Source organism: Osmerus mordax, chromosome 13 (genome assembly GCF_038355195.1).
Source record: "Osmerus mordax isolate fOsmMor3 chromosome 13, fOsmMor3.pri, whole genome shotgun sequence".
Taxonomy (NCBI): domain Eukaryota; kingdom Metazoa; phylum Chordata; class Actinopteri; order Osmeriformes; family Osmeridae; genus Osmerus; species Osmerus mordax.
The window spans coordinates 8,780,657-8,852,423 of NC_090062.1; the positions used below are offsets into that span (position 1 = coordinate 8,780,657).

The window sequence follows — 71,767 nt, forward strand, 5'->3', positions numbered from 1 at the left end:
TCGAAGGGTGGGGAGGAACTGGATGTAAGGTTACAGAGCATGTGCCTTGGAGCCAGATACAACAGTTACTTTCCCAGATTGCAACTCGCAAAGTGACCTTTACCTGTTTTATTCCCTTGTCCTTAAGGATAACAAAATCATATTCCTAATTCATGTCTAAACTTAATCTACACACTCAATATACATACTTACTGAACATGGAAAACACATTTCCATATTTTGCCAAACTTTCTTAATCGACTATTTGGTTGGCTTCTCTTCATGATCAGGTTGAAATGTGAACTACATTAGGGAGTTTTAAACACTTACCATGGTATTTATTTCGTGAATTGTACTAAAAAGGTCCAAAGCTTGTCCCCTCAGCAATGTTAGGAAAATCTCTCCTTCTGACCATTCAGAGTTCACAAGAAGGTAATGAGTCAATTCATTCTGTCCGGACCAAGCGTTCCAGATGGCATTGCGCATTATAATTAAAATTATCACAATATTTTGGATGACCATGTTAATTTTCTCTCGACTGTGAGTAGATTATATTGAGTAAAAAACGAGAGCAATTAAACTGGCATCTGTAATTATGGTCAAATAGTGGATTGTGAGGACAAAATACAACAACACATTTTTACTAATAAGTCGTAGATAGAATGCTACAAGTATTGAAAAGGTCACTTTGCCAGGTGCTGTGTGTTTATCTTCTTTTTATCCTCAGCCATTTGAACTTTCAACAGTAGTTGGTCATGTTTCCAGACATCAACCTGTGTAGGACATTGTGCTGTATTTTAGAGATTGACCTTGTGAATTATGGTTGGCGTGACTGTTAAATGAATGCACTCATCAGTACAATACATTCTGTCAGCATAGTATTCAGCACTCAACAAGAGTATGTTTCCATTTAGTTGTATTTAAAGCTTAGCTCAGTACACTCAGCAGCATGTGGTGTTAAGTTGAATGCATCCACATGTACATAATGTTGTCTGTAGTTCTTGTGGGACAATGCAATGCTGAATATTTGGCTATGGCCTTTCCGGCTTGCATCCCTTCCGCGAAACAAATGCACACTCTCCTGGCAATAATACAATTTCTGTTCACGTTCCACCTTATGCTGCCTCCATTATGATAATTGCAGGGCTAAATAATCTGCAGGGATCTCTATGTTCAGATGTGCTCTGCCAAGGCTGTCTGGTCTCTATGGAAGGATTAGACACCGCGCCATGGGTGGCAGAGTCACTGCTAGTGGGGCTGAATTCAAGAGCAGTGTTAGTATTCTGGTCACTAGCTTGTGTTATACTGATCTACTCCAAAGAAATAACTGGCCCTAAAGAAGACCACCTAGATCTACTTAGTGCCAAAGGTGGGAGGATATTTAGTCCACATGATGAGTTAGCAAAATGACTTAAAGGTGGATGAACCTTCTGAAGAACATACTATTGACAGTGTTCTTATTTTAAAACAACATTTGTTGGCAAGTTGAATGAAGTACATTATGTTCTCCCTCACTTTTCTTTTGTGGAGCATTATAGTCACTTATGCAAATAAGTTGCAAATGGTTACATTCTAATACAATAATCAAATTATGCCATCAAACTGTTTTTATACAACAACCACACCACAAGAAACCCACATCCCTGGGCCTGAGTAGCATATTCCTAGAATTTGTAGAGTGTTTAAAAGAAGCTACTGCACAATGCTATACAGAACTGTGCTTCATTAATTCCAGTATCTCGGCTGGCAGCTAAGTCCTTGTCAAATGCACCTTTTCTAAATAGGATTATTCACTAGGCTGTCTTCTGTTCTATCACAGCTGTGTGGCTATGCATTAGCACCATTTCTGTGTGCAGAGGAAGGAAGAGGAAAAGGGAGAAGAATCTCTCTGTGTTGATATGAATGAGCATTAAATGGCTGTGGGATATGTTGGATAATGATAACAGATGTTATGTATTGTGGGATTTTAGAATCTTGTTTGGCTTGAGACTGCTACCGCTGTGCCTCATAGGCTTACCAGGACACTGGATCTTGTAAGACCATATTCATTCAGATGGATTGAATGCCAGTAGAATCCGTTATTTACGGATGACAATAAAAGTTTTAATTTAATAAGAGTTATCTTGTTGTTTTTAATCTGGTTTGTCTGTCTCTAATAACATTTACAATGTATATTATGTATTAGTATCAATCATCTGAGGCAAAGGCCACTTTGCTTTTCAGCACAGATATTTAATTCCCAAATTTAATATTTTGCAATGAAGGATATTCATTAAAGATATTCACATTCAGGTGTGTATGAGACTCATTAGGGGATAGAGTGATTGTGTGTGTTTGATTATTTCATATTTCTATAGATTACCATAGTTGAGTAGTTGATGCAACTGGTCTTTACAAACTATTACATACACAAGATGTTTTACCATCCATCAAAAACACCTCTCATCATACAGCACCCCGTATGGCACTGAAACACAAATGCTTTTTGTGAAAGCAGAACCTAAGTATAACTTGATATTCATTGATCTTTAACCTCAAAACCTTAGACCCTCTTCAACCTATACATCTGCTTTTTTTCATAATTGTTACCCATATTATAATATACTGTGTATATATATATATAAATGTTATGTCATTTTATGACAGGCAGATGCTAAGTTGACTTAGTTTTTGAGTAGATTCTCATACTTTAGCTAAGTGTTTGGTCAAGTGGCTGCCACACCTACAGTATAGCTTTTTCATTCATGAAAACAATTCCTTGTTCAAGTCACCCGTAGCGACACTAACAACTGTAGCAGTGAAATTTCAATATAATTCTGACAAGAACCAGAGGCTCTCAACATTGACTGGACTTCATCCAGAATGGTTCTTGGCTCATGTACTGTGTCTTGCATAAGTGTCCTGTTCTCCAACTCTCACCTAATTAAGTAAGTCAAAGAGAAAATAAGGTTAATAGGAGGCTGATAGAGAAAGTAAAAATGCACAGATTAAGAGACACACATGGTGAGAGAAAGAAAAGGAGCAAGACAGAGAGGTGGTGTGCATTAGCAGTCACTGCACTTTGAGTGAGGAACCCCATTCATTATTCATCAGCTAATTCACCATGTATAGTAATTAAAAACAGGACTCAGTCCAAAATGGAAAGAGCTATAATAGGCAATAACTGATTTTTCACGCAGGATTTTGAAAAAAGTTATGTACAAGAGTACAAGCTTTCACATTTCTAATTAATACGGCACACATTACATATTTCCATATTGATCTGACTCTAAACACTGGCATACAAAATGTCAATAAAACACTAACTTAATAGACAGGAAAATTATGACAATGATTTGATTGGAGAATTACGAGAATCATCGCTTGATTTGCTGTCTCTTCATAAAACAAAAAAACAATCAATGTGCTGTGTCTGGTTTAATATTCGCAAAAAAGGATAAGAAAAGAGGAGGGTGGAAAATAGGAGAGAGCGACAGAGAGAGAGAGCCTCAATCTACGTTCAGGCGCAAATGTTGGTGCTCATCCTTGGAATACAGATGGCATTACACAACCAATCCTCTAATGAGCTGAGACACACTAACTTGCTGGTGGCTGGAACGGTCAGCGTCCGGCTCCAACAACAATTGCCAAACACACAAAAAAACTCTCAGCCAAAGGTCCATGTGGTTCTCCATGGTTCTTATACCATTTGATTTTCAGGAGCCCACTTTAAATGTTGGAATAACTGCTATGCTCTTTGATCTATTGTTAATCCTGTTGTTTGTTAGAATTTCTACAGAAATGTAGGCCCAATATAACCAGCGTGGCATCCCACATTGGCTGAAGAGTTCAGTCATGTATACGGTAATTTGTTTTGAGCTCCTGGAGGTACAAAGGTGTTACTGGATCTTTTATAATCATATTCCATTATAAAACAAGTTAGACTGCTGTACATATATACTTTGATTGAAGATCCGTATGTTTATTGTTTGCACCTACCGGCCACAGTAAATTCCATGTTTCTCTTAACCTACATGGCGAATAAAATCAAATTCTGATTCTGATTCTGAACATGATGTCAGAATGATTATGTGTCCAAAATGGTAATTGCTAGAAATAATCATAAACAACAACAAAGACATTTGGTTTTGGTTTTATTAGTTGTATGTCTGTATGTCCCACTGAGAGGCACTGAATTTTGTTGTACAGTTATGCAATGACAATAAAAGGTATTGAGGAAAAAAATTATAATAATTGAGTTTGTGTGGTTCTAAACTCATAGCCAAAACAAGGGGTTTCTGATGCACTTTGTTATCAAGCCTTGAAAATGTCTTTTGCACTTAATCTCCAAAATTAGGGCTCAGGCTTCAGAATGGGGCCATGTGAAGTACTACACCCCTTACGGTCACATATACACAAATAATGCTCCACCCACTCATATTCTGGTGACACAGCAGGCCTCTCACATAAAACATCGAAAAAGCATGTGCAGTTTTTCTCTTTTGACCTGCACACAAATGGCATCATCGTCTCTCATGTACTCAGTACAAGTACTCAAGTACAGTACCTCATGGGCCCATTCGCAGTGATGTGCCCTGATCATGCACTGACAGAGCACAGAGGCTCTATCATGTGGAAACTGTCTCCTTGATCTTGGGTCATAAACACAGCCTCATCCAGAGGACCACCGGGCATTTTAAAACATGGCTCTGTTTGATTGGACACACTTCGGTTCCTTAGCCTAGAGTCAAAGCCAACAGATTGCCGAGGCATCACAAAGCCACTCTCCACTCTGCCTCACTTTCCTTATTTGATAAACAGTCTATACTGAGAAACACTATGGCTTTCTCCACTGGGGACATAGGAACAGGATCAATAATACAAGGAACAAAATTTGCATTTCTGTCTTATGGCATTGGGGGAGGAAAACCAGAAACAAAGAGATGTTTATGAATCCTGGTGCGTTTGGGATAGGGTCTCTCTGGTGTTTCAAACTTCTAATATTCTCATGAATATTACAGCATGCACCATTTGGCTCATGAATATGATATGGAAGAGACTTGGACTCCCCATAATCAACAATTGACAGCTTTCCAGTTATGAGAGAAGCTTTTCTCTTGTGTATTTGTATGATCACAGATGCTGTTACATTTACATTTACATTTAGTCATTTAGCAGATGCTCTTATCCAGAGCGACTTACAGTAAGTACAGGGACATTCCCCCCGAAGCAAGTAGGGTGAAGTGCCTTGCCCAAGGACACAACGTCATTTCGCACGGCTGGGAATCGAACTGGCAACCTTCAGATTACTAGCCCGACTCCTTCACCACTCAGCCATCTGACTCCCTGTTAACATGTTTTTTTTATACACATCCTCTTATGTGCCATTTCACTTATGAAACTTGATGGAGCCTTGTAAAGCCCTTTAAAGTCCTGCATAGATGCATCAGTTGTAAATGTATTGTTATGTACAGTGAAGCAAAAGTTTTCTATTTGTCTCACAGTTTATGGATGTAAATACCCTCCAATTAAAGTTGATAGTTGAGCTTCAACCTTACAGTCATTGTTTCATTTCAAATTCAATATGCCAGTACAGAACCAAAATATTGTGTCATTGCCATAAGAATGACATACTTCACACTGAAGTTTTATACTTCTGTGTAGAGCGTCTGCTAAATGAATAAAATGTACAGTAAAAGTCTTTCAAGAGTTAAAAGAAGGATTTTAGCAGTGTCTTTGCCTCTCTCTATTCAGTGCCTAAAACTGTCTGACACCTCAAACAAGTCCATGCACCTTCACATGAATCTAGTAAACAAGAATATTGTGTAAGTGAGACTAGGCCCACAAAACAACAAATAAAGAGTGATAATATTATTATTACTGCAATATATAGCTTGGGGTACATTAATTCCTCCACAAAGCGATTCTTGTTGTTGAATTACCATCACAAGAGCAATGGATGTCTAAAGCCTTATTTTGTTATGAGAACCATATTTTTTACTTAGATTTCCTTTTCAGTCAATGCTACACTTTACTCATTACTAATTCTATCAAAAACACAGAGGGTATCTAGCAAAGACTGACCAAGAAGCAGAATGGTAAAGGATTTCAGATCATTCTCACATAACAGCTCAATCCAAATTACAGAGAAGATAACTGGCTCAGTTCAGTAATAGAAGATTATGCTAAAGAGATTAACCCTAATCGAGCCACCTAACAAGTAAGACGGAAAGAGAGAGTGAGATAAGAGACAGAACTATTTCCCGCATCGCGACCATCTATCATAACCTGGAATTTAAAAATTTATTTCTAGAGACAAATCTGTTTCAAAACGAAAATGTACCTATTCTGTAGGGTTTGTGTCTAAGCTGTTTGATATGTTTATATTTGCAGTTTTAAAGCAAGATAGCCTACATCTTATTCTGGAATACCTTCTTTTCTGGAGCACAGCTGAATTCTGTCGTGTGTAGGAGTGTGATTTGGGAAGCTGCTAGGTGCCAAACAGGACTCATTGGTGGGTGGTATATAATGTACATCTGGTGCATGATACAATGCATAATTTTTCTCTACTTGCCTAGACTCAGTCATTAACTCAGCTTTGGTGACTCCATCACGAGGGGAGAGTGGAGAGAGATCAATGTTAAGGGATGTTTGACTTACTGTAGGCAGAACCTCTAAAAGGCAAAATCCCGCTACTGTCAGTTTGTAAATACGAAGTACAATGGGAAGCAGTCACATTCAAGCAGTAAACCCCAGATCCAGACACAAACACATGTTGTGTTGAAGTGGAGCAGGAAGTTACAGCACACCAGCAATCAAAAATGGGAGTCAGGTGCTGAAAGTGAAAGGCTAAATGTGGGTCAACCTAGACAACAACAAAGGATCTTCATCAAATTTTTCTCTTACTTTAGGACGAGGCTTAATCCATTTGTGTCCTTCTATGAATTGGGAGAAGACCCTGCTGTTAAATAAAACCCATGAACTAAGGGAGAGACACAGTTGCCTGAGCTAGAAAAAAAGTCCATAGGTATTAGTTTTTTCTAAATTAAACATGTTTTTTCCTGAATTAAACATAAACACACAATAAGCCAGCCACTGATGCACACACAAAAACACAAAAACATCATCAGTCCATTTGCACCATAAACCACAATATTTAAAGGAATACATTTTAAATCATAGTTCTTTTCTTAACATTAAAAACCTTACATTAAAAGTAAATACATTTTCTATCTAAACACAATCGATTTAACTGATTAGCTAACTGCCGTTAAAAGATGTTTAACCATGTAAGCAAGTTAAATTGGACAAACGTCCTACGCATTATAAATATCCTCTTGCTAGTTAAAGTGATGTTTACTGTTTTAGAGGTGGTCCTTTCTGTTCTTAAGTCAATGACCCCAAGATTGTACCCAGGAAAGGGCAAGTTAAAGGGAAAGCAATAATGGCAAATCCAAAACAAGTTTATAATGAAAAATATTGATGAAGTTTATCAAACCCGCATTGAGAGAGCACGTAAACTATAGTATTTGAATGCTCATCACCATGTCAACCTGGGAAGAGAGATTTTTACAGTTAATTACCTTAGAAGATGGACACGGACAGTATTGAGGGCTTATACAAACAAACAAAAAATCACTGAACACAGTAAACTCCAGAAACAAGGAATGTGTAGGATAATCTCTCCTTACATTTGCCCCTTTAGAAGGTTCCATAAAATCCATTGAAAGTTGTATGTGAATACAGTAGGTTGCTAAGACTTCAGAAGGTTTTTCAAAATCAGATCAAATCATTCTACATAGTACTACATTGTTCTACATTTGGCTAATATTGTTAATATTTAGATAGAAATGCAATTCTTTAAAATGTACAGTGAGATTCAAGAAAGGACACTGTACAGGTAGCCCACATATCTTTCAATTTCATTGAATGAAAGGAGCTGTCCATCCAAGGAGGTGCTGAAAACCGACTTACTGAATAATAACGTCTATCAGACGCTTTTATCCAAAGTTCCATATAGTTGCGCATTTGAACCCACGACCTCTTGATCTGCAGTTAAATGCTCAGTCACTGCATGAGCTTCATATATCCGCCAAGGGGCTTGGCACCTCTTTTTGTTTGACTGATCATTAAGCAACACGTTTTGGTTGAGCTGTATGGCTGCTGCATGGGGTGATGTTACTTGTTCACATGAACTACAATATTGGACGACCCATAGTTGCTAGAGCCGAATAACTCAGAGGAACAGCAGAATTTCAGATGAACATTTTCCATTAAACTTATTTTAACCCACCCAAGCAAGGCGGGTTGCGGTGGTGCAACAGCAACGGCCACCCACTAATCTGAATCACCACCAAATGATATAACCTGTATACCATTTCGCTGATTTTGCCTTTGGTCAAGTTGCATTCATAATATTTGATCAGAGAAATGTTACGTTTAAAATGTAAATGGCTACTCGGGCAAGTAAATTAAGCATCATGGAAATGTGTAGAATTTATGTATAGCATTACCATACCGTTAGACAGGATGGGATAGTTTTGAAATCTCACCTACAGTAGCCACAACTCTCAGATACCCTAAGTAGGCTACATTCGAACCTGCCAAGTTAATGAAATAGCAAGACGCTGGCCTCTTTACTGCAAACGTATCATTACTAAGCAGCACCAGGAAGCAGCTGAGCTGAATATAAATGAATGACCACATGACGTATTCAGACATTAAAACCTAATCGCTTCAGGGGGCTACTGCTTAGAAGAAACAAAAATACCCAAATGCAGTGTGTCGCAGAACCGCAAAAACTATTCCCCTTTTCATGTACACCAGCCTATCTCTCTCTCTCTCTCTCTTTCTCGTTATCTCATCTTTCGCTAATTTTCTCTCGCTCTCTGTCTGTCTATCTCGCTCTCTCTCTCTCGCTCTATCTCTCTCTCTCTCTCTCTCTTACACACACACACACACACACACACACACATAGACACACATACACACACACACACGCAAAGAAAACGACTGCGCCGAAACAATTTTCATGAAAATGTAGCCTAAATGGTCTAACAAACACGCAGCGCTAACAGGGTGTAAGCAATGAAACAAACTAGTATTGTGAATCATTCCACTTTGTACCATGAATCAAGATGATTATTGAATGTATGACAGTGCCCGATTTGCCCCAAATTCCAAAGCCTAATATTAAGTACAAACAAATAAATAAATACTTACGCATTTTCTCGAAAGATTATGATTGAGATAAAAGGAGAAAAAACATCTAGGGGCCCGGTGCCTGTTGTTGAGACATGCTGTAAAGCAGAGACACAAATCTCACCCTTGCAAAGGTTTAGAGCGTGGAGAACGTTCATGTGCGTTGGATAGCTCTTGAAATAAAATAAAAAGACTTTTGAACGCGGTTAAAAAAGGAAAATTGAATTAAAAGAGTTGCGTGGAAGGCTATCGATGTGTCCTTAATTTCCGTGGTTCGGGTATTAAAAAACATGGGGTGTCGGTAGCCTATGACTTGGTATTCCAAAGGGGGGAAATCCTGCAGAGTTTCTCGGAGATCTCGCCAAAGGGCTTTTTCTTTCACATAGCCATTTCTTCTCAAACAGAACGTAGTGTTCTACTCAGGTCTTCACTTGATAGTTTTCCAGTGTAACATTGTACCCAGGATGCGTGAAGGAGATTTAAATATGTTAATATTATTGTCCTTTGGCTTCTTCAATAACCAACCAAAGAAACAGGCGACAAACGCCATGTAAGCACAGCCTATATTAGTTTATGATCGCTACTGCAGATGAGGTACTTGCTGTTAAAGTAAGGATCGCACAGGGAAAACGTTAGCCATTAAAATATGATAGATGTCGGTTTTCGTGTCCAAATAACGCCCACCCCTTTACAACCACGGAAATGTATTAAGGATGGAATCCATGCCACCAGAATCCTCTTCACCATTTCCAGAATTCCTAGATTTGGCTTTAGATTCATCCAGTTGTCTCTTCATGCATTTCAACATATCTCCATCTACTTGGTTAACATGAAAACATCTAACATTTAGGAAACCAATCGCACGAGGAAAGAACCTATCCACAAAAAAGCCACCAAAATGTGAATTTCTTTGCGTCGTAGTCCGGTGTCTTTATAACATAAGCGCACCTATAATAATGATCATGAATTCTGCATTGTCAGGAAAATGTGTGAGATCGTCGTGCAGTGGCAACAGGCAACACATTCATAATCTGTTCCTTCCTAACACGTCAATGAAGCACAGTCGCGCAGACACTTGGTGCAGTCCATGACTTGAATAGAGAGCACATGGAATTCATTAAATTGCATGGCCGTGGCGCACTGATCTAGAAAGCTTATACTTGCGCTTCTGTGGTACACAGACTGCATTACACTCTAACTTTCAAGCCCCCTTCCTGTCCATCGTACCGGACATCAATGCATGCATTAACAATAAATTAAATTAATAAATAACAATAAAACATAAACACATAAAGCTATGCCGAAAGGATGTATGGACGAGTAGCGTGTGTGCGTGTGTGTCTTCTTGATGAGGTAGACCATGGTTGCCACCTGCAGGTAGTCAAGTTTGTGTGCAGAATCATGTCTATGGCACAATTTGCACTCCTCGGCAAGGAATCTAGGTTGCTTTTTCATCGGTCATTCTAACTTGTGCAATTTGCCAGTTTGTGTTGCTTGGCTTTTTCATTGGCTAAGGTTGTGTTATGATAAATTAAGTTAATAGAAGGTTAGCCTTAGATTTAGCAGAGCAAAATTAAGTACCAAATAATTCATGTCCGTTTTGTTTCTACACCAAACCAAGTGTGTAACCACTCTACACCACTACCAAAATGTTTATCTGTTAAATAGTCAGTCTTTGAATGTATTGGGCAGGTGGTGTTTTATAATTATTACATCGTGTCTCCTGACAATGTTGTGTATCTTGCAATTGTTTATTAACCACAAGTTCAATCATTACATGTAGAAGCCTGGAATACCCATACATGTAAAGGTAAAAATACTGTTTTCCATTGCTGTACATTATGATGAGGAAAGTAATATTAATGGTGTAATGGTTACATAACTATGAAAGATTAGAACACTTTCATCTTCAGACACTGGGGATACATATTGATGTATTTTCTATAATCAGCATTTTATGCAGGCTTTGATGAAATATGAATTTTAATTTAGAGAGATGTCAGACTTTGCCAGCAGAAAATATATCTAAAAATATCGGTGCACAAAGGGAGGGTGGGGTGGGGGTCGGGGTCGGGGGGTGTATGCCATTCCGTTCCAATTGAGAGCTTCAGATAATAAATAGTTAGCATAATACATCCATGTACAGTTTGACACACACACACTCTAATGGTTATGTCAAAAAAAGCTTCTAATACAGTAATGTCTAAAATACTATTACTGACTATTGTAGTCTTCTGACACCTGTTAAGTGCGAATTTCATCAGGAATGTTGAAAAAAAGTATTCTCGCTTTCTATTCTCTTCCCAAACCCATCCAACCACCTTGTGTGGAATTTAAAAAATAATCTACACGGATTGTCAACATACAATGTGAGAAAATATTTGCCAACATTGATAGCAGCATGTGTTAAAAGTCAGTATAGAACATTTTCTTCTTGATAGTGGTCAGTTTTGAACCATTCTGTACCTCTAGGCTACTTAGAGATGTTGGACATGTTAGTGAGTTCTGAGTTTTACTGCAGAATTTATGCATGATGATACATGATGTCATAACAATTGTCAAAGACAATTATTTAGACGTCCCATCATAATGTTAAACACCCTGGGAATTAAATGCTTGTCAAATTAATTACACATTGGGAGGACGACTTAAGTGTTAACAACTCACAAAGGGAAAATTGCATGTTTTTGCTATTTTCTGTCGGTTATGCCCACAGCATTTGCGTTGTCAAAATGAATTTATCCTTGGCCTTGAATGAATTTTCTAATTTTTTTATTCCCAGCTTTCTTGCTCTTCATCTAACCTTTTTTCAGCCAATTGGGAACTTTGGATCAGCTATCTTGGCATGTTGCAGGCATGTTCAAGCCAAAAAAAAAGAAGAGTTGAGGATTAGAGAGGAAAGAATTTGAAGGATTTTCCAAAGCTACTAAGGCTGTTCTTCAATTATTTAAATCGCTGACGTCCCACAGCACTTGTTCTCTCTGGCTTGCTTAATATTTAAAATGGCCGCCCCCAAAGACGGATATGCAGAAGATGAGGCCAATGCACAGAGTAAAGGGTGAGTTGGCTTTATTCCTCACACCCAAACCCCAGCAGAGTATCAGTCTGACACTTTCAGTGTGACTCGGATCTGTTACTTTAAGGCAAGAGTATTTCAGTCACGTCTGGCCTAAATGTATTTACAGGATGAGAGAGATGGGATCTTATTTAACATTTTCAAGGTGATACAGAAGGAAGACCTTCTGGGCATCAAGGTTTCATGAAAGGGATGTTCTAAAAAACAATTGTTAGAAAAAAACCCTGTTCTATAGGTACATAAGACCATTGAAAGGATTCCGAAGAGTTTAAAACGTTCACATCTGTGCAAATGCAGTGCTGTAATCAATTTGACAGATTTTAGGACAGTCCAGAAATGTCTGTATGAGAGTTAAAAAGAGGGAGAAAAAAAAATGAAAATGAAAAGTGCCTCAGTCTCTAGAATGATGTTTTATATAATCACACACGTCCATGAAATATGTAAAGTCAGACCAATTATGAACCCACTTCTTCACTCCAACAAGTAGAATAGTCTTCATTTAACACTACCAAAGACTATTAAGGAAACAAATTTGGAATGCTATGGTACTCTGCTGCACAAAATGCACTTACTGTAAAAACGACGTTCTTGAAGAACTAATGGGTGACTATAATTTGGTGGTATTGCTTTTGGGTAACAGGACATTGTACAGATAAAGCATATTACTGGAAGAGGCAGCCAAACAATATAAAATACAAATGATGTACAGTTGCCTCTTACCATGCCATTATGGATACATTGGCTTGGAGTCAAATACCTTACCTTTCACCAATATTTAACTCCGACTGCCTTGTTTCTCCTAAATACATTATTTTGATTAATTACTCTCGGTCCTCATTGAATTTGAATAACTTCCAACAACTGTACTGAGTGGTGGTCATGTGACCTCCTGTACAGGCCCAGATTTCTGCAAAGAATGGTAATGAGCCTTGGTAGATGAAACATAGTGGATTTTACTATTATTTGTGCTTTTTGTAATTTTGTAGAATATCTCGTCTTGAATTTTCTTTTGATGTCACGTACATAGAATTGAGGGAGATGTTGGCTATGAGAAATAATGCCTAAAGCTAAAACAATGAGAGTAGAGAGATGAGACAATACGTTTTACCTTAGTGTTTCCTGTGAAGTTCCCATAACAATCGTAACTATAAAAGGTCTCAGTCTGTTTTGACACGTCTGTTCATTTGTCACCCTGCATCTAAAACATGTTGTGTGAAACATGACCTTAATGGGCTACTATATACATTGTAAATCTGATTCTACCAACTGGATTGCCTTCAGTGGTTGGTTTCTGCTTTCAAATGAGCATTTTCCTCTGCCAACAATTTGAGGTTTGGGGACTGACTAAAGATCATTCAAAGACCTCTCCACACAGATCAATACCATCCTCATGACCGACACCATCTCCTTAAGAGAGGAGTTAAGATTGATTGTCTTTAAGCACTTTGCTGGATGGAAAGAGGATGAGGAGACATCATAAAACGCCCACAAGCCTCTGTCTGATGCTCCACTGTCCACAGGCTAGTCAATCAATATGAGGATCAGCACAAATAAAGACTTGGCTAGAGTAAAAAACAGAAGAGCTCACAAAAAACCCCAACTAAGCTACAATCTGTATCTAGATATGTCCAGGCATCAATGTACACTGTGACTCATGATTCTACATGGTACACTTTTAGCTCTTATGTGCAGACAAAAGAAAATATGCGTACAAAGTCAAAATGTAATATTTCTAGATATGTTGAATTATTTGTGTAGGTTTCACAATGATACATTTTACAGCCATAGGCCAATATTTTTAGATCTCAAGGGCACCATAGACCTATAATTAAGTAGACCAAGCATCAAAGCTCTTTAAAGATGGCATCCAGTTTTTTTTCTTTGGAAAGTGTTCAGTGGTGTATCTAGGCTGGAAAAACCAAGATACAGTCAGCACCATGTTGAACACGTCTTGCGCAGTAGAGTGGCTCGCCGTGCTTCGGGCTTCGTGATAGGTCTATGCCATCTTGAACGTAAGCATCAAATCAGGGGTTAGTTTCCCCATTTCGGATGGGTTTAAAACTATTTTGAGCCAGGTTAAAGAACTGGATAGATTATGAATGCACACCTGTCATGGATTTTCCAAGCTTGGTAACACCTGTCTTCTGGCTGTATGTCAGAATTATTACCTTGGCCACCAAAATATATTGAAGCCAACGGGCTTGATATAAATCTTGGGTTCTATAGGTCTTTTGTGGTTTGATGTTGATCAATGAGATGTTTGATGTCTTGAAATTCATTACATGAAAGTGGCTACATGTAATGGAATTGGTGACATTGCCCACCATAATCTTTAAGGCATAAATAAACAAAAATGTCACAGACCATGAACTACAGTTGAATTTGTGGTTTAAGTCAACTGAATTCATGCTGAAGTATGATTTTGAAATACGTTTTCATCCAGTATGTCGGCCTATTGCTGTAAAATTACGCATTTCTTAGATTTATCACTGTCCTCCTGCCTTGTCTTATCTGTCCAGAGACAGAGATCAGTGTTTCTGATCATTTGAACTGTTCACCAGTCAGGCCCTGCTAGCTAGTTCTGTCCCTGTGGCGTGCTTGTAACTTGTACTTGGCAGGCACGCTGAAAGATACTGTGGGCTAGACAGAAGACGTGGCTAGACGCTGGGGGGTAGCATGAAGGGGGTGGTTTGTCATGGCAGTTTATTGCAGCGGAAAGTAGGGCGACAATGTGATCCAGAATAAAAGATTCAGTAACGAAGATATGTGGATATGGGAAGATTTCATTATTTTGACATAATATTGCCATAGAAAATGAAAATTATATACATTTCAAATTGTATTATGATGGAGACAATTTTATTCGGCTATGTATTTACCAAGTACAAGAAAAAACATACATGTAATAGTAAAGGTTCCTGAATCAAATAGTACTGAAAAATAATCCATTGCTTAACAAATTCACTTTCAGTACAACCTAAACTCACAGGTGTGCCAGGACTTTCCTTGATGGATAAGAATGACTACCATAAGCATCAAATGAATAAAATAAGAGCCAAATATAACACTGGTCTGATCCAGTGCTTCTAGTCCATCCCTTACAGTCAGAATGTAAGTGCAACCCCAGGATGCAGTGTATTTAGTCATAAAAAGGACAAATGCTTGAAGATGAACCAGAAGCCTATGGGGTCTCAGAGTGGCATATGGTTATCAATCATGTTTTGTCAGGCCAATTAATTAATGTGACTCTTAATAGTAGTGTAAGTCAAAGTAACTTTATTGTCAATCAGACCATGCAACAAGTACTTACACAGACAATCGAAATTGCATTTACCCATACTCCAAATGTGCATAATACAACATTTTAACATTTGACATAATAGTGGAAACAGACATCAACAGGTTAAAAAACAACATATACGATAAGAACAACATATAGGAATAAAGTGCAAAGTGCTGAATAGCCGCATGGATACAATATGTTATTTTGCATATGAAGTGCATAGTGCAGACATTGAACTTTGTAGAGTTAAAAAAAAGAAATAATTTAGCAGTCAGTTGGTCCTTAGTGGGTGTATGTGGCGCAGGAGCACCTGTTCATTAGATTTTTTATAGTAAATAGGTTACAGGGAGTCTAGGCACCTTAATACTACTGTGCAAGTTGTGCTAATCAATTCCTAACTAGTAAAACACACATTTTTAAGCAGTCATTTGAGCCATCTGTTCAGGGAACTCAAATCTCTGTGCACACTCCTGCACTTTCTTTTACATAAAAAAAACATCTGTCAATTTAGTGTCATACATTTCACTATCCAATTATTATTATTTTTTAACCTGCCCTCTTCTACAAATGTTTTGATTTCAAATGCCGATAAATAACTTACCTTTTCATAAATATAGTTGGTATTTTGAAATGCTCACCTTTGTTTTAGGTTACAAGCTATTCTGTATGCCAAAACCATGATCCCCAATGGGTGACCATTGAGCGGGAGTTGCCCAGAAGCCTAAATGAAACAAGTGTTTGTAGAAAGTGATACACAAGCCCTACAGACTCCACTGTTCTGGTCACATTGTCAGGTCAGATAAAATGCAATTTTCACAACCATGAACAAAATCATATGCAGCTTATATTCTTAAAGTTAACTAACTATAGATAACGTATCTTGCTAGCCACTAAATACTTAGTTCAAATTGTGCTAGGGGAAACCAGCCACCAGCTCAATGACTGGGTGAATAATTGCATGTCTACAGCTGATAGAGCAGTAATTTCCTTTTTGACCTATGGAGGGCAAACCACTTTGGGCCCAAAATGTACTCCCAAAGTGCTTTTAGTACCTGTCGGTTAAAATGACCTTTACTCATCTGCAGTTAAGGGCATTAATGCATTTCCAAAATCCGTGGCAAAAAAGCGTATTACATTGAACTACAGTAGATGTGGAAACATCCAATATCTACATAACTGTTTTTATGTTGAAGTGTGAAGTCGGGACTGTGGACGTAACATTTATTAACCCTTGTGCTGCCTTCGGGTCACATGACTCAAAGGTTCATAACTAACCTTCGTTGTGTTTACCCAATTTTACCCAATACAAAAACAAATAAAAATAATTTTCTTTTAACCTTTGCAATGTGGGGGGTCTGAGACAGCCCAACGGTTAAAAGAAAATACTTCACTTTGTTTTTGTGTTGTCGCAATACGACGGTGGGTCACAATGACTGATGGGTCAGAATGACCTGAAGATAACACAAGGGTTAAGAGTTAATCTGTGAATGTCCTACTGTAGAATATTTGAGGGAGGGTGGTACATATTAGGTTTCTGCATTAAACCATCAAGTCCTAGAGGATCTGTTGCTTGGCTGATACTGTGAGTTGTGTGATGTTTTACTGTTTATTGTAGGAGTACAATTATTCTAAGAAAATAGCATTATTTTATCAACAAAAAAAAATTATGCCGTTTTGCAGTGTAGTGATGCAGTGAGGCAATTCAAGTGCCGTTACATTGTTAAAGTATTAGTGTCAGTTCAAATGTTTTACTTGCCTAACTGTCAGTACTAAATTTAAAATGAACATTACTGACAGATCAACAAAGAATGTGCTGTGTGTGTTAAGAGTTGTGAAGATACTGTTTTAAGTGTCAATACTACCATTGAGCGTGTCACAAGGCTTTTATTTAACTTAAAAATCAAACACATTTACTTCATGATCAATAAAAAAAATATGGCTTAGCATTGAGTGTTCCTTTTCCCATGAGATGTGGATGCCACAACACTGGGGCATAACTCATTGTTTAAAAAGCTCTTAGGCTGTCACACATCTCTCTGTTGATTTATAAAGCTTAGCAAATTAACATTTTCTTTATTGCTCATCATCTGATCCACTGCATAATTACCAATGATCTGTGTTCGACAAGGGATCGCTAACAGTTTGGGTAATAAGCTTTGTATTATTTTAAAACACGAGCATCACGTGTACTTATAGTTCTTGAATAGAAAACACACAATGCATATCATTTAAAAGTGAAAATCCACCCAACCATGCAATACAGTTCCTTCTGGCAAACAACAATGGCACCACTACACTTTAACTTTTAAAAGTGTCTTAGTTCTGGGCTGGAAGAAAAGCACACGTAGCCTTTCTTCTGAACCAAAGATCTTGTCAATAACAGTTGGACCAAAGAAACCTGCTGACACAACTAGCATGAAAAAGTGTTGTAGTTGTCACACACCAATAGGAACAGTAAAAGGCAAATAAAGGACAAGCAGTTAGGCTACGTAATCATATGATACCAAACTTCCCAACCTAACAACCATAAATCTGCATTGCTTTACAAAGATCTATTAAAGCCCCAAATGTTTATCATGCACCAGTTATGTCTATCGTCAAACAATGTCAATCTCTTCAGAGGGGACCGCAGAAGGATCAAGTCCACACTGTTTCATTTGGACAGCGATGTCAAAAAGATAGTCGTAGCACTCACACCTGGAACAGACAAATCAGTCAGTTCAATCCCAGTATATTCAGAAATAACTGCCTTTTCAAATTCTTCAAAACAAAAAAACTAAACATTTATGTACAGTACAATACATAAGATGGTTAATGTGAGGACAATAATTCTCACATTGTCTTGGCTTTCTCCCAGGTTTCTCCCCACACGTAGACGCCATGACGACGGACCAGGACTGCACAAGCTTCAGGATATTCTTCCATTGCTAGTGCCATACGCTCCTTCAGGTCTTGCTCCTCTGGGGTATTCTCAATGATTGGCACTACCAGTGTGTCATTGTATCTGCCAATACACAGGCAATCAACAGTGAATTCATAGATTTATTTAACTCTTGTTGTTGATCAATGCAAAGTATCCCATGCTGACTAATATGTTCCAATACTATGGAAAACATGGACGGAATTTTTTAATTAAGATATTCATACAGAAATTTACATGAAAACAGAACACTACTTTTATTTTCATTGCCCAAATGAGGCAGTGTCATTTTTGTTTTACTTTTTAAAATGTATGTCTTAGACCTTTGCACAGATCTATACATTTTTTATATACAACCCTTCCTTTCCATCACAATAGGATATTTGTATCATTGTACCTCATACAACAGTTAGTACCGACCAACTAATTTGATTGGACACAAGGCATTCCATGAGTGATGATATATGGCAGTAAAAGCACTGGGCCTTTTACCTAAACGTGTATTTCTCCCGATTACATTACCGTTTTCCATCTATAAAAAAAAAAATAGTAAACACAATCTGCTTTTGTGAAACAAAAAAGTTTGTGTTGTTTTGCAGCAGCCCAGCAGAGTTGCAGAACTATTTGATGTGAGCCCAATAAATGATTAAATAATAAAAAATAATCTGTTGTCTAAACAGTTGTGTAAACTAGAATAACACTTAATGGTGCTAGTAGAACTGTTGTGTAAGAACAGTATCACACAAGGTTGTGGGTTATTTCTGAATAAAAGCACCACTTGATTATTGTCAGCACACGGCCTGCTGCCTCGGATCTACTACCGAATCACAGCCAGGCTTATTTCAAGTACGCACTCCCTCTCATGTGATATTGCTTAATTTAAAAGCAGCCTGAAGATGCCCACCTGTAGTTGGTGCCGGAGTTGCCCTTACGAATTCCCTTGATCATTTCCTGGTGAGTTATCCGGAATTCCTTGCCAGGATACAGCAATGTTGCCATGACAGCAGCCTTTGAGTGGGTGTGTATGACAGCCTGGGCCGCTGAGCATTAGAATACAGTACAGGAGCACATACAGTTTAAACATTTTACAGTGAAAAGCTGGGACACATTTTTGCATCATTCACATGATCTTTGCTTCAATGAAGCATACAGCTTTCATAACACAGTGAAGTAACTTATTTATCACACCAATTCGACTGGCCCAGACTGCTGTGTCCTTCACATTATTTTATTGTTTGGCATACATAGTATGCCTACATTGCTCTGGACTATTACATTTTCTCTACATACGTATTTGATCCTTGCAGGTGGGGGTCTCACCTCTCATTGTGTAGGCATTCATAAACAGAGGGGTGCATTGGCTCTTTCTCAGCTTTTTCCAGGCAGGAGGGGAACTGATGTCTCTTTCCGCCACATCACAAACAAACATGTCTTCTGGCTGCAGAGTCACATTTACACAGACACATAAACCATGTCCTGTCAAAATCGCACACACAAAAATAGTTAAACACTGAATTCTATCTATGTACACTAGCATAAAGCACCCACCTGTATTCTCTCCTTCTGGACCCCTGAAGGAGCAATGTAAATCTGGTCTCTGAAAGCAGTGACAGAGATGTAGTCGTAAATAAAAGGATACTCACAAAAAAAAATAAGTATTTCAATGTCGCTGTTATTCAATTGTAGTAACATGAAAATACTTAGTCCTACCCATGGCGCAAACTTATCCCTCCGCCTGTCCCGGTCACCCAGCCCAGCTGATAGAAGAGCCGACACAATTCTGGGATGAGCATCCGTGGATGTTCCTTATCCTGAAACATGAACCAAATATTTTCTAACATATAAACCCATGCTTCTAGACTAATGGATGTTGATAACAAGTTACTACTACATCTTGGTATGAGTTTGATAGCTGAGGCCATTACCTGGCATGGATCAGCATGACTCTCTCCATTGCTTGTGTCACATAGCGAAGACATTTCCGTTGTAGGTATTGCCTGGATATTGCTTGTTCTCCCTGGCAACATAGCCATTACAATTACACACATGACATGTGTATATACCAAGTAAATAACATTTACATTTGCATTTGATACATTGTGAGGACATTGTCCAGTCTTACCTTGGACTAATATCGCAAGAACATTGCACTCGACATCTAGGAGCTACAACGTTATTAAAGTGAATGAATCGTCATACTTGTGCGACAGAATCATTCTGTGATGCTGTTCAAACGTTTATGGCAGTGTCACCTACTGGACTGGACCGTGATAGCAGCATTTAGGCCAACTTCAGAACTTGCAGGGATGGTTTAGCCAAAAATCTTAAATACAAAAGTGTCCTCTTACCTGTAGTGCTATTAATCTATCGAGAGAGTTTTTAATGTATCGGCCTGTAGACCTACTGCCTTCTCTCGAATATGTTGGACCTACGGCCCTTAGCTTGTGGAGCTCAAAGCGTCCTAATAGTTTGCCTAATTTGATAAACTCAACAGCAATGTCTCTTTCCAGAAATATTTATCTGATTTTTCGAGCAAATCTACAGACCTTGTTATGAGCAAAAGTTCAGTCTAAAAAAGTTTCTAGTCTACTCTTTTGGTGTGTTCATTTTTTCAATAATTATCTGTGATTTGGCTATCAAAACATTCCTTTAGGTCACAGGCCTAATTCCACATTCACCTGCATCTAATACTGAAGGACAGAGTCTGATATCTGAGGGTATAGACAACAATACCCAGAAAGTAGACGCTAGCTGAGTAGGCCAGCAGGGGGCACAAGAAGAATTCCTGTCCAAAAACAAGCCAAGGGAAAATATCTCTTCAGATGAGTACACACAGAAAGAATGAGGTATCTGCGTTTCTACAGTTATTCCTTTGGAGGAGCTTTCCTGGAAATTGAATTGGAATATGCTGCAGATGAAAGACAAAACATGTTAAAACACTATATCGTGATGTGAAAGTTAAGTCTTTGAAAAACTGATTTTTGGACTGTTTGTCACGTTGAAACTTATGGGTTAAGGATGGGCATTTGTTTACCATGCCTTTCGTTGTACTGTACTTGTACTTGTTCAATAAAGTTGAATATAATCTAAATCTAAAGACTACATAATTTTTAATTAAAAATACTTCGAGAACACCGAACTTAAACTTAAATTAGGGTGTCCCCCATAATGAGAAAACTTAATGTAATTGGTAATTATTAGGCTATTATTGTTTTTTGTTCACTTGATGAACGGTGAACTATTTTCGTTTGCGTCTATCCCTTGTTTATTGTGTAGAAATCACTGTGAGAATCATAATCATACAGTTTTCATCAGTATCTAAATGGTGTTTGGAGAAAAAAAATCCCCAAACAAGTGTTTTGATTTACTTTTGTTGTCTACATTTATGGATACAAACATTTATTTGACGGTCAAGGTCGACCTTGAAAGCGAGGTCGAGATGTACTAAAATAAGAGAATTTTAGGTATTCTTGTGATTTTGCTTCGAAGGTGATTGATGAAAGATATTATTTATATAGTAAGTTTGTTTGCAATATTCATTTATTTGTATATTTAGCAAAAGCTGTTATAGTTCATCCAGTCTTAAAACTATGCAAATTATGTTTTGATACTCAGTATCCTATTTCACAACACCCCCTGGTGAAGTAAAGACACATTCATCTCACCAATAAACATTTATTGCTTTGATAGTTACATGTATACAAGAAGTAGTAAAATACATGTCCATTTGTCTTAATAAAATAAATATCATTTTTTGTTTAGCTTTCATTCCCATCCACATTCACACAGTCAAACATATAACTAAAGCGAAATTACAATTGAAGAGGTCAGACAACAGTGAGGACAACCATTTTATACAATCTTGGACCAATATGTGCATTGAATCAAAAACAGATACGAAATAGACAAGTAGGATTATCTAAATTTACATTTTAAAATAAGTATTCATATAAAAATGAAAAGAGGAAAAAGACATACTAAGAAAGATGTAACAAAAAATTTGTTCTAAATTAACTCCTGATATCTACGGTAGATTTTGAAGATGCATGTCAAGATTTAAGTTAAGACTCAAGTATGTTTCATAACTGAAATGGTTGCTTTGCATTCTGAGATTCAGCTAAAAAACGTAGACATAGCTGCTGGTATTTTTGCCAGGCACCTTGTCTTGCTTTAGCTCTGAGAATATTACACAAGTTAATTTGACTTTATCCTCTAACAAAAGTTAACAATGATCAAATAACGCCACCCAGTTCACAGTAGACATGTGAAAAACGGTTCTCTTTTCAGTATGTCTGTCAACAACACTGCTGATTAAATTCGGTATAAACATTATCTAGCTTTCTGAAAAAAGACAAAACAATGGGATATGAATATATGAAATGTAAATGTATATGAAACTAGTTGATCACTATCCAAAATAAAAGGTCTAGCAACATCACTCTAAATTGGTTATATGGTGTTCCTACTGTACAGTATCTTATTCAAAAACCTGAACAGAGGTTATGATAGCAAAAAGTGACAAAAATTGCCAGAATTCTATACATTTCATATGTACTTGTTCTAGAATATGTATACAAAGTGCAAGGAGGCACTTTAATTGTGGAATTATAAGATGGTGCAAAATTACTAAATGTTTTGGTTTCTATCTCAATGATTTTTACAGACTACTTGTGTTGAATTCAGCAGTCTGTAATGACCCTCCCCAGCATTCACTGCAAGGTCAAATTTTTTGTTGCGCAATCTTATTGGTCCAGACCCAAGTGAATGTACGATGCACTGCTGTACACATATTCCAGTGGCAGATTGATCCTGTCCTTAATGGCAAGCTACTCCTGGTGTCTTTACATTTAGCATGTCGACACTGCATATACAGTAGGTTCTGGGAATAATTCACAACCTTTTCAACAAGGATGGCCCAGCCTTCCTCATAGATTGTGCCACTAGTATTTTGCTGGAGTTGATACTGGACTTTCTCTTGCTCAGAACTACATTTCTAACAATATGGAAAATGTTGTTGTAAATCAACATTGTCATAATCATCACATTAACTGCAGTTTGCAGTTGACATCTTCAAGGCAAGGTTGTTCATTTAGCAAATAAATAAACAATTTGAAAGAAAACACACAGCATGGATAGAGTGCACTGAACTGCAGAGTAACAAGCTTGAACCCTGTGTATGAACCCTGTATTCTCTGTCTCTCTCAGTTTGTACGTCGGTCTATTTACTCTCTATTTGATCCCTCTGTCTCTCTCTCGCTCTTGCTCTCTCTCACACACAAATATCCACAAACAAATTAATATACACACTTGGACAGAGATGAACAGACATATACATATACAGACAACAAAAAATAGATTAATACACATGGTTGGTGTATTTGTGCTGTTGTATAGGACTGAATCCAACAATTGTACCTGCCTCTACACGTTTCTCCTAATACCCCTTCCTGCTTTGACCGCTGTCTATAAATATGCTGCCGCATTTAGAGAAGAACTCCACCCCTCTTTAGAAGGTTAAGTCTAGAGGTAAGCTCTAGTGCTAGTGGCTTGAGCATGTGTACCGACACCAGAGTTTAATCCTTAAAGTCAAAACAGTCAAAGGTATTGAAGCATTTGTTTCCTTATTAACCTGCATTTCTCTCATTCTGTCACTAGGGGTTCCATTTAGTTTATTTGTCAGCTTCCCTTTACTAACCCTGCTGATTTTTCACAATTTCAGAACCTGTTTGCTGCTAATGCTCATGTGTACTGAAGGGCAGTGCACTCCTGAAACTATTAAGGTTGTAACATATTTCCCATGTTCTTGTCTGTCTTGGGAATTCCCAGAGTATGCATTACCAAGGCTTTCAAAGTTATTTCAGACTTAGTGCTATTAAAAGGCAGCAAGTTTTGAAGGTGTCAAAGCCACTCTGGAAAGCATGGATGAATTAAGTTGATAACCAATTAATAATAAACAATTATGGAACATTTGATAAGATGATTGAAGATGCCGTGGATCCACATAACTTGGACTAAAAAATAAATGAGCAATGTTTACCTGACAGAGTAGAAATTATTAGTATACTTAAGTCCTTGTACAGTAGAAACTTAGAAACCTATCTCATGAGCACATATTGTATTTTCTGATCTGCAACCAAATCAAAACAGATCCTTTAATAGAAAAAACAACAGCAGAAAATACATCACTAATCTGTGTATATCAGAGAGCATGCAGCATTGAATAAGGCTCACAATACAGCCATCTGAAGGGATCTTTCTCACAGCATAGTGCCTGGTAAGCACTATTTCTATAATATATATCATGGATATTACTCATAAATCAGTTGGGACAAAAGTATCAACCATAACGCGTTATGGTACAGTAGGTTCTCTGGCCAGACAACTGAAAACAGAATGTCGGACCCATACTGAGCTGTGTACTAGTTCAGTTCACTCTGACTTTTGATTTATCGTGTTTGTTTTGTCGGCAGAGAGAAAAGCTTGTGGAACTCAGGGTAAGGCGGAGCAGGGTCTTGATCTACTTTACTCGCGTTTCCATGGTTCCTCCTCAACAAGAGAGAAATCTGCAGCGTTGCCATTTCTGCCCATGGTTACCTGAAAGCAATTACCAGGGACATCTAACTTTGGGACCAAGGCACAGTCATATATAAACTGTCAGGGGTTGGGAGCAGAGAAACCAATGTGTCAATACTTTTTGGCCATCTATTTACTGTGAATCTGAAGATTTTAAAACTAAAAGATGTGAATACTCTCTGTATACTGTCAGTAGACACTGTAAGTATCTTGGATTTTGATTTCAATGCAATTAATTAGAGACAGGAAAATATCAAAACAATGATAGTTTTTTTGTTTTCTATGTTGGCCATGTATGTTATGGATTCTCTGCCCAACAAAATACTAAATAACTGATCAAATTAAAAAGATTTTGGAAAAAATGTAAAGCACACCAGAAAGCAACTGATTACCACTATATATCCGACAACAACAGTTGTCACATACAGGCAAAGCACATGGATTTAAATAATAAGGAATAAATGCTCTGAAAATGAGAGCATTGTTGTTTTAATATTGTGGTGTAATGTGTTAAAGATGGCTGCCATAAATGACTATTGAAGGATTTAATAGGCATTTTTGGTTATTTTGGATAAAATATAATGAAATAGCAGTCTTCGTGAACACCCCTAAACCTATAAAAAACTTGCCCAACATTTTTATTTAATTATTTTGATTGGGCTGCCACAAATACATGTCCAATTAAGAAAATCGTCACACCCCTTTTCTTTTGACCATCGAAGACATATCACAGCATAACACATAGCAATGCTTTATAAAAGACAAAATAGGTTCCTTAAATACACCTTAGGCAAACTCCATAAGGATACAATATCTAAAAAGGTAAAGAAAAGTACTCTCATAAGGAAGTTTTTAGATGTTATGTGGTGATGGTAATATGGTCTTCACACCAAAATATTGATAAGATTTGGAAATAAATAACTTATTTAAGGAAAACGACTTGATAAAAACTGCTTTTTCATTACAGGTGAATGAGGAATAAATGTAAACATATTTATTCAGCTTGTTCACCTTTAACATTGTTTGCTCCAAAATATCCTTTTAAATATTTATTTTTAAATTTAACAACAACACGACACAACACAGACTGGAAACAGGGGGGATTTTTCTACATGCACGTCTCTATATCCGTAAAGGTAAAATGTACCTTGCAGTCGTCTAGCAGGACGGAGTTGTGGTTTGTAGCATAAACACACTGGTTGGTGTTGTTTTCATAGAAGGATTGTGTTTTTGACATCTCAAATTCATCTACTCGGGCCTGCTGGGCATCAAACATGTCAAGCTCATCCTTGGAGAGGTAGTACACGATTCCTGCTCCATACGAGTCCCCAACAACATTGACAGAGGTACGGAACCGATCCCTGAATGTTTCGGGAGGGAAAGACAAAGAAACAAGAGCCATTAGGTAAATCTTTCAGTTGAAAATACTTCTGAAATTAGGGAATGATGCAGTTTTATGTGTGTCTCTCTGTTTGCATGTGTACACTGGGCATTGTACTCACAGCAGCCAGTCGACAGCTACCAATAGACTAATATCTTGGGTTGGTAGCCCAACAGCAGTTAGGATCAGAAGCATTGTTACCAGTCCAGCACTGGGGATACTGGCAGCTCCCACACTGGCCAAAGTGGCAGTCAGACTACAGTTGGGATCACAGAACATAGTTTATTCCACTTAGTACTAGGACCTTCGAAAAGTATCCAGATACGAGGGTTAAAAGATTAAAAGCAAGACATAATGCTAGAAGAAGCATGTTCACATTGTTACCTTGAGAAAGGTTATTTTGTCAAAGATTCTACAACAGTGTTTGTTTTTGGGCATGTGAATTCAGACCTTTTTAATTATAATATACTTAAAACATTTCAAAATGAAGTGTCATGTTGGAGACATACCTGACAGTAATAATTTGTCCCCAATCCAGATGGATGCCATTCATTTGGGCAATGAAGATGGCTGCCACAGCCTCGTATAGCGCAGTGCCATCCATGTTGATGGTGGCACCCACAGGGAGCACAAATCGTGTCACTCTCTTGTCAATGCCCAAGTTCTCCTCCAGGCATCGGAAAGTGACAGGGAGGGTTCCAGCGCTAAGAGAAAACACATGCAAATGAAGAGATGAGAAAACATAATTACAAATTAATTAAGAATCTAACACAAATCTAACACAAAATTAAATAATACTAAATTAAATAAACACAACAATATTATTGATATGATAAAATCTTAAATATATTGCAATAAAAGAGTATTGTAGGTCAAATTAACAAAATAAACAAATGAATACCATCACAGATAAATCTTGACAGAACAAACTTAACATTTTAGTTACGTTTTTGTAAAGTTTTTGAAAAATGTCTTGTACTGTATGTTTCAGAAACTGAATTACGCTTAGAATGGCATTATATTTATACATATAAATGTACTTAAAATATAATTTACTCTGTTTATTAAAATGAAGAAAAAAAATACCAAAAGCAGTTGTCAAACAACTTTGGTGGAGTGGACCATGAATTCATCTGAAAGGGATTTTCTTCAACTTTGAGTTTGAGTCAGAACAGAACTAATTTAGTATTTTTGTTTTAATATTGTTTTAAGTAAGTATCACAGGTTTCAGTAAAGCGGTTCTGTCGAAAGTAGACCAAATGTGACTTGCACATTCTTTGGTCCTCAAAGCATCACATGGTCTCTCATTATGTAGGATAAAGCCTAATGATAATGTTCCTCCAGGTGGCTCACCAGGTAAAGCGTGCACCATGTAGGCTAAGGCCTTAATGCAGGTGTTTGATTCCAGCCTGAGGTATGTCCTGCATGTTCTTCCCTCTCTCTCTTCCTTACATTTCCTGTCACTATCACAATAAAGCAGAAATGTCTAAAATATATATCTTTAAAATGATAAAAATGATTTGTACTGTGTAAATTATGTTATAATCTATGGTTGCCACTTCTGAATACTTCAGTATTGATTCAGTAATTGATTCAGATGACAGTGTTATCAAGGTTATAATACAAACTTTAAGCTACTCACTAATTTGTCAATGATTTTTTAGCACTTTTGGATACAGGGAATGATATACATAACAATTATTTTTGTCAGACCCATTTACTTTTTTACTTCTTCATTCTCTGACTATCCATTGCAATACTATTCATCCTATCATAATAGTTCTGGACTGACCAACAAGCTTTGGTTTTTCAATAACATTTTGAGGAGACTCTTGTACCTGGATGCAGTTCCAAGCGCAGTGACCCAAGCCTGGAAGATGCCCATGAAGAAGGTGAAGGGATTTTGCCGAACAATGACAAAATATATTAAAGGTAGAAAGATGCCACCGTGAATGAGGAGACCCACTATTACTGTGACCATATACATCCCCAGTTGTCTAGCAACCACTTCCAGGTCATTAATCGAGATGATCTTCCCACAGATGAGACATGCGATACCAATTGGTGAATACCTGGAGTTTGGGCATTGGATTGAGTTGGGTTAGGATTAGGTTTTGGGACAGAGAGGGTAGTGTTTTTGTAATGTTATGTAGATTAATAGTTTCAGTTAGGTAAGTAGTAGGGTCAAAATAAATGGATGATAATGTTAGGGTCAAGGGCAAGAGGTCAGGAGAGTGAGAAAAAAGAGAGAATACAAACATAGGTTAGTAGGAAAATAGGTTATTGATTTAATTGAGGTGAGGATTTCATTTTTAGGTTATTTTAAGTTGGCTATACAGTTTGTTAGGACCTACCACATGATCATGCCAACAAGCCTCATAACAATCTCGTTGAGGACATTGAAGAATTCCAACATGAGTTTGGCCTTCTCTCCCATTCTTCCCATGCTAATTCCAAAAGCGATGAAAAATCCAATAAGACCTACAATTCCAGATAAGAATCAATTATGAAATTGTCCCTGAACCAAAACTCATGATTTCTGGTGGCATCTTACGCAAGCACCAGTAAGGTTTTATTTGTATGTCTACATATAAAAATAATGGTCCAGAACAAGTTGAAGTGACTTGAGATTGGCCCTCTCCGAGAGTTAATTTACAAAAAAAAATATCCTTGTACTGTAAGATTTTCTCGCAAATTACTAAATTAGGAAATGTAATTGTACCAACCTAGAACATTCATCCCACTCTTGAACTGAAGGGACTTTTTGATGGTGAACTGTGGTGGTGCTTTAGTCCTGTTGGTGGGCACCAGGGTTTTTGTGCTGACCGTCTGGATCTAAGGTGAGAAACAGATATTACATCGATATTATGTGCCATAGTTTCAGTGTACGTGAATTTGTAAAACAATTATGGATGCTTCTTACCTGCTGGAAGCAGGCTTGCACAAGGTTTTCTGGGAATAGATTGCGGATTAGATCAAAGAAGGCATCCAAGCTGGAAACGTCATCGTTCTTCTTTCCCTGACCAAGGTTAGCCTTTAATTTAGGGTTCCCTGGGTGAATGACCAGCACCAAGATTACTCCCAGGACAGCAGCAATCACTGTTGTGGACATGTAGTACACCATGGCCCTTGTGCCCAAACGACCACTGGATTTGGCGTCAAGACCAGCCAGTCCTGTAGAAGAGTCCAGTTTTATTTACCAAATAATCAATAAATACACTGATTTGTTACAATTAATGTTGTATAAAGAATCTGAATAGCAAGTATATGCAATAGTAAGATTTTAAGGGTAATAAAATGTCATGGGAACAAAACAGCCTATACATCTGTTGCCATATGATCCTATGACCACCCTCGGTTCTTTCAACTGCACTCACCTGTAACCAGGCTAGAAACAACTAGCGGTAAGATGAGCATCTTCAACATTCTCATCAGGATGTCTCCTGGGAATGCAATAACCATGATGACATCAGGGGGGAGCGGCGAAATGTACCGCAGCAGCATTCCTGATATGGAGCCCAGGCACACACCTAAAAAATATAGATGAACACAAACGGACCATTATTCCCCTACAAAGTACACAAAGTAACACAGATACATAATAATGAAAACGATCTGTCTCCATTATTATGGTAATAAACTAGGGTTTAGATTTTATTTTTTATCAAACTGACAGCAAATCTATTGGACTGTACAGACAATTCATTAGTTCCCAATTGACTGTATTGGGAAAGACGAAAGCAGGAGTCAGTAATAAAACAATGTGTGAGCCACTTCTGATCCTCCAAGACTTCAATGGCCTAAAGGCTTCTAAAAACCATCACTTTGCTTGTGATCAATAACTGAACATAAGTGTGACCATTGGGTAATTAACTGCCAGGATTTCAACTGCAAATTTTGTACAATTGCACAAAATTGTTTTGATTGTTCTGTAAACAGCCAAAATCCATCCATTAAAGCAAAAACTGCAATCAGCAGCAATCAGTGGATGCTACAGTAGCAATGGCAAGGAATTGTTATAACCTTTTAACTATTAGAAATGTAAACATGTCCCTAATATTTAAATTATCTATTTATACAATCATTTTCATATTAAATTAAATTGAGAAAACTTACCAAGGATGGTGAGGGTAAGAACCATGTTCTTCATAATTTTATCACATATTCCCCAACACATAGGTTCAGGAGGATCCACCATGGGTTCCAAATGGCTTTCATGCATTCTGACCTCCACTTGCTTCTGCATTGTGTTGGCACTGAAAGAAAGAGAGAGTTATGATGAATTTTGAATTTGTTTATAGCCTCACTGTCATCACACAATATCAAACATATGTCTTGCAGGATAACTGTTTATTAACTGCTAAAACATTTAAGTATTCCTATTCATTTTAGTAAGTGGAAAACATGCACAATTATTTTTTTTAAAGCTGACCAGCCAAAAATAGGATCACTTGCTACTTGTTACCATTTTCACTTTGCTACTATTTAACAATATTATCATGTCTGCTGGTACTTAAAATACATGGGAAATTAGAGAGTTAAATTATGACGTCACCACATCCCCATTGTCCTTTCTTCGCATTCCATCACATGGACTAAAAAACATTTGTTTGTTTGTGCACGTGTATACAGGTAATATTTAATCACTCAAAATTGCAAGTGTGTTTATGTGTGCGCCAAATGTCTGTGGACAGTTAGAGACTTAAGCTTATCCAGGAGGATCACCTCCTGAGCTGGTCTGAGGACACAGCAATTCACCAGTGATGGAGCTTCTCAGTAATCTTGTTCCTATGAGATCGCAGACCTCACTTTCAGGTCATCCCCTCATCTCACACTTCTGCCCATCCTTTCATCGGTCAGCCTGATCACGTCAGCACAGCAAGTCTCTTGGCTTTGTTGTGGTCTGGCTTAAAAGCTCTCTGACTTAACCTTCCACCCCACAGCTCTTTAAATCCTTTAACAAGTGTAACCTGGTGATGTTAGGTAACTCAACATCTTCCTGCCATTTGGACACAAATGTGTGCTTCATGTGTGTTGGAATTGTATCAAAGATCATGTGACATGCCTGGGCCTACAACAGTAAGAAGACTGTCATATTCTCATGGCTCTGATTCTAAGCACACACCTTTAAATAGATTGCTATTGTAATAGAGACTTGAGAGGTTTGAGAAGGAATGACCCATGTTTAATCATCTTTGAATTATATTTGCACAACTGTCATCTCTTTTTTATGCAAACTCTCTTCAACTTAAGACGTGAGGGTGCAGGCTCTTCAAGTGGCGTGGCAGAGGTTGGGAACAGTTGAGCCTCACCAAGTCAATCAGAGACCAGTCTGATACCTTGTGCTCCTGTTCAAATGAGACGTAAGCTTATTAAAGAAGATAAAATTAGCTTGTCAAGCACACTGCTGATTGAGTTGCATAACCACACAGGGGCTTGCCAGGAAATGTTAAGGTGTCACCAATCACTCGCCAAGCCATGATTACAGAGCCATGAACAGGGGATTACAATTTGCTTCAAGGCCTTTTAGTCAAAAGTGTTCTTTCTTGCTCGCCCAAACTCTGTGTAAGTTTACAATAAAGACTTGACTTAAGTGGAAGCCACTGCAAAAATTAAACACTGCTGCATTAAATGTGGTATGCTAACACTGCATGCTAAATGCCATATTTATTGGGCGTGTGGACAAAATAAAGAAACGTGTGAGAAATAACAGATGCAACAAGTATATAATTCCGTTAGAGTTAAAAATGGTTGTGACGGTTAAATAATTTAGGAAAGCCTAATGATAGTAGCGATTTCAAATATTTTTCCTTAGGCTGGTGATTATCAACACAGCTCCCTAAAAGCTAGACCTGGATGATGCAGGCAGGTCAAAGATAAAAAGACTGCAAGAGAACCAAGTGTCAAACCTTGGCAAAAAGGGATGACCTCCAAGTGTCCATCAGAAGGTCAAATAACAATTATCAGAGGTCTCATACAAGTTACCTGTGCTAGTGCATTTGTCTTTTTATTTCAGGATGCAAATAAATACCAGTCACTACCGGGTTCATATACTTCAGTTGAAGTATACATCATACTACTTAATGAAGCCTTGATCTGCATCTGATCTGCAACAGCATCAAGTCATCCTACCATTTTAAATCCCTAGCAGCCACTAACAGTTGTCATAAGATAATAGAATAAACACAGATGAAAGTTCATAAACAGTAACACGTTTTACGAACATCCAGAGGACAAAACAACAACACAACGTATCAGCCACAAGTCCCCAAACATCTTCATGTTACCTGTAGTTGAGTCTGACGCTGAATTAGGAATTGCTTGGTATAAAGTTAGAGAATGATCAGAGGAGTCACGATTTATCCATCTGGCGATCAAGTCCAAATCCACAAAAAAGTTATTTATCCCCTGTTAAAGGGGCTGAGGAGGAGGTACAGACGCTGGGCTGAACAACGATTGGGCAGAACCTTCTCAGTGTCCAGTTGTACACAAAGAACGAGTGGAGATCATGAAAGTAGTTGAATGGTATCCGTAGTCACAAAAGCAAGCATTCAACAGCATATGTAAAGTTGAACTGAGAAACCGTCTGGGTGGACTGTGGGCTCCCAGAGAAGAAGGGCGGAGTTATTCAGCTAAGCTTAGTTGTACGCAGAAAGTGAAAATCCTTGTTGCCACCCCCCTCTCCCCCTCCAGTCTAATCCCTCCAAAAAGCAGGCAATGAACTGTTTACCCTTTAATGTATGATCAGTTAAAGACTCACTGCTGTAGATCCTAAAACTGTGAGAACAAAAGACTGCAAGCCCATGGTCTAATAACAAACGGAATAACCTGCTTTTGATCCATGTGTCTGGCTTGCCCATGAGTCCCCACAACAAACTCAAAGTTTTTCACACTCCTACCTAAGAAATATGTGCTTGCTCAAACATTTGATTCAACATTAAATCTGAGGAAAGTTCTAGTAAAGTTCCCATTCAAATCATTCAGCCATGAGGGAATGCTTCCAATTTGAGAAAATGTTTCACTTCAGAATTTTGAACATCACTGGTATACATCACCCTATAATAACCACATTCTCTGCTGCAGTAACAAACTTACTCTGAGGACTGCACTAGGGAAACTGACTGCACTTGACACGTGGTAGGAGACACATATCTCTTTGTGTTAGGGTTCTGAGGACATGAGGTCCTCATATCATGTGTATTAGTGTTGCCATCCTTTGTGTTGGATGAACTTGAAGTACTAAAATATAAATTCAAATCACATGGACTTTAGTCAAAACTGGAAGATCACTGCTGTATACCCAAATAGTGTGCATTGATGAGATGTAACGTTCCCAAAAGGAAAATTCCAACATAAGGTGGATATGTAATTTGGTCAACTTTTTCCCTACCTTTTCAAATGTCCCAATTACCTGTGAATGACATATAATACTTTTCTTCAAGAAGACAATTCATTGTAAAACATAAAATGAACTAAAAGATTCCTAGAGGAAATAGCTATTGTACTGTGGAGCTAGCAAGTTGATCTCTGCTCTCTGATCCAGGTGTACAAAGTTAACCATCTTTGAGCTGTGCATATCCTGAATCAGGGAAAGTGAGATGATGCTCAGGGCAGATGGTGGGTCATCTGCTGGAGCGTGTGCCCCTGGCTTGGCTCCGCCCATTCTCCAACCTCGAGTACTCATTGTGCTGTGCCACCTGACCACACACGCCACGCTTAGACAACAGGTGTCTATAATTAACTAATCTGTCCTGAGCTTTCCTAATCCATCACACACCATTGCATGCATATGCAGACATTTTCTTAATACAACTGAGAGAAACTTGATCATGACAACATTTTGTAATAATATGATTTGCTTGAGTGTTCAAATAGGTTTTGTTATTTGGATTACCCAATATTCTTAGTTTTCACTAAAAAATATTGCAACAACTTTTATATAGCAAACTGTTACACAAATGTGAGTGCGTCTTTAGTCAAGACCATTGACATATAGTAACTCAAATTCTGGGTAATAGAATATAAATCTCATGCATGCACTATCCCCTTTCACATAACACAATGTTGGGTTATGTGACATGGGACATGGGACATGGTTGCATGACAAGGGGGTTCAAATTGGTCTGACCCCCCTTCCATTGAAACAGTTTTCCGTCCGACATGAAAATTGCCGGGCCAATGAAATCCGTGTATCTGATATGGGAGGGGTTTAATTCAATGACTAAACAGAGGAGTGCCATTGAGGCATTTTTGTTAACAATCAACTAACATTTTGCTCTTATTGGTTGTATGTATGAGGGGGAACTATGCACCATTTCAACAATGAAGAATGGTGGAGGCAACATCAGTCCCAAAGTCAAAGTGCTTCAACAACATGTTAGCAGAAACACATAAATTCCTGTTTTACAGTTTTCATTATGGGTGTATTGCATGTAGACCGATGGCAAAAACAAGCCCATCTTACACATTGTTTATAACAGGAAAATGTAGAAAAGTTCATGGTTGTTCATTCTTTCTGAAGGCATGATGCACTGTGATGTACTTTACACCAAATGGATGTACATGATTTTTCTTATAGTTACAAACTGACACAAACAAACCAAATAACATGAAGAAAATTGCTAAATACATTTTGTGAGCTCATGAAACGTATGAAGAACATTTGATAATGTGGTGAGTAACATTGCAGTTTGCGAATCAAATTATTATCTGTAACATTATTTTTGTTTATGAGAAATTATCGAATGTGTTAACATTCTGCATTATAATGCTCACTGGCTATTACAGTGTTTATGAAGGGTTATCAGTTTGCATGTGTGAGTCAGAGGATTCAAGATCAAACTTGTTGAATTATCAAATAGGGTAAGAGGAGGAAGCAATGGTGACAACCCAACATTATCATTCCCATGTGTTCGGACTGAACAAGACATCACTTAAAGGCCACAACATACAGTACTCGGAAATTATGAAAGCATGTTATTTTATGTTATATCACCACAGCAACTGTCCATTTAAAGGCATCTGAAAATGGAATGCTTAGAAAGGCTTTTTATTACATAAAGCCTATTAATTGTTAATTGACCATTTAGGGGATACTTTTCTCATTGCATTGCATAGGTGTTTACTGTGCATGCTTTGTAAAGGAGAATATCTCGGTGTACATATACTGTACACAATTTATAAGTAAACAACTTAAATTCACTGCATTCAGTCACGTGGACTGCTGATAAATGAAGTAAAGAAATGTCATCCATCCTCATTGCTTTAATTCAAAATGTTCCCTTAGGCAAAAGCATTTTAAGGTGCATTATAATTCTGATTGTGAATGATGAATGAACGTGTGCATGTGTTTGTCTTTTCAGCACTTGCAACAAAGTCTCTGAATGTAAAAGCCTCTCACTTAATTTGCAGATCTCATCCATTCTCTCACCATGCATGTATACAAAGATTCATTTGTTGAGTAAAACAATAATTACTTGAGCAAAATGAACGACCTTTGTGCCAATGACACAGGTCACATGCTTTAACCATAATTAGCATGACATTATCACAGCATTCCCAACCATTACCTTTATCCTATAAGACATTGGCTAAATCTGGACACAGGCTGAATTTCCATCACTTGTACTGTCCTATACAAATCTTATATACCTACAATAAACATTCAATTGTAAGCATGTTTATAATAAACATGCCTATACATATTTGCCATACACAATCCATCATACTATAGTTTTTACTTTATATATCAATTGGGTAGTGCTTACCTGTGGAAAGTGTATTGTCTTGTCTTGTCCTGTAGGATTTATCAGCTACTGCCTAAAGAGAGTAGCTCCTCTGTTAAATTAATGGAAATCTAAATCCTACTAGAATGAATTATCAGTAATTCTGTAGGCAAGTTTATTCAGTTGCTGCTTCAGGTCCTGGTCTTCCTTCTCTACTGTGATAGATCCCTGCACCTCCCCCTCTGCAGCTCACACAGACACACAGACACACACTGTACAAACACACCTCCGGTGGGGGGGACTGGAGGTGAGAGGTTCGTCTCTTTTGGGGAAAGGGTTATTCTAAGAGAAAGTATTTCCCTGTTACTATTTTTAGTTTCATTTGAAAACACAGGACACTGTGGTGTAAATTCAAAAGTCAGGACCGTTAGAACAATCACTACATAAGGTCAAGTTTCTCAGCCTTATAATATATTTTTCGAAAACCTATTTTTTTTAAGGTCCCAGTGTTATTTAAAATGGCAAAAATCACATATTAAGTCATAGAGTGTAGACTCTATGACCCTCTAGCATCCTTCCTTAGCAGAAAGGGTTGTTGTTTAGGTTAGGTTGGCCAGCATGCTTTATGTAATTGTGTTGGCTCAAAGGTGAGTCCTAAATAGGAGTGAGGGAGAATGCAGAGTCTGAGTCTGAGTAGTAGGGGATAAGGATGGTAAATCCTCCATGACTGACAGCACATGTTGGACAGGCGGCAATGGACCTCACGCATACATACCCACACACTTGCATGAACACGCATGTGCACACAAACACATACACATTAACGCTTCAATTGAAACATGCTTTGCACATACCTAACACATGTATAGGTGAACAGTGAACAGATCATTATGGTTATTATGCATTTCTTAGTATTCCCTAGCTCTACAGAATGTTCCAAAATGCATTGAATAGGTTGAGTATATAATAAGCTGTTGAATGTAACTATGCAAAACATATTTTTTTACTTCTTTCCCCTCCATTTTCACATTTCCATTTGCACTACCACTAAAATAATTTCTAGGTTTACATTAATAGTAGGCTTTTTCATTGTAATAAATTGCTTTCAGACATCTACAGAGCAGATAACATGAGAATCACTGCAACTCCAATTTCTGTTAGTCTCACAACAAATACCCTAAAAGGTACTTCCCAAAATGTTTTGATCTACCAACAACCAAAGGCATGGTTGTATACTATGCAAACAATCTATTTCAATAATATATACAGTTAGTTGTTGATTGTAGGACTACTTCATCCTTCACATATGCAGTCCCTAAAATTGACCTCCTTGACACACCTGACCTCTTACCTCTAAAACTCATTAAATAATCCAGATAATGGTGGTATCCTCTGACTGGTCAGAAGTTCAAACAGGAACAAATGCATTGCCAGACGTCACTATAGCACAAGACAGAGATGCAGGTATTTTGTCAGTAACTGTGGCAGGGATCTTGTCCTTCAACTCAACTCGATGAATGTGAATGTCAACATCTACAGTCATTAAAGATTTGGGAACCTTGAGTCTGTAGTGTTGGCCTGTTGGGGTAAAAGACATGCACATGAACTGCTGGAATCAAGTACTTATGGGTCAACCTTTTGAATTGAGCAAAATGGTGGAAACTTGTTGAATTAAGAATAACATGGCCAAACGTCTGTCTTGTGGTGGCAATTGGCAGCTTGGCACCCTCTGAGTGCCCTTAAGTCAATCTACCATGCGACCTGGCAGAACCTAAGACCAGCTTATCGACTGACATGTGCATTGAGATTTATTTGATGCGTGGTGGCAAAAATATTTCCACAGTTTGTTGAAGCAGTGTGCTGTAGAGACGGGATGACGAATATTCAAAGATGTAAGAGAATGTGTTTTGGGCTAAATCATTCCTGAATCATTTTCAAGTGAATTCCACATCAACACTGAATTTGATTCTGGATAACAAGTTAGTTACACCACATACGGTTCTAAGTCCCTTGTAAATTGGTAATTAATCTTGTAAATGACTTCATTAGGCTGTCATGGCTAATTCCGTATCATGTCTTGATACGGTTTTGCGATTTGTATCATGTCTTTTTTGTACATTTCACACATACAGATCAAGTCCCGTCAACGTTGGCATCAGACTTACAGATATAACAGGGTAATTGTATATTCCCAAGAACTCCTGAAATGCTCATCATCACTTTAATGTTAGCCAGATCAAACATATGCCTGGCTTTACCACTCAATGAGCTGCCGCCACTACCACACTTAGCTGAGTGACCATGGCTCTCATGCATAAAAGGTGGAAGGAAGGTAGCTCCTCGGATGATGAAGAGTCATCTCAACACTAGCCAAAGGTTAAAAAGTTAAATGGTGGCATGCCAGGGCCAGAAGGCTTCTGTAAAGTTCAGAAGGTAAGAGAAAATGAGAAAAAAACAATTTCCAATGGTTTCAGAGCAATTAGCTTTTCACTATTGCACTTGAATGCAACCAAAACATTAATTTCATTCACTTGCAAATTATGCAAGAATGTTATAAGAGTTTTATTTACATGAAACCATATGATTTATGTGATTTGTGTTATTTTGAGTTACACCTTAGTTCATTCCAGGTCGTGTCATTGACCATGAGTACTATTGTCACGGGTGAGTGCTTGGGGAATGATCCAAGAGCAAGGAGACAAGCAGGCAGGATCAAGGAAAACAAAGACTTTACTTCAAGACAGGAACACGGCAGGAATACCCACTCAGACACAATTAAAAACTAACGGCAAGGACTGACAAAAGGAGCAAACATATTCACAGGGCAAGGTAATGACACATGGACAACAGCCGGGTGATTGGAACAAGACACAGGAAGTGCAGGGAGCCAGGAGAGATGGAGAGAAAAGACCAGGACAGGAACACACACCCATGGAGACAGACAGAACACTAGGGAAAACCAGGACCTCAACTAAACATTAACAGGGCATGGTCGTGGTAAAATGGCTCTCTCTGGTGGACTGTGGACTGAATGGCAGTCAGTGAGCTGTAAATTAAAGTACTGTGCAGGAGTTTTGAAATATCATCCCTAAAAGTGTTGGATAATAGCTGGAGCCCTGTCTGTTTTACAAACACATTCAGCTCTTAATATTGTATAGATGTGTATCACTCTTTGCTTAGGTTTGGTTATTGAATAGAGTTCAAATCTGTTAGATCGTCTTGAGTTTTAAGGAAAATGTATAGTATGAAAAACGAAACATCTATGAAAGACACACTGTACACGGTTGGCCCTCTCGCTGTGTCTTTGAACGCTACGTACTTGAAGTTTTATAAAGATGGTAAGTATTATGAAAGTAATATAAGACAACTTAACAAACTTAACAACTCACACATAACACTCTGGGTCTGACAGTGGATGTATAGTATGCATGGTATGGTTTAACAGTGTTAAAGATAATCAAGGAAGGGTCATGCTCTTGTCATTTGGAGAGACATCACAGTTATTTCAAAGAAAGGTAATGTAGCTACTTGAATTCCACTAACTCTGGATTAGAACACAACCTGTAAACTATTAACGTCAGAATGTGAATATTACCCTATTCACATACGTTTTAATGACTTTTTTACTTAAAATCGTAACTATTTAATTACATTTTTATGAAGGAGTCCTCTATGAACCAACGTGTTCCACCAAAACCGACCATGCTGTGCTGATTGTTGGCTATGGCAAGCTCCCTGACTATGGTCTAGAGTACTGGATAGTGAAAAAAAGGTCTGTCTGTATCTGTCTGCATATTACATTGCAGATTCACACCCATACACACACTCATTTAGACAATACTTAAAAGTATATTATCATTAGCTTTGCTTTTCTTAACAGATCTCTGAATTGTGACCTTTCTCATCTTGCCTTCTGCAGCTGGGGTCCAGGCTGGGGCAAGAGAGGCAACATTTGGATTGCGCAGCGGTTCTCAACCTTGGTCCTCAAGTACCCCCTGTCCTGCATGTTTTAGATGTTTCCCTGCTCTGATACACCTGATTTAAATGAATGGGTCGTTATCTAGTTATACAGAAGCCTGCTAACGACCATTCATTTGAATCAGGTGTGTTGGAACAGGGAAACATCTAAAACATGCAGGACAGGGGGTACTTGAGGACCAGGGTTGAGAACCAACAATCAGTGTGGCATTGCTTCTTGGCCAATATACCCAATTGTATAAAATGTGCAGCACCAGTTGAATGGTTTCAAGAGTTTTTTTGTTTGTCAAATGAAGTGTTTGTTCAAAATCAGAAAACCACTCAACTTTGCAAAGGTGCATTTCCTTTTCTTTCAAAAGTATTTTTTTTTGTCTAGCTTGGCATAATTAAACAATGGCACACTCCACATTACAATGTAACCACATTTCTGCCATGTACACAGTAGGAAGTGTCCATCTACAGTATTTTTAAATGAGAGAAATGTATTCCCTGCATTATGCATGTCATGTGATCTTATAGCGTGAAGACAGTATATGGGTCAGAAAAAAAATATTCTGCTGGGGTGTGTGTAGCTCTGAAATGCAGCCAAAGACGACCCAGGGATAAGTGCTAAGTCATGTGTGTGGTTATATTTCAATCAATCTACCACATTCATAGACACATGATTCACAACATGGCTACATATATGAAGCAGCATTTAATTAGGAAAAGAATAATATAATACACTTTTACAAATTTAGTAACAAACACAAACAATGGTTAAGATTGCATTTCTTTTAACAAAAATAACAATATAAAATTAATAGCCATCATTACAGGGGTAAAAGTAGACAATTATTTAGTGAGACACTGGATGAAAACTGGAAGATGTTGAATCGGTAGTTGAGCATGTGAACTTATGTTGATGACATGCATTAAAAACAATTTCTGCCCTTGCATGGATCTGCCTCAATAAACTTTTTAACAAGTCTTGCACACTGCTGGAGGCTTGAGATGTTAGCTAAGAAATTTCTTGCAATAAAGAAGTACATCAACAAGTTACTAGTGGTCTTTCAAAGCCTGATCGAGAAAAACAAATAAATAAATGCTAACTTGTTTTTAAAGCCTGATTACTTCATGAGGAAGTAAACAATGCCTATAAAGTTTTATGCACATTTGTATCCCTTCCTTGAACAATTATACAAACAATAACCTACAGGATGCAATACGGAGAAATTACGTTAGACATAGGAATGGAATACAGAATTGCATCCTGGTTTAGACTTTTGGGTTTGTGAATGGAATAGACTCAGCTAAGTGACGAGTTCAGGTCATGAGAACAGTTTCTTCCACAAATTAAAAATAAATAATAATAATAGGTCTCTAAATGTATTGCTGATTGTACAGCCTAAATAGAGTTCTTTACTTCAACCATGCCAATGCACTGAGCAAAAACATTTCCAAATGGATGCATGTTTTATTTTTAATAAAAATCTAATTCTACACCTAGGTTTCCCTCTTTATGTTCGATAATGCAAACACATTAGTCCAAAAGCTGCCCCTCCAACAGAATAAAAAGAAATAAGGCTTTTGTGTCATGAATAAATAAAATAAAAAACACACTTGCAAACTTTCTAAAGTGACAGTCAATGTTAGTCTAGTAAGACCAGAACTATGTTGATTAGCATTATTTGAGAAACAGCTTGAAAAAAGCGAATGAACTGGTTATTACAGATATTTTTTTTCAGACATCCTTCTTCAGGTAGGCACACGTGCGAGACACGTAAGCTTGGTGTGTGTATTTACTGTATTTATCTGTACTGACAGTTTCGTTTGTTTGACGTACATGTACCCAGGGTGGAAGACAAGGTGAGAAACCAGTTTGAACAATGGGAAGATGAGGACAATTTGAATGTTACTGATCTAACATAATGGCAATAAACATATTTTAGTGTGGGTTTTAGTCTAGTATCATTCATGAACGCTACTGTTCTATTGGTAACTCTGGCTTTCAGGTCAGGGAAAAGATCCACAACAACTTATTCACTCGGAGTGCCAGTTTTACAAGAGCAGTCTTTTTTGTTTAAATCCATTGATACTTTGATATAATAAGACACTAAAACAGATTTAAATTCACACATGCTTCAGCTGATTACAAGTAAAGACATTCTGACATTAACCATATCTTACACTTTGTTTTGAAATTTGCTAAGTCCTGATAGGAGTCCTTTATTACATATACAATGGTATGGGAAATCCTCTGAAAAAGTGTTGTGTAAGCACACTGAGGATAGGGCATGCAAAAGTCTGACTGGAATGTGTCATAGGTTTTAGTGTTATTTTGGAATTACTTAGGCTACATATCTTTGAAAACCCTACTGCAATAGAGGTGAGGGGGTTAGGATAAAACATGTAAAGCTGTATGGATTTACTATGGTTTTAAAAACATAACCGTCTAGTTATATATAGAGATTGGTGGAGTTCATGTGTTTGGCACAGCACAAAATATGCAAGTATTGGCAGGAAGTCAATTTTTTGCTTGTTTATTTTGTTTAACCATGCTGGTAAAAAAGAATCTTTCTAAAATAATTAAGCTTATATTATTTGATAGGGGAAGAATGTGCTCTTTAAAAACTGCTACTATGAATACAGCCAATTCTCATTTATTGCCAATATGCTTACTAGGTCTCTGGCATTCCTTAGAAGATTTTCCTAAAATGTTGAAACTGGTTAATAAAGGACAGGTGATGGGACAGTTTTTAAAAACATTTTAACTGCTGTGTGGTTAGATGTAGTACCATTTTACCGAACTGAAACAATGGCTGTTTGTAACCTGAACCCCTTTCTGTTAGGATACACCTATTCTTTGCGTGTCAGAGACAAAACGTAGCCTTTGGGCAATCTAGACCCAGATTATGACATCAGAGCTCTGATGTTACAAACGATGATGTCTGTTATTGTGCATACAAAGCTTGAAGCAAACAATCACCCTGTTTGAGGGTTGACACACACAAAACAAAAAGTTGACTTTGGAGAGTCAATTTAAAAACTCTTGATTAGAAAATAAAAACACAGATAATTTAACTCAGACTAGATCTGGATTTTAAAGAATCTGTGAGAAATAATCATTCTACAGTCCTATTACCGCTGGTAATTCACTATAAAAATTACCCTTAAAGTATTGTTGCGGTAGGTCAAAGACTATAAAATAACATCAATGATATACATAGAATGCAACAGCTTGACCTAGAGTTTCATTATGAAAGAATTATTCATTCATTCGTGTGTTTTGCCACCATTGTTGTCTTCAGTTGTAGGTTAAGCTGTTGATTAAAAACAAAGCAAGTATGATAGATGGTGTGAGGCTCTTCCATACAGTTGGGCATCCAGCATTGTGTCCTTGACATGAGTCTCCAACAGTCTGGAAAACACACAAATGCAATAATGAATATACACACAGTGGCACTGATGCACTGTCAAAGAATATGGAATGTTCAGGACAATTCTGATGTAGAGATGAACAGTAACTAACAGTGCAATGGTAAGAGCTTCCCCATCTCACACACTTTTCAGAAGGCAGCCCTGAGACTTCGTTTCCACACAGAGGCCCCTACTATCTATCTGTGTTGAATTGATGAGAAATGGCAGCCTTTAGCCAACTATATAACCCTCATAAAACCTACAATATGGTCATATTACAGATTACTTCGACATTAACATTACTACACTATTATGTCTGCCTTACAGACATGTTGATAAGCATGATAACAGTAGTGGTAAGGGCGTCTACGGCTGTGCTTGGTCAAAAGACCTATGTCTAGGTAATGTAATGTTGATATTTGAGGTAACAAGCCAGACACACTGGCCAGTTTATGCTCATGCAGGGTGGGACCTTTTGCCTCAAGAATATCCTAGTATGTGTAGGAAACATTCCTCAGGGACATTTGTCCATGCTAATGCAACTACATTTTGACAAGTTATAGTCACTATAAATTTGGACGACACTGGACGGAAAGATGTTGAATGTTCTAACAAACATTTTGGTCTAAAGCACATTTTGAAAATGACAAAAAAGAAAGTGTCTCGAAGAAGGGCAGTATGAAACCAGATGGCATGCAGATTTTTGTATTTTGTTTGCTCACCAGTGCTGCATCTGAGTATGGCGCAAACAAACCATAATTAAAAATCTGGAGTTAGTAAACACCTGGTGAGAGAATTGCAGTCGTCTTACCAGTTATTGTTGTGAAAGATTTGTGGTGTTGTGACTTGTGCCGACGCAGCATTGGACTTTGGTCGGGCTGCAACTCTTGGATTCTTGTTCCAGTTCTGTCGGATGACTCCTCTTCCGCGGCAGGGATGCTCTTAGAGTCGTCAATGCAGACTTGCCTTGACATCCCGAGAGTGAGGGCATGTGCAAGTCTGAAAAGACAAGTCTTGGGTTAAGGATCTTGACAGTTGGGATGCAAAAGGGCCTTTTTCAAACTTCATTCCAGAGCACAAAGTCTTGTTGAACTGAATTTTCATCTAGTTTTGTTCTCAGACCTTACTGACAGAGATGCAAGTTAATTGCTGCAGATAGAATAATAAATGACATTTTTACTAAATTATTTAAAATAGTTAGGCAGATCTTCCACTTTGCAGCCAATATATTACTAAATTACAATAATGAATAGATAACCAAGATTGTGATTTACCACTCATGCTACTGTGAGTCTGTGAGCTTTCAGTCATGGTTGACTCTGCCTCTTCCTGGATTGTTGAAATCGATCCAAGTAAGCCTGAGAGAGAGAGAGAGACACACACACTCAAACTTGTATTCTGTCTGCTAAGGTGATATGACTTCCACAGCCACCTGACTCCGGAGTGGCTGACTCCCACCTGCTCAGCCACCTGACTCCCCACCCTCAGGTGGCTGAGCGGTTAGGGAATCGGGCTAGTAATCAGAAGGTTGCCAGTTCGATTTCCGGCTGTGCAAAATGACGTGTGTCCTTGGGCAAGGCACTTCACCCTACTTGCCTCGGGGGAATGTCCCTGTACTTACTGTAAGTCGCTCTGGATAAGAGCGTCTGCTAAATGACTAAATTTCAATGTAAATGATATAATGGCTGATCCTTTGACCCCTACAGCCAACAGTCAGTGTGAGGTACAAGGATGAGTGTACACAGCACTCACTCAGGCCCTTGTAGCTGGAGATCTGTCGGTAGACCTGCTTCATCCTCTCGATGTTGAGCCGGATGCACTGGGCGTGGTTCAGCATAGGCTTGGGGTAGTCCACTCCGACAATGCAGTTGGCCGCCTTTTGTACCGCTTCTGGGGCACTCCATGGTTCATGGATGTACCGGTTGGGATAGTCTCTTAGTTTGGGGATGTACCGCCTGGATAAACAAAAGCAAACACACCCGTTAACACACTTAGGAAAGGAACAGAAGTTTGCATTAGACATCACACAGGAGCATTACATAAATTAATTAATGCTAACTAAAATGTGTATATGCTGCAATCCAGATGACAAAGGTTAAAGTCTTGCTGCTCCTAATCTGCAGTCCTAGGTTTGGGCCAAGCCCCAAACGTTTACAACGTCTGGCTCCGCGCCTGCTGTTAACTAGTGCAAAGGGGACAGAATCTGCAAAAAATATTTGAATACAACTGCTGGAGGGTCAAGTGTAGCAAAAGCATAGGGAGGGTTTGAACATGGGTGAGGATGTTTCAATGGTCTCGACACTGGTAAGAGCATGTCCATTGTCTGCCCCCTAATCCTACACTAAAGGTGGGTGGGATGAATTAAGTCAGGCACCTGATGTAGTCTCCACTGGGGTCCGTCCTTCTACCAAAGCCAACGGGGCAGTAGCAGTGGAAGAACTGTTGGAAGAAGGAACTGCAGGAGAGCCACATCCAGCTGCCAGCGTTTATACTCCAGTCTGCATCCAGGAGCAACTCTTCAAAAACCTAACCAAAAGATTTCTCAACGGTCAATAAAAGGTGTGATTTGTCACAAGTTAAAGAAGAGTTGAAGGAAAAGGGAGTATGGAATATCTTGTAACCTACCTTCATGCCACTCTCCCAGCTCAGCCACAGGTCTCCGCGGGTCAGGAAGCAGGCCACGGCATGCCGGGCCAGGTGGTGGATCCAGCCCTCCTGCCTCAGCTGGGTCATGATGGCATCGATCCAGGGGAAGCCCGTCTGCCCCTCCGCCCACTTGGCCAGTGCCTCAGGGTTCCGGTCCCATGGAATCTGCACACAGATGGGGTTTCCCTCCATGCGATCGAAGGTGGGGTTGTTGGTGGAGGCCGTGTAGAAAAACTCGCGCCACATAAGTTGGGCATATAGTGAGAGTGGAGGCGTGCAGTTCTTCCGTGCCTAGAAGGGAGATTTTATGACAATTTTGATGAGGTGATCCCAGTTTTTAAATGAAATAAACGTTTACAAAACATTTACTGACTAGGCTACCTTTTTGTGAACTGCAAAAATCCCAAATGCTGCAAGTTGAAGAAATTCTGGAATAACTAGGCATGGTTGTAATAGACAACTGAGCACCATAAGTCTCACCTTCATGTAAAGCTCTCGGAGCTTGTAGTAGAGCACTCGACAGGAAAGGCAGCCAAAGCGGAGGTAGGGACTGAGCCCTGTGGGGCTGGCCATCAGAGAACTAGCTCCCATTGTGGGACGCTGAAAATGTGCAATAAAGCCCTGCAAACAAGCACAGGAGCAGTGAGAACGAATACATAGATACTAGATGTAATCATTCTTAGATATTAACAAGGACGGAGAGACTGTCAGAGAATGATGCATGGACATACACAGGTGACTCACCTTTTTGTTCATTTGATTGTTTAGTCTCTCTAGAGCCTCTGTTTCGCCACCTCGCCATGTCGCAGGACCCAAAGAGTGTGTCTTGAAACCTGCTCAATTACGTTAAATGTCAGTGATTCATGCATATCTTCATTTACACACGCTACTAGACATCAGGGATAATCCGCACAAATGTATGAACCCACACACACACAAACCGCAACCCACATACCTAGTTCTTCAAGGGAGGGGACTCCGTAGCATTCATCGTGATTGGCTGAGATGTCTGTGGGGCAGCTGTCCATTTGTTGCTGGGTGACAGAGGGGAGAGGCTTCTTAGGGAGCTCTAGACGTTGGACGATGGCTTGGAAGCGTTTAAAGGTGAGGGGAGGCATGCTGTTGTTCATCTCAATAATCCTATTGAAAAGAAAAGGGAGGAAACGTGTTGAATAACAGGAAGTGTTTCAGGAGGGATATATAGTGCAGTTCTCTGGAATGTGAATTTTGTTGACAATAGATTCTCCATAGGCTTAAAACAATGGTCATACGAACTGTCAGGAGATACCAGTCTGTAGAAAACATCTGGAGGCCTAGTATTTCAAATCACCCATTAATCTCACATCCCTGCTCAGAAGTCAGTGAATATATTAATGGAGACTGTCAACTGAGTAATCACTCATTTACAGTAATAACTTGAGTTGTCTACTGAAACCTAGAATATCACACGCATAGTAATTTCATAAGCATTCCAGGCATTTTACACCTCCAGTCCTTCTAATAGGCTACATGTCATCAGAGCCCTCGTCATCAGCCAAAAGTATTTAGAAACCACATAAAATAAATGTTGATCCTGCATCATTGAGTCCATGCTAATTCTGATTTGACAGCATCTGCACACAGTTGTCTAAAACATTTACAAAAAGGGAGACAGTGAAAGAAACAACAGATAAAATGGGCATGGCACAGTCTCTCCAAACTTTTGTAACTACTTTCCAGCAAGATACGACAGTCTGATCAAGTATGTAAAAAATTAATTGTCCAAAATGACGTGAGAAATTGAAAAGAAAAAGAAGAAAACGGAGAGAAACGTGGTGGTAGGCTATACATAGAAGGATGTACTGTGTTTCCTTTCAGCTGGGGCTTAACACGAGCCCGCCTCTTCTAGCAGGGAGGCACATGCTCTCCACCGTGGTATACTCTGCTGCGTAGCTCTGCTAAGCACATGTTTTGCAGTGTGACAGTGCTGGCTGCATAACCAGTAGGGGGCAGCAGTATTTATTTCTGGTGAGCAATCGCACGTGAGAAACAGTAAGCGAATGCATAAGTACACAGTGTGTGTGTGTGTGTGTGTGCGTGTTCAAGCACAGTGGGAGCACAAGTTTAGAATATGTGAACAGAGAAGAAACTAGAAAAAAGGGTAAGTATTCGACATAGGACATGTGCCTTCAGTAATTACTCTGTCTTATCTAAACCTACTCTGTCCTCTCCTGATCTCAGTCACTCATTCCAGTGTGAAAACGCACAATGATTTACTTGCATTTACATAACTGACTAACTGCTGCACGTGGATTTTCTGACACTTTCAAATGCCCCCTCTCAAAAATATCTGCCAGTATGAAAAGGTGACATAACTACTGGTTCAGTTCAATTGAACCACCGACATTTAAAAAGAATTGAGATTTTCTTGATCAGATCTACTCTCGGTCAGATCTACTAGGTCTGACCGACTGTCATATGGAGAGAGGCTGCTGCTGTCCTACTCATCTGGCAGTATGTGTGCGAGCCACAGTGCTCCTTCCATTATAGCAGTCTGTGTAAAGCACCAGTGCTGAGAATATTTATCACACACAGACACAGGAGACGTTTAGTACAGCTATAGCATGGATGGGCAAGGACAGGGCACAATCCTACTGCACCATCTGGGCCACGCACAACGCCCCCAACAATACACACTCCCCCTATCAGAGATTTGCTCATCTCTGCTCGTTTTGCCAGTACCTGAGCTGCAATTATGCAATGCCCCAAGAATACCTATGGTTCATACTACGCACACTTGGATTTAATTGAACTTTTTCATCCAACATTTGGTCTCAACTGACTGAGACAAACCAGACAACAGACACAAATCCCTCAGACGAGTGCCCCATCATGTCCATGACACCTCCTGGATGTCATAGAATCGATGTGTCCATCTGTCTAGGAGAGAAATGCCAGTGTGCATCTACAGGCTTTCTTTCTGGTAAATAATTTCTCACCGAAGAGCAGCAGTACAAGAGAGATGTGATTACGACAAAGGGCATCCAGAGGCATTACAGCTCTTTTGAAAGAATCAAGCAAAACACAATGTTGGGAGGCAACACAAACCATGTTGGAGTGAAGAGCAGTACTTTTGTTCATGTAAAAAAAATTATAATAATCGAGTCCCCATTCAGACTATTAAGTTTCACAATGGAAAATACAAAGCAATGTTTACTAAACCAAATGATGGATAAACCAGCCCAATACAAGTATCCCGGGAGTATCCCGTCAATGGTCATCAATGTATCTAAAACTGACATTACCTTTCTAATCAGGGCTCGACATGATCCTTTTCTGGTACTTGTCCTTATTTAAATGATGCATATGTTGCCAAAGGATTCATGCATATAATGCCCAGGTGATCATGACATGCTGCATGTACACTAATGACTGTGCACAGTAGTTCCATTAATACCAAAGGTAAATGTTAAATTATTATATCTTAGGTACACTATACCTAGCCTTAGTTTAATATAATGCCTTTGTTGTTCATGCTGCTGATTTTAGTTGACGAACTTGTGCCCTAAGATAGATAAAAACAAGACTTAAATGTTCACACCATAATGCGCTTAGTTTGAAAAAACCAAAACATTTTAGGGACATTTTTAACACAATTGCCAGTCAGAAGGTTTCTTTTGAACAACATAACACACTCAACAAAAACTGGTGTTTAGACCTCTTCAAACCAACCACAAAACTTGGAGAACCCTAACCACAAGACATTGGTGTGAATTCATCTACCTGTGTTCTCAGAACCAGTGGGACAACAGAATTCAAGGTGGATTAAACCAGGTTTGACTCACTTAAACAAAAAACATACTGGCTTTTCTAGCATGGATAACAACCTGACAAGGCCTGCTCAAGGTTGCTCCAAGTTGATCCAGTCTTTTCTGACCTAAGCCTAAAGAAGATGTGAATTAGGTCTAGTGTCCAAAAAAGACTATTTAGAATTCAGTTGCCACTGCTAGACACCGACTGTGCAGACTTGACCCTCCATCTCCCCATCTCATGTACTGAAGGGAGGGAGAGCTGGGCATATTTGTCATTCAGGAAAACATCCATATGACACATGATTGTGCTGCAAGAAGGCCAGTGACCATTGAGGTTGAACTCTGACCTGGCCAGGTTGTAGAGTGTGTGGGAGTTCCTAACGCGCGTTTCCACACCAAAGTCCTGAGCCATCTTGAGGATTGTGCCATCTCTCTCCTTACCATAGGGCTCTGAGTCATACTCGAAGGTCAGCCGAGTGACATTCCATTCCTGCATTAGGAAAGGGAATGTGGCGAAGTGAGGGGAGTGTGAGAGAGAGGTGTCGAACAACATTGAATGTAATTCAAAATGTACATTGAATAGTTGAACATTACCATACATTTGTCCCACACAAATCAATAAAGAAAATGTGTCAGAGGTTTAGGAACGAGAGTTAAGAAAGAGCCAGCTCTTTTTGTAGCTCTTCAATGTGTCTTTCAATTCCCCTTCCTATCACACTACTACTACTGAAACTCATGTATTAAATCATGTCTTCAGGAGGAGAAACAGTTTAGTCTAAAAGCAATTCCACACTCCCTACTGTTCCACTTTTCTGAAAACAGCTCATTACAACTAAAATAATATTTTGAATATATCCAACAATTACAAATGCCATTACTTGGTTTATGTTTAATAAAACATCATATTGGGATCTCGAAGACAAGCTGAAACCTCTGCCTCAGACGACAACTAAACGAATAAGATCATCTCATCCCATAGTGAGGAAATACCAACCTTGAATAGACGTGGAAAGACATCTGTTGGTTGTCCTCGTACCACGAACAACCTTGAATTCAGTTTTCGAAGGCTTGCATCCAAGTCCTCCAACGACTCCAATAAAAATCTGAACGGACAGAGAAAGTCAGAAATTCATCATAAGTTGTTCAATGGAAGTACTATTTAGGGACAGTTGGTTCATATTAGCAAGCTAGCTGGCTAACTAGTCGTGCTGCCATCTGGAGTCAGATTTGGCTGGCAACCTCCTTGCAAGTATATTAAATTCTACCCGTTTGTTGTTACCTAGCTAGACTAACTAAAATATATAGCCTACTAGCAATGATGACAGCTAGCTAACTTTGCAAACATTAAGCGTAGAAAGAACGATAAACACCCAAAGCTAGCTGAATAAGGCAAGTTAAGTAAAATTATCCGATTGATAGTTAGCTAACCAATTAGTAATTAGTGTGTTGTAGGAGACGTGCGAGAAAAGTAACTAGCTAGTTACAGTAGCTCACTAACTAGCCTAGTTGCTGTTGTGATGGCTATGTCAAATAGCGCCTAGCATTGGTTGGAGGTTTTAAACAAAAAGTGAACATTAAGCTAACAGTAACTGACCGTGCAAAAGTATTTGTGCGCATTAGTTTGCTAAACACTTACCTCCACCTATTGAGTCCAACATTTGCGGAACCAGCAAACCAAGGGTCCAGAATATAAACACAACGAACCGTGTCAGCACCTTCCAATGCCTCCTGTAAAGATGGATTATCCTTTAGTCTCAATCCTCTACGGAACCAATGGACAGAATTCACCACCATGATTCAAATATGTCGATTGAAGATCACAGAAAACGGAATGAATTATGTCCAAACTATTCCCATATTTCGCTGAAATTATCTTTCGGATTGTACTCCTCCACCGAGTATGTCTGTGTGGCACACTCAACGACACTAGACCTTATTCACGTCCATCGTTCTCCTTTCCCATTGGCCACGAAGCAGCATGTGCAGGAGTATTAAAATAAGTAAGGGCCTATCCTTGATTTCGATTGGTTGTTTGGCACGTGTAGTCTCCACCCTGTCACGTTTCTGTGTTGTGTTTGAGAGTTGCCTAGAGTTGTCTGTCGACGCATTAAAATAGATGGTGGAGACAGAGCGAACTAGGGGGAATATGTTGTGGTTTTACGTAAATAATGGTTAGTATAATAGTTTATGAAATGTATTAGTTGATACCTTTTTTCAGTATGCACTTAAAATAGGCCATCAAACATATAGGCAAAATCTTTGTCAAAACACATTATTACACAACATTAAAGCAATTTATACATGTGAAACCAAATGTAATCGGTTTCATACTACTAGCAGGTCACGTCATTACAGGTGGAGGAAGTGGTACATATTATTCATTATTGCGCACTGGAGTAGGTAGGCGTTGAGCTTTGGTGATTTTATAGAAGCAAGGAACCTCCTTATTAATTTACCATATTACGCCATTACAACAACCTTAGTATCATTATTTATCAAAGGTGATCAAAACATATTTTATTATATTCCGTAGTAGGCCAATGTGTGCAATGGGCAATCTAAACCTTTGGTTCTCTTAATAGCTAAAATAAGGCTATTCTACCAATGTACTAGGAGAATGTGTAGCCCAGATGGTTTGGTTATGCAATGGTTAACAAGTTTCTGGTCATACTCGTACAAATTAATGGATGTTTAGCTAAATTAAATATGCTGAATTAATTTTAAATGACAGGTAGGCTAAATAACCCTGTTGCGACATCTAGCGTTTGGTTTAAAGTAGGCCTAGCTTAAATTCAGACGCACCAAAACACATCTGAATGCCTGTAAGTATGGCAAAATATGTCACATGCTGAGAACAAATAGAAAGAGACTGGTTGGATTGATGGATTGGTCTCATGAATATGAATGCTAGCATTTTAACATGTGCTTCACACCTAATTTAACATACTATAATGCGAGAAATATGTGTGTGTGTATGTGTGCAGGACGGGTGATCCCCCCCACGCTGGCAAAAGCACCCTCTTGGATGCCCCTATGGTTAAACATGATAAAGGGTCCTGTTGACCAGTGTGCAAGAAAACATGAGAAAGCCCCTTCTAGATGGCCCTACCAGTGGAAAAAACGTGAGGCAGTGCCCTCTAGGGTGCCCCTATGTGTGAACAAATATGATAAAGTCTCTTCTAAGGTTCCCTATCAGTGGGGAAAACCTGATGCAGTACCCTCTAAACTATTTGATAATCCTTATTGAAACACAAAGGTTTTATATTTGCAACAAAGTTTATTATTGGAATGTTCACAAAAAGCTCAATTATTGACTAGAGTAAAATATACAGCATATTTAAGAAAACCAGTTAGAAAATGACTACCAGTGCCTAATCATTTTGCAATATCTACAGTAATATTGTACAACATAAGAGACCCTTAGAAAAATATGTCATTTATTTCACTGTGTAGAACCTACACAATAATAAATAAATAAAAAGGTTGTTATATTGACGTTTTGTATCTTAACATAAGTTGCTTACATTCTTGTGGAATTCATCCTAAACAAAATAATAACTAGAAACCCTTTGGAACTATTGATTAAAATGTTTTATTTTGTGATGTATTACTTGAGGTATGTTTGATGTTTGGTTTTGTTAAAACATGATTGTAATGTCCTAATTGGCTCCGTTATAAAATGTTAAATAAACTCACATTAAATATAAAAATAAGGATAGAGTTCAAAAGATGTATCTATTATAACTCAAATATGCCAACATTTAATTTAGACATCGCTGAATCCTCGCCTTGCCCCTCTTTCTATATCGCTATTCTTCTATGTAATTTATATAGGATTCATCTTCTGTTATGTCCTTCAGTTATTTATACACCTATTTCAAAACCACATCATACATACAGTGCCTATAGAAAATCTACACTCTAAAAAAGTAACTTTATAGCCTGAATAAAAATGGACTATTGGATATGTATTGCCCATCAACACATAGAAACCTTTATAGACAAAGTAAAAAAACGTAAAAAAAAACATTTTGCAACTAGGATTTCACCTCTTAATTACTCAAACACAGTAAGGAATACTTTCGAATCAACTAAATTCTTATACAGACACGTTGAAATTCAAAGTATTTGTGTGTCAGTCTGGGAGAATGACAGATTTTAAGATAATACCAGGAGTTGTGTGATGCTGATGGGTTACACTTGAGCAAAACATATGTAGCCAAACATGACTGTTACTGTACTCAGTGGTATACCTTCTTGTGCAAACATCTTTAAAACATCAGTTTTTTCTTTGTCAGTAAGGCGCTGTGTGTAGACTAGTAAGAAAAAAAAAGATTCAAATATGTCGATTGAAGATCACAGAAAACGGAATGAATTATGTCCAAACTATTCCCATATTTCGCTGAAATTATCTTTCGGATTGTACTCCTCCACCGAGTATGTCTGTGTGGCACACTCAACGACACTAGACCTTATTCACGTCCATCGTTCTCCTTTCCCATTGGCCACGAAGCAGCATGTGCAGGAGTATTAAAATAAGTAAGGGCCTATCCTTGATTTCGATTGGTTGTTTGGCACGTGTAGTCTCCACCCTGTCACGTTTCTGTGTTGTGTTTGAGAGTTGCCTAGAGTTGTCTGTCGACGCATTAAAATAGATGGTGGAGACAGAGCGAACTAGGGGGAATATGTTGTGGTTTTACGTAAATAATGGTTAGTATAATAGTTTATGAAATGTATTAGTTGATACCTTTTTTCAGTATGCACTTAAAATAGGCCATCAAACATATAGGCAAAATCTTTGTCAAAACACATTATTACACAACATTAAAGCAATTTATACATGTGAAACCAAATGTAATCGGTTTCATACTACTAGCAGGTCACGTCATTACAGGTGGAGGAAGTGGTACATATTATTCATTATTGCGCACTGGAGTAGGTAGGCGTTGAGCTTTGGTGATTTTATAGAAGCAAGGAACCTCCTTATTAATTTACCATATTACGCCATTACAACAACCTTAGTATCATTATTTATCAAAGGTGATCAAAACATATTTTATTATATTCCGTAGTAGGCCAATGTGTGCAATGGGCAATCTAAACCTTTGGTTCTCTTAATAGCTAAAATAAGGCTATTCTACCAATGTACTAGGAGAATGTGTAGCCCAGATGGTTTGGTTATGCAATGGTTAACAAGTTTCTGGTCATACTCGTACAAATTAATGGATGTTTAGCTAAATTAAATATGCTGAATTAATTTTAAATGACAGGTAGGCTAAATAACCCTGTTGCGACATCTAGCGTTTGGTTTAAAGTAGGCCTAGCTTAAATTCAGACGCACCAAAACACATCTGAATGCCTGTAAGTATGGCAAAATATGTCACATGCTGAGAACAAATAGAAAGAGACTGGTTGGATTGATGGATTGGTCTCATGAATATGAATGCTAGCATTTTAACATGTGCTTCACACCTAATTTAACATACTATAATGCGAGAAATATGTGTGTGTGTATGTGTGCAGGACGGGTGATCCCCCCCACGCTGGCAAAAGCACCCTCTTGGATGCCCCTATGGTTAAACATGATAAAGGGTCCTGTTGACCAGTGTGCAAGAAAACATGAGAAAGCCCCTTCTAGATGGCCCTACCAGTGGAAAAAACGTGAGGCAGTGCCCTCTAGGGTGCCCCTATGTGTGAACAAATATGATAAAGTCTCTTCTAAGGTTCCCTATCAGTGGGGAAAACCTGATGCAGTACCCTCTAAACTATTTGATAATCCTTATTGAAACACAAAGGTTTTATATTTGCAACAAAGTTTATTATTGGAATGTTCACAAAAAGCTCAATTATTGACTAGAGTAAAATATACAGCATATTTAAGAAAACCAGTTAGAAAATGACTACCAGTGCCTAATCATTTTGCAATATCTACAGTAATATTGTACAACATAAGAGACCCTTAGAAAAATATGTCATTTATTTCACTGTGTAGAACCTACACAATAATAAATAAATAAAAAGGTTGTTATATTGACGTTTTGTATCTTAACATAAGTTGCTTACATTCTTGTGGAATTCATCCTAAACAAAATAATAACTAGAAACCCTTTGGAACTATTGATTAAAATGTTTTATTTTGTGATGTATTACTTGAGGTATGTTTGATGTTTGGTTTTGTTAAAACATGATTGTAATGTCCTAATTGGCTCCGTTATAAAATGTTAAATAAACTCACATTAAATATAAAAATAAGGATAGAGTTCAAAAGATGTATCTATTATAACTCAAATATGCCAACATTTAATTTAGACATCGCTGAATCCTCGCCTTGCCCCTCTTTCTATATCGCTATTCTTCTATGTAATTTATATAGGATTCATCTTCTGTTATGTCCTTCAGTTATTTATACACCTATTTCAAAACCACATCATACATACAGTGCCTATAGAAAATCTACACTCTAAAAAAGTAACTTTATAGCCTGAATAAAAATGGACTATTGGATATGTATTGCCCATCAACACATAGAAACCTTTATAGACAAAGTAAAAAAACGTAAAAAAAAACATTTTGCAACTAGGATTTCACCTCTTAATTACTCAAACACAGTAAGGAATACTTTCGAATCAACTAAATTCTTATACAGACACGTTGAAATTCAAAGTATTTGTGTGTCAGTCTGGGAGAATGACAGATTTTAAGATAATACCAGGAGTTGTGTGATGCTGATGGGTTACACTTGAGCAAAACATATGTAGCCAAACATGACTGTTACTGTACTCAGTGGTATACCTTCTTGTGCAAACATCTTTAAAACATCAGTTTTTTCTTTGTCAGTAAGGCGCTGTGTGTAGACTAGTAAGAAAAAAAAAGAAAAGAAAAGCAGAGTGCAAAAACAACAGGCACTTATCTGGTAAAATGTCTCTTCTCCACAAATACGGCTTTCAATCGTCATGAAGTCTGCTTGCACTTAATTGCAATTGTGTATAAAATCCAGATATAGGAGATAACCATCTACGTTATACAACTGGTACGTGAGCAGTTTGATTACCCCAAACGATCATAAAATGACAAAAATCTTGAAATACATACCATTTGTAATTTCCCCAGTGTATTTGACACAATGTAGCACTGTCTTGCATTCCAGTAACATTTGACAAGATTATTGAAATTAAAGCAATTATGGTTGAAACCAAAGTCATGTATATTCACATCTTAGTTGCAGTTTCAGAATATTGTTCCTTCCAACTATGACTCTAAATAAATTATGTTCCACAGTCTAGCTCCTTTTTTCTATTTTACCTGATGTGTTCACAGTTGACAGTGAATTATGATATGACAATAGAATTTTCTAAATACTTCTATGACAATAGAATGTTTTGACCAAACTAATTGGAATAAATCTTGGTCCCAAGCCATAGAGGTCCAAAGCCATAGAGGTCCCAAGCCATATAAACCAAAGAAAGATATAAAAGTGTCATAACAATGGAACACCATGGCTTTCCAAAATTCCCATTTGTGTGCAGGAATTTAAAAAAAGCACTTGAACATTGTGATTACTAAAGAGACATCCTAAAAACCGTACCACTTTAATACATTATTTATTCATTGTAGTCCCAGAGGTTCTGTCCCGCAACTACACCCCAGGATCAGGTTTTTCCCCCTCCAACAGTTTCTCTTTAGTAGAGTCCAAAGAAACTTCTACCTTCTTCATTTCCATGCTTTTGACCCACGTGTAAGAAGAGGAACCTCCAAGAACCATCATATTACTAGTCCACCACAACATACTCTTTGTGGATGAGTTATAGACCACCGCTAGGACTGTCTGTACACAGGCTTTGGCGGTCCCTGACACATTGTGTGTGAGTGGGCTGGTGAACTTGATCTGTAGACCAGTGACATAGCCAATAGCAAACCCAAACACACCCCCAACTGTCATCATGCCCCAGAACTTTAGGTCGCCAAGGCCGCTGAATCTTGTAATTTGTTGAAACTCTCCAAAAATGAGGATTAGCGGAAGAAAGAGGATACAAGCATTGATATTGTTGTAGTAAGACAGCTTCCAGATGTTCCCATCCACAGCAGGCATCACCTTCTTGGTGTATATGGCATTAAGTGAGACACAGGCACTGGCTAAAACTCCAAAAAAGACACCCAACCATGAGAGAGAACCTGCTGCACCTTCTTGGTCCACACCAAGCCAGAAACCACCTAAAACAAATAAAAATAGAACAAACCACAGAAGACATATTTAAGTCAACCTCGATCAAATATCAAGGATAAGCTACGTATAATGATACATATTGCACGCTATTAAGATGAGTAAAGGTATTGTAGGTGCAACTGAGGGAAATGGTAGGCTACAGTCACCTTGGGTCCTCTTAGACCGAGTTAACGCATTTCAGTCTTACTATATTGCATGGGCTATAGGATATCGCCAGAGCCTGTTTTATTATTAGACATAGTAATGTCTATATTAAACATTCTCTGATATCGCTTTCAATTAATAAAAAGTGGTAGCTGACTTACCTAGAATGATTCCACAGCACAGAATGGCTTTGAAAGACGTGGTCTGCTTCAAGATAACGTAGGACAGAAGTACATTGAACACAGTAGATAGAGAACGTCCAATGGTGTAGAAAGCTACTCCGACGTATTTGAGGCACAGATTGTTAAATGTTATCATTGAAATAAAGACAACAGACAATGGTAGAACCTCCCTGGAAATCTTCAAGTCAAATTTGACTGAAGGGAAGTCGATCAATCCAGGACACAATTTGGAAAAAAATTGCATGACCCAACAGAGCCCCACTGTGACAAAACACTGATAAAATGTTACAAACAAAGGTGCATCCAATTCGTTACTGTCGAGAAGATAATTATTAAGAAAAACCATAGTAATTGAAATGAACCAATAAAGTGCTACCACGGCGGCAATTTTTATAGCCCTAAATAAAAATGTCTCTTCGCTACCTCCCATCGTATTCGAGTCAGCGAATGCCATTCTGATAATTTTCGAGCGTTTCAGCAGAATCCTGTTCATGGTTGAGAGAAAGAGATCAAATGTAAGTCATAAAAACAGTAACATTAGCCTACATGACAACGTAACAACATCTCCTTCGACTTATCGGATACGCACAACCAAGCGCCATCCTCTAATTATATGACAACTTCCGGGACTTATTCTTTTAAAAGACCCACGACGAAAATGTGGGATATTCGCAGATCTTCATGCTTTTATTATTTAGAAAATAAATCACATGATGCAACAACAATGCTGGAACAAAGTTATAAAAATGAAAAGTTGGCTATCATCAACTTAAGGTGCATGCTTATGGCACTGTCTGTAAATCGTCGCATAGTTTATTTACAAATAGAAGCAATCTAATTTTATCGATTAGTGAGTAAATTAACTCGAAACAAATTATGAGTCTACCTTCAAAATAGAAAATCCTTGTCCATCGATCGACTGCATCCACACACAGGCGAATAAGGAAGTAGCCTAAATATCGAATTCGCCCTATATTGACAATCCAGCTCCGCCTATTCCTTCAAGAGGTGTTTGCAGTGTCGCAGATAGCATGACAATGTGGTTGCCTCTTTGTTGTTTGTCCAGATATTCTGCCTATGTGGCAGCCTGGCAGGTTCATCCGGATCTGAACGAGGGATGGCCTCCTTGTTGCTCTCCCAAGCGTTTTCATATAGCCTAGTTTCCATTTGCAGACTACAGGTTATGTCCTGTATGTATCTATTTTCACACTATGAACGAAGAATGAAACGTCGTGCTAGATTGAAAATGTAGTCTACTAAAATAGCCTACCAATTTGATGAAAAGGAGTGACTTTTAGACGCCCGACTTGGAGCACCAAAAGTTACGCAATTGACTACTGGACAAAGACATTTGGAAACGGTTTTACATTTGTGGAACGTGTTTTACATTTGCGGAACCAGTTTTATATTTGCGAAACACGTTTACATTTGAGGTCCACAAATGTAAACGTGTTTCGCAAATACCTGTTCATAGGCCCTGTTACACTCAAAAAAAATGCTGGGTTATTTTTTCTACCCAAACGCTGGGTTGAGCCTGTCTGTTAAAATAGGTGCCAAAAGTCACATGATTTAAGTTCAGCTTTTTATGGCCCTATTTGCAAAACTTTATGGCACCAATTTTACGGGATCCCATTGAAAATGTATTGCAAATATGTAGTTCGAAAAAAACTCAAAGGCAAATCTAAATGTGATTGGTGGATCTTGATTTACATTTGTGGAAAGCAATTTACATTTGCGGAACCAGTTTTACATTTGTGGAACACGTTTTACATTTGTGGATCGTCCTACACATAGATATATATAATTTTGTTTATATATATCTATGGTCCTACACGCATTTGCAATACTTTTGGCCTCGTTTTGAGCCCATACAAAGCGTGGTGTTTCCATAGCAACATCCTGTTTATCCTTTGCATTCGCACTGTCAAGATGGCAGAGGAGGAGAACACATCATTGGTGAGTGACAAAAGTGCATGGACTGTCTGTCTTGTGAGCACAATGAGTTTGCTGGTTAGTATCACTGTATTAAACCTATTGTCGGAGCAAAGTTGAGAAATTGATTGTCAGCAAGCTAACCATTTATTCAACATTCGCTGCTGACATTGGCTTGCTAAATAGCTAGCTAGCTCTAGCTACTACAGTGTGCTATGTAGCTAGCTAGAGCTAACTACTGTACTGTACCAACAGTAATCCCTTACCCACTAACACTTAACTACTGTACTGTACTAACTGGATAGCATGCTATCTCGCCCCTGTCAAACAAGACGTCGTTTCGTAACCTACTGTGGTTAAAACATTTAATTTTGCAGAAACTATGTTTCTAGCTCACTAGTTACTAGCAAGTAATCAATCACACATACAAGCTGGGTCGAAGGTTTGCAACAATTAACGTGGATATCTTATTTAGCTAGCCAGCCAAGCCCAACTTATGTAGATTAGGGTAGTGAGCTAACTAGAGCTAAACTAGCTAATCTTCTAAGAAATCTTCCAGTTTGTGAACAGTGCAAGCCTCCAGTGGAGGGTGAAGTAGACTAATTGCATAACATTTAAATTTAGTCATTTATCAGACGCTCTTATCCAGAGCGTATCCGCTCAGTCATCTGACCCCCTAATAATGTATTGACATTGACAGGTATGCTGCTAGGACTAAATGTAGACACATTGACCGTCCAGAAAACAACCTAATATGCTTACTACCAGTTGTTCACAAGTGTTTATCATGCAAATACATAGTTAAACTGAAGTTCACGAAATTCATTTTCCTGCCACCTGAATGGTTTGTACCAGGTTGCCTATACATGGTGTCTCTGTCCACTGCAATAAAACAAATACTACTTTTTTTTAGCTCCCAATGGCCACTGAACCCAAAAAGCGAAGGGCCCCTAAAGGTAAGCGTGCTGAAACATGGGCTAAGTAGACAGAGTAGACACTTTTTGTTGTGAACGTGTGAATGTTATACTTTAGGCTTGCATGTGTTAGGCTTTGCGATGAGCCCTATGATTTTATTTTAGCCCTTGCATCAGTAGTTAGCCATATCAATTGTCATAGAAGTAAGTTTACATTTCTACCCAAAAAATCTACCATTGCACAAAATGCACTAATATATGTATGGACAAAAGTATTGGTACATCTGACACCTACCGTATTTTCCGGACTATAAGTCACACTTTTTTTCATAGTTTGGCTGGTCCTGCAATTTATAGTCAGGTGCGACTTATATATCAAAATATATATAATTTGACATGTTTTAAAATGTTTATTCATACTGACTGACATGAACCAACGAGTAAACACTGTCTACAACCGTGGAATGAGATCGGGAGCTTGGTGAACTTACCGGTAACTTAACTAGCTTACCGGTAACTTGCTTGTTGGACTCACTGGCTTTTCATGTTAATTTTGCCTATTCAGCCACCCAGGTATGTTCTTTATGCTATTGTGTAGCTGAATAACTGTTAATTGTTACGTTAACATACCAGACACCTATTCAGCCTGTTTTTCTGTATGCTATTGTGTGGTTGAATAATTTGCTTTTACAGATTAAATGTCTGTTCTTGGTCTTGGATTTTGTATTCTAAATAAATGTGATTTATATATGTTTTTTTCCTCTTCATGATGCATTTTTTGACTGATGCGATTTATACTCTGGAGGGATTTATAGTCCGGAAAATACGGTATATGAGTTTCTTGTACCTCTCATTCCAAAACTACAGGCAATATGGAGTTGCCCCCCTCCCCCATGTGGCTATAACAGCTGCCTTTCTTCTGGGAATGCTATCCATGATATTTGTATGGATATTTATGGAATGTCATAAAAGCTCATGTAGGTGTAATGTGTCCAATACCTTTGTTTATATAGTGTATCATACATCTAGCATCCCACCGTTTCAACATACTTCGTATCCACCAGAGGGCACCCTCAACCTGCAAGCAGTAATAATGTTGCTTAATCCAGCATTTAAAAAAATATACTTGAGTACAATATTGTATATCAATGAATACACCTCTACACCCTATGTGTTGCCAGTATGTGAGAGTACAAAGTCAAATACTATTGGAAAAGATTGGGGCTGTTGGAATTGACCTATGTCCAACTGGAAATTAATTGAACTCTATTGTCTCCCTTAGGGCCACTTGAAACAAAAAATGCTTTAAATATGAGGAAAGCACCTCATTTCAAATGTTACCTTTCTATAGTCCATTTCTACATATTTTTCCATGAGGTGGCAAGTTGTGGATTTGCTCCATACCTTTCATTCCATCAGCTGTTTCTTAAGTGTTCTGTTCTAAATGCATCTTCTGTGCCAGATTGTTTCTGTGAACAGAATGGCAAATTCAACCATTGCTTTAGCTAGGTCGCACACAAAGAGAGAAATCCAACATGTTGGGGATAGAACCTTCTACAAAGCTATATTTTGGGAGGTTTCATGCTGGGTTGCCACTTACTTGTCGCCATCTCCCCTTTATTGTTATTGGAAGACTTGTCACACATGAATCCCGCTCTCTTCTCCAAAGCTGCCCAGCTTTGTAAATTAGGACTTTAAGTGCCACAGGGCCCAGCTGAAACCTAGAGACAAGAATATTATTGCTGTCTCAGCAGGAGGAGAGCGGATTAAGTCTACAAATAGGGATATTGCAATTCTGATGTGCCAAATATGAGAAAATCGAAGCACTTTTCCTACTCTGTGTTGGGGTTGGAGAGGATCAGCATCCTTTTCCAGTTTTTACTGCGAGACACTGAATCCCAGACTTAAGGCCTGGGAGATCAAAACAGAGGGGAGCTTTAGTGTAAATCATAGCCTTTCTAAAGGCAGTACATCAGCTAACATCCTAATATCAGCAATTGACTCAACTATAGATTTCTCTCCCACAGGTAGAACCAAGATAACACTGATTACTGAAATCAAAGTCACTATTTTGAATGTGTGCTTGAATGCAATACTGTGTTCTCCTTGAAGAAAGACTAGAAAAAGTGTTCAGTGTATGGTGTGACTCATGAGGTTTCCTGACTTACGAGAGCAACCTTTGTATTAAGTTGCCTGTTCTGTTCAATATGTCTTACTGTCTTTAGCATATCAAAAGCCCCAGTGGTGCTGCCTTGAGAACTAAGCTTGTAATAGAAGGGTTACCTGGGCAACTTGGAGCATATCTTAACCTTGTGCAGACTCAGAAAGAGATACTCCTTGTCTTTATCAATTAGTTATGCTATTACTAAGATTCTGTGACTGCAGCTAACATATGCTATTTTAATTAAATTGGAGACATGAAAGTAGATCTTTCCTCCCATTAGCCTATTTGTCCACAAAAGGTTTAATGTATATCAGTTACCCATACGGACACAGGAATTACAGTTTCAGAAGCTGATACATATTCACAGCAATGTTATTGTAGAGTGGATACATTCAGTTGAATTATTCTAATTGAAGAACATGTTCTCAACTATTTTATTGTGAAAATGATACAGTAGGCTATATTGCCTTGTTATGTGAATGGACCTTTACTTTAGAAAGCTCATTTTTAGGTTTGAAAAATGTATTCCTCTGAAAAAAATGAATTAATTCTCTGTCTCTTCTCAGCTCCAGAATTTCCAATTCTGGAAAGGAGGAACTGGCTCATCCACTTGCACTACATTAGAAAGGACTATGAGACTTGCAAGGTAGGCTCCCTTGCAGACTCTCCTGATGGCAAGGTCCCTGTGTCATTCCATGGACACCACCTTGATGTGTTTTTGATGTGTTTTGTGTCAAACTGACTCTTCAGCCCTACCAGACAGACAGTGTGGGGAATGATGGCTACTTGGCATCAATGGGTCCCTCTTCCTTAGTCACAAAGGCAGTTATATCTCAGTGTAGTCTAATGAGGTGGGCTGCTGTGAGGATGGGGATGTAATCACCAGTTTCAAACAGCCACTATCAATCATTAAAAAATACCATGGCATTTATCTTTAACTTGTTCATCAGCTGTTCCTGGTATTTCTGTAGACAAATAGTTTGAGGGGTTGAAGTAAAAAAAAAAAAGCAACTATGACTTTTTCATTCTATTTGGTATAGTGAAACGTGGATTCCAAAACCTGGTTCTCACAAATTATAGAGATTGTTTCAGACCTGTGCTAGGATAACAATCTTGCAATCTGTGTGTTTACCAAAGGCGATCATTAAAGACCAGCTCCAGGAGAGCCATGGCATGTGTGAATATGCCATATATGTTCAAGGTAAGACACAGACCGTGTCACCGTGACAAAACAGCATACAACAGTTGCAATTAAAGCTAAGAGTATAAACTACTACTCCAAGCGCTATCTCCCTATATAACATGCTATGATTTACAGTGTGTTTGTGCAAATAAAAAGCCTATTTTTATTTTTTACTAAAGCACTAATCTTACGCCTCGAGGGGCAGATCCAGCAGTCCCTTGAGCTGTTCCAGAGCTGTTCCATTCTCAATCCCACCAGTCCTGACAACCTCAAACAAGTAGCCAGATCACTGTGAGCATCCTCACCCCCTCCCCCCCAACACACACACACATCCCCTATGCTTGGATCACAAGACTAAGACAGCAAATTAGAACGTAATGACTATTAGTGCACAAAAGTTTTTTTCTCAATATTTAATCTGAGGCCCATCCAGTCTCCGATGTTTCTCTTCCTTTGGGTTAATACATTGCAGTCATTTTGGAGTTTGTACCATGCTTTGGCCCTGTTGCTTGAAGAATCGTTTGTTCCTTTAGGCTCATATTTTGTTGGGTTGGCCATTTCTTTCTCCAGGTTTCTGCTGGGTAAGCACAAGGCAGCCATTGAGGTTTATCATGAAGCTGGACGTTTAAATGACAAGGACTGGGTAAGAGAAATGGGCTACTCAGTGCATGTTCTGTGGTCAGGCTACGTTGGTTATTTGATATGTTGTCTTAACACAGGAGGTCAACCACAATCTGGGGGTTTGCTATTCCTTCATTAAAGACTTCCAAAACGTAAGTATGAAGGGGTGGTTGATTAGCAGCACTGGTGCACATTGAAGTAATGAGGATTAACAGCTTCAAGTTTGTGGGCATGCTTAAAGAAAGGACCTCTAATAGAGACTAGAACTAAGTTATCTGCAGATGTATATTAGCAGATGTGTCTTGGGTCCTAGGCAGAAGAGAGGTTGAACTTGGCGCTGCAATTGAATAAACATGACAAGACCTTCATGATGTTGGGAAAGGTCCACCTGCTAGCTGGTGACACAGACAAGGCCATTGAGGTGTACAAGAATGCAGTGGAGTAAGTACAAGTTTGGAAAAGTAAAATAATATATGAAAAGCTATTGCATTTCGTGACGTGAGATATCCTGTCTACACTGTCTTCACACTATTCTAATACTATTTTACTTAATTCCAGTACAGCTAAATTCAGTAACTTCTCCCCAGGCAATATCTTAGTATGTCACCCATGACCTTGTTTTAAAACAATATAAAAGTTATTGTTTGACTTATATTTAGGCCAATGGAGTACAAAAATGGTCTTTGTGCTCGTTATTGCCACCTCATTGAGACCAACTGAATTAATCAACTCTTTCAGTGCAAGGGTTGATTTTAATGAGACAAACCACTGAGAACATATACACAATTCTCTGTCTTTCTCTCTCTCTCTCTCTCTCTCTCTCTCTCTCTCTCTCTCTCTCTCTCTCTCTCTCTCTCTCTCTCTCTCTCTCTCTCTCTCTCTCTTTCTCTCAGCTAAATAATCCCCTCCAGTCACCATTAATACTTAGCAATTGTGCTGATTCGAGACCATTAAATATTCAGATTATCCAAATTTGTACAATTCCTCTACACTAATGGTATTATGCTTAATTCTTTCAAATGGAAGGTTAAGTTTCATATGAAATGTCTACTTCTTTCATTTCTTAGGTACTGCCCTGAAAATACTGACTTGCTGACAACTCTTGGACTGTTGTATCTGCAAGTAAGTCACAGACAGCACAGCAGTAAAAATTTCCCGATAGGACAACATTTTGCAAGTTAGTCATAAACATGGAGTTCATTCATGACTGAAACTGACATTTCCAATTTCTTACTGTAACTCCTTTATTAACCATTTTCACAATTTCACAGCTTGGGAAATACCAGAAAGCATTTGAGCATCTCGGAAACGCCCTGACCTATGACCCGAACAACTACACTGTAGGTTGACAGCACTAGTTTTACAACACCAGAACACAATGCTGATGAGGCTTTTTCTGTTCATGGGTCATACTTGTATGTGTATATATGCTCTTCCAAGGCCATCTTAGCTGCTGGTAGTATGATGCAGACCCACGGGGATTTTGACGTGGCCATGAACAAGTATCGCGTGGCAGCCTACTCTGTGCCTGAGAGTCCTCCCCTCTGGAACAACATTGGCATGTGCTTCTTCGGCAAGAAGAAATACGTTGCAGTGAGTAGTGCTCTTCTGATAATCGATAATAAGCACCGTATACAATACTGCATCACCAGAATGCTGTAATTTTTCTTAGCTACATTGTCTGGTCGATCAGGGGTCAGACCATGTTTGGAATACTTAAATGCTTTAATTAAAGTCACAGATGGATAACTTGTCACATATGGGTAATGTTTCCTGCTTTAAGACTGTTATGTTGATTATTTGTGCTATGCAGTATTCAAGCCATTACCCTGCATTGTATTATATTACGGTAACAATCATTTACAAAATTAACCCAGATTATATTTTCCACCATGGCTCTGTCCAGGCCATCAGCTGTCTGAAACGAGCCCACTACTTGTCTCCATTCGACTGGAAGGTGCTTTACAACCTGGGTCTGGTGCACCTGACCATGCAGCAGTACGCCTCTGCCTTTCATTTCCTCAGCGCCGCCACAAACCTGCACCCACGCCTGGGAGAGCTCTACATGTTGCTGGCTGGTAAACCTGTCAGAAACACTGGTTTAGATTAGCGCTTAGTGGGATGTTGATGTTTGTGAACTCTAGGAAAAAAAATCTAAACTCAAAGCTTTTTAACTATGCATCGTTTTTCTCAAAACATATGTCATAATAAAGTTCTTAACCGACCATGCTTAAAAAGGCTAACAATTAGACAATAACTTGTATGATTTCTAGTTGGCAGTGCATTGATATGTATAACTTCTTTGATCTAATTCTCCAACAGTGGCTCTGACCAATCTGGATGATGTGGAGAACGCCACACGGTCCTACGAGCAAGCGGTAGCTCTAGACCAGTGAGTTTCCCCCTGTTGAACTCCCCCATTCAGTTTGATCTTCCGTCAGTCCCTGTCAATATGACCCAAAAGGGGGAATTTAATGTCAATTATTGAGTTGTTTTCTGCTGTGACCAGTGTCCTCCTCATCCTCTCCTACTCAGGTCCAATCCGTTGGTCAATCTGAACTTTGCCATCCTGCTCTACAATCATGGTGACAAGAAGGCAGCCTTGGAGCAGTACCAGGAAATGGAAAGGAAGGTCAACCTCCTGAAAGACAGCAACACCGATTTTGATCCGGAGGTAGCATTACACACAGTTACAGTCTTTAAGCTACTACTATAGAAGGTCATACTAAAGAAGGAAGCAATTAAGTTTAAGTTTGTATCAAATAGTTTATGGTTTATGACCGTTGATGGTTGCTTGGTAACTATGTCTGCCTCAAATTGAACCTTACACGAATCTTGTTTGATTTACGGGTTACTGTAGACTTCATACTTACCCATGTTACTGTGATCCAGATGAACGGGTGCAGATGAACTGGTTTATAAAATAAATAAACAAAGACAGCAAAACAGATAACGGATTCATCTTCAACGCGTCCAGTGTAGCCGGTTAAATAAAAGATCCGCCCTGTGAACGTTCTATTTCCTCACTGCAGAAATTCCGCGCTTGGTGTATCCGTAGCGTAATACCGAAGCTCCAGCTTAAGTTTAATTCAATTATATCATTGTCCTTATCATTTCAAGTGTATGACGTTTGTTATATCACTCCATGGAAGATTTGGTAAAGAGTTTCCTCAGACGTTAGAGTCTTTCTCCGCTCATTGGAGTCAGGTGGCTGAGCGGTTAGGGAGTCGGACTCGTAATCTGAAGGTTGCCAGGTCGATTCCCGGCCGTGCAAAATGACGTTGTGTCCTTGGTCAAGGCACTTCACCCTACTTGCCTCGGGGGGAATGTACTTACTATAAGTTGATCTGGATAAGACCATCTGCTAAATGAATAAATGTAATGTAATCATTGGGTAAGAGTATACCGATAAGGCTCAGGCCTTAATGCCGGGGCCCGGGTTCGATCCTGATGGAGGAAACAATTTTTCCAACTCCCAACACCTCCATTCTGTATTTCTTCTAAGCTAATGGACATGGCTCAGAAGATGGCGACTGCCCTGCAGGTGGGTGAGAGCGTGGTGTGGACCAAACCTGCCAAGGATTCCAAGTCCAAGAAGACCTCTGGTTCTTCCGCCAAGGCACCCAGCTCCCAGCAGCCGCTAGGCACCAACCAGGCTCTGGGCCAGGCCATGTCCTCCGCTGCTAGCTTCAACAAGAGCATACAGCTTCCAACAGGTATGGTACTACTGGGCTCATAGTGGAGGCATCATTCACAAACGTTGAAGATCCTAAACCTTAACCCTAACTAGCGCTTCATATTGAGGGGTCACTCAATTTATGTTCCACTTACTGTCAATACACTTTAACTGTCCTGTAAAAACGTGTACATTGAATCAGTAGCAAGTAAAAATTGTGTAAATGTCAAATTCCAATCAAGGGTTCTGATTGTAATCGTTGGCTTGTACAGGAACCCCCCCCAAGCCCCCATCCCTGCCCCTGGAGCCGGAGCCAGATGTGGAGGCTGCCCCCAGCCCCCCCAGCCACACCCCCGGCTCCCCTGATGCCGAAGAAGCCAAACCTCCCCCTAAATCCAAAACTAGCAAGAGTAAGTCTAAGGTGGAAGTGAATTAGTCAAGATAGCCAACCTTCCTCTGTCACCACAGCTTTGCACTGTGATAGCTCATTAGCTACTGAATGTTACTGAAAAGGCGCACAAAACTGAGGGATTATATCATGAGAAGTTAGTCAAAAGTCTTTAGGCATATGTCGGTACTGAAGTCGGTACATGTGAGGCTGTTTTCTCTATACAATACATTTTACAAATTGGAAAAGTACGTCGCAGACCAAAGCCTGGCAGCTCAAAGAGGTTTCACAAAACATTTTGAGACGGTTTTTTTTGACGATATCCATCACCACGCTGTCAACTACAGTATGAAGTATTACTTTTCCAAATTGCTGAGAGTAGCTAAAGTAGGTTGTCATTCATCACTTGACATTCTTCTTTCAATATCTTAACATGACAATCATAAGTAAGATGAGGACATGTAAGAGGATTCTACAGGCAGCTGCTCAATGTTTGATGTGAATAGTACTGCTTTCCTCTTGCTTTTATGTATTGGCAGTTTTATGTAGATATGTATTTATGTAGAGAAATAAAGTATTAAGATGATTCACATCTTAATTAATTTATAGCCACTATAAGTTGTCTGTAATTTCTTCTTTGCCTTAACTACATTCAGATTAAGCGCTTTGCTGAAATGGGCCACTATGGTGCAGTGTTGTATTAACAACACTGTGCCTTCTGTCAGTGCCTTCTGTTTAAAGAATTTCTAATAAGGGGTGAGATAAACAGACCTTTCAGTATTAAACATTTTCGGTTGATGATCAAACAAATGCAGTAGCAGACACCTACATCTAAAGTCCCCCTCAAAAGAGTAAATTAAACCAAAACTGGAGGGTGCTCTTGTACTGGTGCTCTTGTACTTATGTACTGTACATGAGACAGACTTTTCAAGAGGCAGAACCCCCGCAAAGGTCACTCCCTGTTCCAGCTACTCCCCTCTGGCAGAAGGCTGCGGTCCATCAGGACCAAAACCTCACGCCATAAGAACAGTTTCTTTCCATGAATGTTGACCATTCACGCTGTTCATTATTCTTATTTTTATATATATTATTATAGTATTATAGTAAATTCCGTGTTTGTATAACATACATGGCGAATAAACCGAATTCAGATTCTGATGTGTACTGTACATGCTGGGAATAGAAGGATTTTTGAGAACATGTGATGGTTATTGCTTGAAGTTTTGGGCAAAATCTTCCAAATCAGATCAAATAGATTAATTTTTCCCCTTTTCACATATATTTCTTGAGCTGTGGCATAGTTTGCTTTCCAGCTCCTTCAATTGACAACCACCCCCCCCCCGCCCCCCCCTCAAGCTCCCCAAATCTCCCAGCTTTAAAGATTTCAAGCCCTATGAAAGTTTAGATATCTGTAATTCTATAAATAGGAGTCAGTGACTCTAATTCCAAGTGAATAAAAATGTCACTGAATAACTGAATAGCCTTTCCAAACCCTGGTTGAAATATTTTTCTGTCGTTAAATCAGATAATGTATTATTATCAGAGTTATTGTTATTTATTATGATAATATAATGACTGATTACAGAGATTGCTGCCTTGTTTTATGTAATTATGGTTTCATTACACAAATGCCACAGCATTTATTCCTTGGGTCCAGGCCCAAAGTGCTTTTTTATTAACTACACCTCCCCAAAATGAAGTCACGGAGCAAGAGATCTTTTCAGTGTTCCATTTGGTGCTCAGGCACAGCCAAAAACCCCTGCAGACCTCATGGGTTCTCTTTAATGAGATGGAAGACCTTGCACAAATTCACCCTTTGTCGTCGGAAATTACTGTTATTTTGGCAATAAGCTTTCATATACTGTAAAAGTGAATGGAAAAATATGTGAACGTTCCAAACCAATTCAGATCACTGTAAAGCAAATTCATTGAACTCATATCATACCATCTCTGGAAGTGGCTTGTACTGTACATCGTAAATGTAATATTTGGAACTAGATTTCGGAGGAGCTTTTTAGATGTTTGGAGACCCCAGTTTGAATCTCAATGAGTAAATAACTAATTTAATCATATTGCACTTTCCTCATTCAACATAGAAAAGTACAAGATTATAGACAAAAAAGCCACTAATAGTTTACATTCTCATTTTTTTAAATAAGTACAGTGTAATATCCCTGACAGGACAATTATTGCTTGGATTAATTTGCTTTGCATTCTATCAAAAGACACATTGTGTTCTGCCAATGAGAGAATGTCCCTATAGAGCACTACTTCCTGGCTGAGCCAATGGTTATCAGGCAGGTTGTAAAGAACCAAGGGGAGCTAGTCAGTAAAATGTAGTTGGGGGCTTGAAACAAGATAGGGTTTACTGTCTTGGTTTGTCTTGTTCTTTATATGCTAGATACAGT

At 38.6% G+C, this 71,767-nt stretch overlaps 5 protein-coding genes across 7 annotated transcripts; 1 reads left to right on the plus strand and 4 right to left on the minus strand.

Annotated features, from left to right (window-relative positions):
• Positions 1-17,382: 17,382 nt before the first annotated feature.
• On the minus strand, positions 17,383-20,680 carry apip (APAF1 interacting protein). Its single transcript, XM_067249052.1, has 8 exons — positions 20,561-20,680; positions 20,364-20,455; positions 20,149-20,249; positions 19,987-20,035; positions 19,759-19,876; positions 19,343-19,478; positions 18,355-18,522; positions 17,383-18,215 (listed from the first exon to the last, which is right to left on the minus strand). Exons 2-8 carry the CDS (start codon positions 20,415-20,417, stop codon positions 18,116-18,118), a joined length of 726 nt encoding a protein of 241 aa, XP_067105153.1. The 5' UTR covers positions 20,418-20,455; positions 20,561-20,680; the 3' UTR covers positions 17,383-18,115.
• Positions 20,681-24,960: 4,280 nt separating this feature from the next.
• On the minus strand, positions 24,961-30,638 carry LOC136955182 (excitatory amino acid transporter 2-like). The gene is made up of 10 exons (XM_067248813.1): positions 30,509-30,638; positions 29,770-29,922; positions 29,316-29,566; positions 29,119-29,227; positions 28,747-28,873; positions 28,231-28,464; positions 26,902-27,096; positions 26,514-26,648; positions 26,159-26,372; positions 24,961-25,032 (listed from the first exon to the last, which is right to left on the minus strand). Exons 1-10 carry the CDS (start codon positions 30,636-30,638, stop codon positions 24,961-24,963), a joined length of 1,620 nt encoding a protein of 539 aa, XP_067104914.1.
• A 10,141-nt stretch (positions 30,639-40,779) lies between these two features.
• On the minus strand, positions 40,780-51,864 carry LOC136955403 (cryptochrome-2-like). Its single transcript, XM_067249104.1, has 12 exons — positions 51,568-51,864; positions 50,926-51,034; positions 50,279-50,421; positions 47,096-47,280; positions 46,885-46,973; positions 46,621-46,761; positions 46,120-46,431; positions 45,869-46,020; positions 45,247-45,449; positions 44,769-44,852; positions 44,306-44,493; positions 40,780-43,495 (listed from the first exon to the last, which is right to left on the minus strand). Exons 1-11 carry the CDS (start codon positions 51,723-51,725, stop codon positions 44,309-44,311), a joined length of 1,761 nt encoding a protein of 586 aa, XP_067105205.1. The 5' UTR covers positions 51,726-51,864; the 3' UTR covers positions 40,780-43,495; positions 44,306-44,308.
• Positions 51,865-56,810: 4,946 nt separating this feature from the next.
• slc35c1 (solute carrier family 35 member C1) lies at positions 56,811-59,749 on the minus strand. Of its 2 annotated transcripts, XM_067249106.1 has the most exons (3): positions 59,368-59,748; positions 58,461-58,966; positions 56,811-58,142 (listed from the first exon to the last, which is right to left on the minus strand). In XM_067249106.1, exons 2-3 carry the CDS (start codon positions 58,933-58,935, stop codon positions 57,568-57,570), a joined length of 1,050 nt encoding a protein of 349 aa, XP_067105207.1. In that variant the 5' UTR covers positions 58,936-58,966; positions 59,368-59,748; the 3' UTR covers positions 56,811-57,567. The 2 variants fall into 2 exon arrangements, with proteins under 2 accessions (XP_067105207.1, XP_067105206.1); XM_067249105.1 differs by having other exon boundaries at positions 58,461-59,749.
• A 603-nt stretch (positions 59,750-60,352) lies between these two features.
• Positions 60,353-69,962, plus strand: bbs4 (Bardet-Biedl syndrome 4). Of its 2 annotated transcripts, XM_067249107.1 has the most exons (16): positions 60,401-60,437; positions 61,327-61,369; positions 64,058-64,137; positions 64,629-64,692; positions 64,854-64,965; positions 65,245-65,317; positions 65,394-65,447; positions 65,609-65,736; positions 66,363-66,417; positions 66,567-66,635; positions 66,736-66,888; positions 67,202-67,373; positions 67,618-67,687; positions 67,831-67,969; positions 68,801-69,011; positions 69,244-69,962. In XM_067249107.1, the coding sequence occupies exons 1-16, from the start codon at positions 60,411-60,413 to the stop codon at positions 69,405-69,407; spliced, it is 1,614 nt and encodes a 537-aa protein (XP_067105208.1). In that variant the 5' UTR covers positions 60,401-60,410; the 3' UTR covers positions 69,408-69,962. The 2 variants fall into 2 exon arrangements, with proteins under 2 accessions (XP_067105209.1, XP_067105208.1); XM_067249108.1 differs by lacking the exon at positions 61,327-61,369 and having other exon boundaries at positions 60,353-60,437.
• The last annotated feature ends 1,805 nt before the right edge of the window (positions 69,963-71,767 follow it).

Bases quoted from the DNA above. Each gene is read 5' to 3' on its own strand.
- apip (XM_067249052.1), bottom strand. From the start codon at position 20,417: ATGTCTTCGCTATGTGACACAAGCAATGGAGAGAGTCATGCTGATCCA. The intron at 19,877-19,986 runs GTGGGTGCTTTA...GTGACTCTGCAG, and splicing joins TCCAGAAGGAGAGAATACAG to CCAGAAGACATGTTTGTTTG. The intron at 18,216-18,354 runs GTGAGAATTATT...TGTCTGTTCCAG, and splicing joins TGGGAGAAAGCCAAGACAAT to GTGTGAGTGCTACGACTATC.
- LOC136955182 (XM_067248813.1), bottom strand. From the start codon at position 30,638: ATGCAGAAGCAAGTGGAGGTCAGAATGCATGAAAGCCATTTGGAACCC. The intron at 29,923-30,508 runs GTAAGTTTTCTC...TATATTTTTTAG, and splicing joins TCTTACCCTCACCATCCTTG to GTGTGTGCCTGGGCTCCATA. The intron at 28,465-28,746 runs GTAGGTCCTAAC...CCCAAACTCCAG, and splicing joins CTTGTTGGCATGATCATGTG to GTATTCACCAATTGGTATCG.
- LOC136955403 (XM_067249104.1), bottom strand. From the start codon at position 51,725: ATGGTGGTGAATTCTGTCCATTGGTTCCGTAGAGGATTGAGACTAAAG. The intron at 50,422-50,925 runs GTTGGTATTTCC...TTCCTAATGCAG, and splicing joins TCTTTCCACGTCTATTCAAG to GAATGGAATGTCACTCGGCT. The intron at 46,762-46,884 runs GTGAGTCACCTG...GCTTGTTTGCAG, and splicing joins ACAATCAAATGAACAAAAAG to GGCTTTATTGCACATTTTCA.
- bbs4 (XM_067249107.1), top strand. From the start codon at position 60,411: ATGGCAGAGGAGGAGAACACATCATTG. The intron at 65,448-65,608 runs GTAAGTATGAAG...CTTGGGTCCTAG, and splicing joins TCATTAAAGACTTCCAAAAC to GCAGAAGAGAGGTTGAACTT. The intron at 66,418-66,566 runs GTAAGTCACAGA...ACAATTTCACAG, and splicing joins TTGGACTGTTGTATCTGCAA to CTTGGGAAATACCAGAAAGC.
- slc35c1 (XM_067249105.1), bottom strand. From the start codon at position 58,974: ATGAACAGGATTCTGCTGAAACGCTCGAAAATTATCAGAATGGCATTC. The intron at 58,143-58,460 runs GTAAGTCAGCTA...TATTTGTTTTAG, and splicing joins GTGCTGTGGAATCATTCTAG to GTGGTTTCTGGCTTGGTGTG.